Source organism: Muscardinus avellanarius (genome assembly GCF_963383645.1).
Source record: "Muscardinus avellanarius genome assembly, chromosome: X".
Lineage (NCBI taxonomy): Eukaryota > Metazoa > Chordata > Mammalia > Rodentia > Gliridae > Muscardinus > Muscardinus avellanarius.
In genome coordinates, this window is record NC_137792.1 from 97,102,065 (window position 1) to 97,174,153 (window position 72,089).

A 72,089-nucleotide genomic window follows, 5' to 3' on the forward strand; every position below is an offset into this window, starting at 1 on the left:
AAATCTTTGGAGATTCATTACCTATTTTAGTCTTTTACCTATTTCTAAATTGTATTGTTTGCTTTTATTGTTGCTAATTTTTAGGATTTCTATTTGGAATATTAATACACTTTCAGATATAGCATTTGGAAATATTTTATCCCATTCTATCAGTAACTTTTAATTCTGTTTGCATTGTCTTTGGATGTACAATTTTTTATTTTTTATGAAGTTTGTTTATTCTTTTGTTGCCTGTGTCTTTGGAATCATATCTAAGAAATCACTGCCAATTTCAATTTTGTGAAGTTTTATGACCCAGGTTTTCTTCTAAAATTTTATAGTCTTAAGATTTACATTTAGGTCTTTTATCTATTTTGAGTTAATATTTGTATATGGTCTTAGGTAAGGGTTCAATTTCATGTATTTTCATGTAATTGTTATTTTTCAACAATATTCAGAGAAAAGATTATTTCCTTCACCAAATGTTCTTGGAAACCTTTTCAAAAATAACTTGACCATATATGGAAGAATTTATTTCTAGGCTTTTTATTTTACTCCACTGGTTTATATATCTGCCTTTATAGCAGTACTACACTGTTTCGATTATTGTTGCCTTATAAGGTTTGAAATAAAAATTTGTACATCTTCTAGCCGTGTTATTTTTCGAGATAGCTTTTGGTGTTTAGAGTTCATATTTCATGGTAGGATAGATTTTTTCTGAAAATAAATAAATATGTAAATGTATAAAAAATAAAATAAAATAAACTCAAAAACAGAAAGTTGGAATTGAACACCAAAAAAAACATAATGCAGCCGGGCGTGGTGGCGCACGCTTGTAATCCCCGCGCTTGGGAGGCGGAGACAGGAGGATCGCGCAGGTTCGAAGCCAGCCGCGCTGGTGTAAGAGACCCTGTTTCAAAAATATCAAATAGGTCTGGGAGTGTAGCCCGGAGGAAGAAGGGCTTCCAGGAACCCCAGTACCACCAAAAAAAAAAAAAAAACATAATGCAATCACTTTAGAAAACAGTATGGAAGATCCTCAGAAGAAGGAAAACAAACTTACCATATGACCCAGCAATACCCCCTCTGGGTAGCTACCAAAAAGAATGAAAACCAAAATACCAAACTAACGCATGAGCAACCATGTTCATAGATGCACAATTCACCATTGCCAAACTCTGGAACCAGCCAAGATGTCCTTCAACAGATGAGTGGATTACAAAACTCTGGGATGTATAAAAAATGAAATTTGCCCAGCCATAAAGGAGAACAAATTATGATATTTGCAGTGAAATGTCACAAAAAATAAGAAATCAGATGCTTTCCCTAATGTGAAAAAACTAGGGAGAAATGGGTAACTGGAGGAACTCTAGATGAAGAAGAGATCATATAGAGGAGCAATTAAAGTGACTTATCTGAGGGGATGGGAGGGGGAAGAAGGAAATTCTTTAAAGCAAATGATATACTTAAACATATCAAAGTTAATCAGGAAACCAAGCATGGGAAGGAGAGAGAGGGAGGGTGGGGGTTAGGGATTGGTTAAGGGCTGATTGGGTGATGTGTACATGTATATCTCAAGTTTTTTTTTTTATCCTATTAAGAAGTATGACTACAAAGCACCAATAAAAATTTATTTTAAAATAAATAAATAAATAAAATACAAAAAAGATATAAAATAAATGACCCCTTCTGCCCAAATAAGCAAAAGAAAGAAATAATAAAACCAATCTCCATTACCACAAAATCAGCGCCTTTCATAGCCAGAAAACACCATCATCAGAGAAACAAAAAACCACCAGGCTCCAGAGAGAAAGCGGACTGAGAACAGAGCTCAGAGCCACAGAGGAGATACACGCGCCTGAGGACGTGGCAGCAGCGTCATACTGCCGGCGGCAGCGGCGAACTCACCGGACGGCTACAGCAAGCCAAGGTGAGCCGCTGCGGAACAGCCAGGAGGGATCTTTCGGCGCAGAGAGCATTTAAAGCTCCCCGTGGCTGAGCTCAGCACACGCTGCAGGGACTCAAAGTGGAACTCAAAACTAGAGAAGAAAAAATACGCCAGCCTCACGGCTGGGGGCGTGGCAGCAGCGCCATATTGCCACCGGCGGCAGCAGCAGTGAATTCACCTAGTCCAGTACAGCTACATCTGCGTACTCAAGAACACTGAGTCAAATTGCAGACCACAGAGGAGAAATCCCAGTACTGTACTCCCTGGGACTTGACCCAGTGGGGGAGTGGCGGTGGCAGAGATATCATACCATAGGAGAACGTGCAACCTGACACCCCCCATAGTTTAAAGCAGCCTCTATTGACTCCCTGGGTCGGAGACTCTGTGATACAACCCAGTAAAGGAGTAGTGGGGTCTGAGATACTACAGACTCGAGATCCAGAACACCTTAAGTGAAGTCATAGTGACCCAAGGGAAGAACCCAGAGAAGGCACAAACTTCCGAAATCATGGGAAAGAGGAATAACACTGGAGCAATGAATGCCCACAACCCCACAACATCAGAACCCGATAAAACAGAAAATCAGAGATTTCTGGAAGATCAAATCAGTAAAATAACTGTAGAAATAATAGAGGTGCTTCTAAAAGAACTCAGAGAGAGCCAAAAAGAGATAAAGGATGAAATTAATGAAGTAAAGGCCTCAATTCAAAGTACAAAGAACAGATTAGACCACATGGAGAACAGAATCTCACTCTTAGAAGATGATCATTCCAAAAAAGTTAAATTTATAAAATGGAAAGAAGTAAGGATTTTTTAAAAAGCCAGAAGTTAGTGTATTGAAAAGTTTAATAAAATTAATAAATACTGAAGATTTATCAAGAAATCAAAAGAATGAAAATATGAATTAGCAATATGAGAGATGGAGCGATATTCTATAGAATATACAGGTATTATAAGCATAAAGTTATGAACTTTATGTCAATAAATATATCAATGCAGAAAAAGTGAACAAATTATTTGAATGAATCAAATTATAAAAAGCAGTATGAAAAAGTGGATAATCTATATTTATTAATTAAATTGACTTCATAATTAAATGACTTTCCACATATAAACTTGCATCAGTCATCATAGCTACATTTCCATTGCTTAAAAGCCACATGGATATAATCATTATACTTTTGAGTAGCACAGATACAAAACATTTTCATCATTACAGAAAATTCAATAAGATGACATTGATTTAATGTAATTCTAAAATCCCATTAGGTAATTTTTCTAGAAATTTACAAGCTGATTTAAATTTTTATTTGGGAAGTCAAATGACCCGGTATAGCCAAAATAATATTGAAAAGGAAGAACAAAGTTGAAGGACTAACCACCAGACTTAATGACTTTCTATAGAGCAACAATAATCAAAACAATGCGGCACTGGCAACAGGACAAATAGATTGCTGGGGGAAAATTAGAGTCCATAAATCAGCTCACACTTAGGATTTTTCAAAAATAGTGCAAAGCAATTCAACAACTGGGTATCCATAAGGAAGAAAGTACTACACTATTACTTCATACAACACACAATACAGTGTTTAAGATGGATCATAGGAACCGGGCATTTTGGTACATGCTTGTAATTCCAGCATTTGGGAGGCTGAGACTAGAGGATCACGGTTTGTGGACAGCCTCAGCTACTTAGTGAGGTTCTTTGCAAACCATTGAGACCCTGTTTCAAATTAAAGAATAAAAAATAGGGCAGGGGGTGTAGCTCAGAGTTTGAATGTCCCTGGGTTTTATCCCCATACTCACAAAAAGAAAAAAAAAGATGGATCTTAGGCATAACCTCAACAGTTAAAACTATAAAGCTACTGGAAGAATGGATAGGATAATTTCTTTTCAGGCTTATCGTAGACAGAGATTTCTTAAAACATATAAATTATGAACAATAAAGGAAAAAATACTATTATTTATTTTATTAAAACTAAAATGTCTGGTCATCAAAGGACAACGCTGAGGGAATGAAAAGGCAATCTACAGATTGGATAAAAATATTTGCGATATAGAACAGACAAATGACTTGTATCTGTATTAGAGAGGATTCTTACCACTCAATAATAAGTGAGGAAATTCTCGTCAATAAAATCAGGCCCATATCTTGAAAAAAATACTTCCTCAAATAAGGCCTGTGAATAGCCAATAAGAACATGAAAGTTCATTCAGTATCATTTGTCTTCAGGACAATGAAAATTAAAACCATAATGAGACAATGCTACATAACATATCCAGTAGAATTGCTTACAAGAAAGATATGACAACATCAAATTTTAGAGAATGTATGAAATAACCAGAACTCTCATATTACTGGTGGGACACCAAAATGCCACAATTTGGAAAACTATCCATCAATTTCTTATAAAGATAAATATATATATACCTATTTCAAAGTAATTTCATCTCTTGGCAGCCATCCAAAAGAAATGAAAACATATGTTCAAAAAAAAAACCTGTTTAAGATTGTTTTAGCAAGCTGGATTTGGTGGCACACACTTGTAATCCCAGGATTCAGGAGGCTAAGACAGGAGGGCCGCAGGTTCGAGGCCAGCCTCAGCAACTTAGTGAGACCCTGCTTCAAAATAAAAAACATAAAAGGGCTAGAGCTATATCTCAGAGTACAATGTTTCTGGGTACAATCCACAGTATTTCAGAAAAAAGGTCATAGTAATTTTACTGATGATAATAGCCAAAATGTAAAAACATTCTTCATGCCTTTCATTAGGACTATAATAATCTGTGGTATATTCATACAATGGGATACTACTCAGGAATAAAAATAATTAATCACTCATACCATGACCAACTCTAAAAATTATTCTAAGTGAAATAATCTAGACATAAAAAGTACGTACTGAATGATTGAAGTAATATGATATTCTCCAACAGAAAAAAAAAACAACCTTTGATGATAGAAATCAGATTTGAGCTTCCTCTATGGTGGTAGAGTTGACAAGGAGGAGGTTTTCTGGGGGCAAAGGGAATATTCTGTGTTTTGATAGGGATGTGAGAACTTGGCACATTTAATTAAGATCTTAGCATTTTACTAAGTGTGAAATCATAATTTGTATTATTTTTAGCAAATACTGTAACAAATTACCATAAACAGTACCTACTTATTATCGCACAGTTTCTGTAGGTCAGACATGCAGCACAGTATGACTGGGTTTTCTGCTCAGGGTCAGACAAGGCTGAATTCAGAGTGCCAGATGGGTTGAGTTCAAACCTGGGAGATGCTGGATAAAATATATTTTCCAAATTTATTCTTAGTGCTGACAGAATTCAATTCTTTGAGTTGGACTAAAATCCCTTGCTTTTCTCTATTAAACACCTAAAGGTATTGAATTGATAAAAAAAAATGATCTCTTTTGGTCTTTTTCATCATTTTACTGGTGCAATGTAATTGCACATCATAATGACATTGAAAGTGATTCAAATCTGCATGCACACAGCACTTAGTGTATGTCCTTCTGCATCCCACCCTGATCCTCCGCAACTAGAAACTGATTTCGGTTCCTTTTCCAAGGCTTCTTATATGTCAGGAAAAGAAGACCTTCCCCATGTTGAATTCTTCTCGCACTTCAAATGTCTGACTTCCCTTTTTTCTATCAGCTGGAGAAAAATCTCTGCTTTAAAAGGGTTGCTGTTCTTAAGTCAAGCCCACCCAGCTATCTTAAAACCAACTGACTTAGTACTTTAATGACATCTGCAAATTACTTCCACAGTGGTACCTAGATTGTCAATTGAACAAGACAGGGCCAAGAATCTTGGGGGAGGGGCATTTTAGAATGTCGCCTACCAAGTAACTGAATGAAAAATGAAGACAGATAAAAACATTTTCAGATCTAAATGGCTGAGAGAATTTGTTACTAACAGACTTCACTTCAAGAAATACAAAGGGACAATTTTCAGGGTGAGAGGAAATGACCCCAAGGGAAAGCCTGAATCTGCCTGAAGGAATGAATAACACTAGAAGTGGCGAATGTTTGTTGACTTAAAAGATTATTTTTAAATGCCCCTAGAAGATTACTGGAAATTTAAATCAAAAGTCATAAATAAAATAAATTCTGAAATATATAAAAGAAAGGGAAATATAATAAGAATGTCTGGTGAGCTTTATGTTGAAGTAAAGCATGTAATAACATTAGCATTAAGGACTAATGCATTAGCATTAGCTTTAAGGATTGAAAATGGAATTACATTGTGAGTTTCTTACATTGTTGAACAGTGGTAGAATAGTAATTAGGGGTAGACTGGGATAAGTTATGGGACTATATTATATATCTTTAGAGCAACCACTAAAATAATTAATTCAAAGATACATAGCTTAAAAGCCAATAAAGATATAAATTGAATTGATAAAAAATTATCTTTTTTGTTTTTAATCATTTTATTGGTGCAATGTAATTATACATCATAGTGAGATGCAAAGTGATTCAAACCTACATTCACACAGCACTTAGTGTATGTCCTTCTGTATCCCACCCTGATCCTCTCCTACTTCCCTATACATGTTACTGAGATTGGTAGTGAAACCTTTTGTGGATGTAACTTTATTTGAACTGTTCCCTTCCTCAGTCCTCACTTTTCCCCACCTCACCTCCTTCTAATCTTGATTAATAAAAAGGAGACATGAAAGGAGGAAGAGAGTCATAAGTACACATGGGCAATTATTAAAACAAATAGCAAGCCAGGCGTGGTAGCACATGCTTATAATCCCAGCACTTGGGAGGCTGAGACTGGAAGATTGTGCAGGTTCAAAGCCAGCCTCAGATACTTAGTGAGACTCTCAGCAAATTAGTGAGAACCTGTTTTCAAATAAAATATAAAAATAGGTCTGGGAGCGTGGCCTAGGGATAGAAAGCCCTGGGTTCCATCCTCAGTACCCCCCACACAGCAAATGGCAGACTTAAAAGTCTTATATTAAACTGAGCGTGGGGGTGCACCCTTGTTATCCCAGTATTCGGGAGGCTGAGACAGGAGGATCGCGGTTCGTGGTCAGCCTCAGATACTTAGTGAGGCCCTCCGCAACTTAGTGAGACCCTGTTTCAAAATAAAGAATAAAAAATAGGGCAGGGGGTGTAGCTTGGAGGTCAAATGCCCCTGGGTTCCATCTCCAGACCCGCAAAAAAAGTCTATCATATTAATAATATCAAACATAAGTAGATTAAATAGTTCAATAAAAAGAAAATACCAGATTGTTTTAAAAGACCCAATTTTATGCTATTTGAAAGGGACATTCTTTAAAACATAAGGATTTAAATATTAAAAATATAGTTTAAAACATATACAATTGAAACACTATTATTAGAATACAAATATCAGATAAGGTAGACTTCAAAAAAAAGAGAAAAAAGAGGGTATTGTCATAATGACAAAAGATGACAAAAGATTTAATTCACCAGAAAGACATAATCCTTTAAGTTTATGCACCCGATAAAACAAAGAAAAAAATTGACATAAATAAAAGAGAGAATTTGATGAATCTACAATAATTGGAGGGTTTTTTTGGTTCTTTTTACTTTTTATGCTAGGGATCAAACCCAGGGCTTTGTATGTGCTAAAGACAATGCTCTACCAATGGGGTTGACCCTCAGCCTCTCATAGTTGTAGATTGCAATACATTTCTCATAGTAATTGACAAAACAAGAAGACAAGAAGTAAAGTTATATGAAATTTGAATAACTTGATCTAATTGATATTATGACATTTACCAACTGTAATATACATTTCTCTGCAGTGAACATGAACCATACATCAAATTAAACTATATGTTTCCAGAAGGAAAAAAGCAAAGGAATGTGGGAAGGAAATTATTTAGCTTCAAGTATTTCAGGAGATTAATCAGATTGAAAGGCCACAACAAATTTTTAGCATATTAAGTGAAAAGAACACGCATGAATGCACACACATACACACACAAACATGCACAAATACAGCACATCTTATTTCAAGATTTTATATTTACAGAAATAAAAATGTTTCTAAAATTTGCCAAATTAAGAAGAAACCAAATTATTTAGGATAAATGAGAATCAAGATGGCTCCAGTTTTCTCTACAGTTCTGAATACTTAGATGATAATGCAATGCTTTAACATTATTTTCATCTAAAATCCTCTCTCCTGTTAAACAATTAATCAAAGGAGACTTAGCACCCCCATGTATCTTTTCATAGGATGTTAGTTAAGAATGAGCCTTAGAAAAAGAAAGGAATATACAAAGAAACAATAAGTCATGGCATTCGGAAAATGTTGTATCCAACCTAGAAAAGCAGTCAAGTATGACAGCCACAGATACAGCAATTGCACAGTTTGAAGAAGATTAAGCAGGATTTCTCCTGAAAACAATGGGACCAAGATAGAAGGCCTTTATGGTGGACCTTTTGGGAGAGAAACAGAAAGACACTGAAAAGTAAAAGAGAAAATTAATAGTAACTATAGGAAAATAGCTGTTTACTATCTACCCCACTGCCCAACTTGGCTATGAAGTAAGCAAAATTTGAGTGTCCATAATAATTTAGATACTGTCTATTAATTTAACTAAAAGTAATGTTGTAAATACAGTAGGAGGGTTTAGGGGGTCTGAAATGGCTGAAGAGTATGAGAACAAAATCCTGATAGGTCCTATCTGGAGATAAACAGTAATGTTTAAAATGGAAATATTAAAAACAATAGAATAATTTTTAAAGTTATGAAGTAGCCAGTAAAAGTTCAAAATTCATTGAATCTGAGGAATGGGGAATTGGGATATTTGGGCAGAAAGTGGCTACTTTTCATTATCTGTCTACAGTATTTGAGTTTTTAAAATGATGACTGTTATTTTGAAAATAATGTGCATTAGGCATTACTGAACAAGCACCATCCCTTTCTTTGACTACAAAGAAGAAGAAATGCCCACAAATAAAGATAATATCTCCATTTACATTTTGAAGAATATATATAATAACTATTTTAAAAAGAAAAAATGCCAGCAATCTTTTTCTTTAATTTCTGTAATGTGTAATAACAAAACAAATAACTGCTGTCACTCCTTAGTCCTTTATAAAAATAGATTTTATTTTAGCAAATCAAAACCTTCAGGCTTCCTGTTCAAGTAGGAAGATTGACTATACGTATTCATTTTCACTTCCTCCAATAATAAAATTAATAATAATCATAATAAATAGTAGTAAATACTTATGAAGTGCTTACCATGATGTAGGCACTATTCTAAGTACTTTGCTATCCTGATTATATTAATTCTTTCAGAAATTTTAACAGGTAGATATTATTATTATCTGTTTTATAGATGAGAACATTGAGTTACAAAGCAGTAAATTTTCTTGCTTAAAGCTTCATGGCTGGTAATGGCAAAGCCAGTAATCTGGTTGCAAAATCTACATTATTAACAGTTACACTATACATTAAAATTTTATCAAAATGATCAAGAAGGAATAAAGGAAGTATAAACAAAAAAGCCACATTGTGTAATTCACTTGAGAAAAATTTTCCAATGGTTTTCCTTAACAATTACAAGAAAATTCTTTACAGCATAGTGTCAATGTTTTTCTAGGCATGGAGGTACATGGCTATCTATAATCCCAGCGACTAATGAAGCTGAGACCGGAGGTTCATAGATCCAAGGCCAGCCTCAGAAATTTAGTGAGACTCTCAGCAACTTAGAGACACTGTTTCAAAATTAAAAAAAAAAATAAGGCTTGGGTCCTAGCTCAGATGTAGAATGCCCCTGGGTTCAATACTCAGTACCACAATTTTTTTTTAATTTAATGAAAATTAAAAAGATTGATTTTAAAGACAAACCCTCCAAAATATAAAAGCGTTGGTGTTGAGCCAGACAACACACAAATCACAGTAAAACAAATACAGAAACAGTATTTCATAGCTATTAAACAAGTCTACAAACTAACTTTGTTCTAATCACTGTATTATATAAATGCTGTCACTAAAGGAATGAAGATAGGGACAGTCTATACAACCACTTAATCGGTTAAAGTTTTATACTTCTAATACCTGAAGGTTAATTTTAAAGAAAATAAAAGTAAATAGAAGTTTTAGAGCCAATGTAAGGTTAATTTTAAAGAAAATAAATAAAAGTAAATAGGAGTTTTAGAGCCCATGTTGTACTTTATCCCATACACTAAAACCCCTAAATCTGGTAGAACACATGTTACAATAGAATGATACCAGAAAAAGGTTGCTGGTCTATTCTCTCTATAAATATTTTTCTTTTAAGAACAAAATTATGTCATTTGCAGGAAAATAGATGGACCTTGAGGACATTATGTTAAGTGAGATTAGCCAGTCACAGAAAGTGAAGGCTCATATCTTTTCCCTCATAGGTGAAAGCTAAGGAGTAATCTGGATACAAGAAGGACATTAGATAATGGAGACGAAACTTTAGTGGCACCAGGGAGGTGGTCTAGGGGAGGGGAAAGAGAGGACCAATGAAGGAATCACTTCTATTGACCTTATGCACAAATGTGAGAATACCAATGTCAGTCTCAATACCCTGTAGGGGAGAAGGAGTAAGGGGAATGGGAAGGGAGTGATATGGCAAAAAAGGGGGGGGGGTGGGGGGTGGGAGGAGCTCATCACTCACCAAGTGCTGTGTGCATCTATGTCTCTATCACCATGAACTACCTTATGACTTGAGACTATAATGCACCAATAAAATTATATAGTTTTTCTTATTCTTCTCTCCCTTTCGTCTTGCATTATTATCATTACCTTGTTCTCCTTTTTTTCTTTTTCCCTTTCTCCTACCCAAGCACCATGCCTACCACTGGCACCCAGTGGCATCCTAAGGCATTGCCAATTACACTTAACTAGTTTCAGTGGTTGTTAGGGAAAAATCTTTTGATATTTAGGTCATCTAAACTCTTCCTTAGTTTTTAGAATTAATTTTTTCTCTATTATAACACCATTTTGTTTCTAAATGCCCTTGCTCTAAATGTTTCTTTTTAATAACACTTTCTTCACTATACAGCTACTACTTTCCTTCATTCAAAATTTCTTTAAGATGATTAAAAACATCAGATCACTTAACATTTTCCCTTGAGTCAGGGTCACAAACATGTTTCTCTGGCTGCTCTTCACAATACTTACTATCTCACTAACTTATTTTTTTAAGCATGAGATGTGACAATGCAGTCACTTAAAAAATAAACTTGAAAGTCTAGCCATGACTTGGCATACAATGTCCAAATGAGACGCTTGTTAGAAAAGCCCAGTCCTTCAAAAGCCAGTTGCTAATGAGGCAAGAAATGAGTTTTGAGGTGATGGAGCCTTGCAGATATAAATCAATGCTAGTTTCTAGGTTCTGTTTAAAGAGATAGATTGAGGACACACCTTGAGAGTTCCCATTCTTATTATGCCTTTGAAAAGCTACATGCCATTATTCAGCCATTCTTCAAAAAGAAAACTTATAGATACCCCAAACACACCAGTTTTCTATACGTAAATTTTATGGAGCCTGCTCATCTTACATCTTGCCGGAGAACTTTCAGATGTCTTTCTAATTATACATTGCCATTTATTTTAGCTTCCAAAACTAAGTCATAGAGGATAACTTAAAAGTCAAACTGACCCTCTACTACTATATTAATACATTCTCCCTATACTGAATATTTTGCTCAGAAATTATTTCTTGGCTGATAAGTATAGAGAGGTAACACATTAGCCTCTTATGATAGTCACTTCTGTCAGAAAAGAGCACTGTGCAATGTAGTCGATTCTTAATTAACTACAATCATGGATTAAGTGTAATTCTACAGGTGAGCCCTACAATTCACTTTTATCCATTAATTTCTACCTCTTTCCTAATCACAAGTTTTATCAGAGCTCTTGATAATTAAGTAAATGTAGAGATTTGTGTTTCACTTCCTTTCTTATCCTTGTCTAATGAGCATGGAAACAGAGAACAGGACAGCAAGGAGTGGTGGTATTATCTACTAATATGATAATTAGCCACTGGGTCTGAAAGAATAGCCTGTTAGCTGAATATATAACCTCAGTTTCTTTGTGAAGTTTCTGGGTTGTGTTATTAAGGCAAATCAGGAATCAAAAGAAAGCAGGGGTAATAGTTTAGAAACAGAATTGTATCATCTGTGTGGAAATATAGTCATTGGATATAATTTTGGAGTCTGGAGCTACTAATGCAGGCAGTTTTAGTTTTGTACAGCTTTTGTGTTTTTCAGCAATCTTTCTGCTTCCAAACTTCAATTTCCCATCTGTGAAACAGGGATTCTTCCAAATTACCTTAGGGTTACTTTGAAAAAAAGATGAATAGTCACCAAGGAACATATTTGTTAAAAAGAACTGCATAATCAATGTGATAGTCATTGAGCTGTGTTCTGCAGAGACTCACTCTGGCAGGCTACTCTGGGATAGTATGGATCCAGTCTCTGAATCCCATCCATGTGAATATAAACATAGGATACGGTCAGCCTGCAGTCATCAGTGGGTGATCCCAGGTCTCGGCACTGGTCTTTCTGTCCTAACAAAAATGGTCAAAGCAATTGTACATATAGGTTGTGTGTTAGTAAATAAAAAGATAAATAAACCTGTACTTAAATCTGAATTTGCCTCTCTCTTGGCCTCATTCATTTTTCATCTGTAGAATGAGGAAGATGGACTAGATGATCTCTAAGGTACTGTCTAACTCTGTGAGTCTCAGATGCTGCTAGTAAAATGTGCAACTTTACCCATTTTTCTTTTTTCCTTTGGGCTTTGCCCTCAACAGAAAATCAAAAGGTCTTCAGTCGGTTCAACCTGTACTGATGAATAGAACAAAAGAGAAAAAAAAATAGCCTTTTCTCTTTTCTTTAGGTACTTTGGTTATACTCTAAAGGCAAAAAGTCCTGAAATTAATATGGGTGCAAATTATAATTTCTACACTCTAGTCAGATTTCTGTGCTTAGTGGTCTAACAAATTTTACCAAGGTGAGTCGATATGTTAAACAAAACTGAAAAGGATACAATAATACTTTATAGTGATGATGCAAGATGATCTTGAAAACAATATTTGTTAACATTTTAAACGATATTTGTTAAAAATAACATTTTTCCTTTGCAACTCAGTGAGACCCTGTTTCAAAATAAAGAACAAAAAATGGGGCTGGGGGTATAGCTTGGAGGAAGAATGCCCCTGGGTTCCATCCCCAGTACTGCAAAAAAAAATCAAGACCAATAAATATAAGTGTAATTCTTATTTAAGGAAAGGTTATGTAAATAAAAATGAATAAATCACTATTATCAAGTATCCCAGAATAGCATAGGCATAGGGCATAGGAAACCAATCATTATTGATTTCCTTAAAATAGTTTACTAGGCACAAGAAGACATGTAAATAAATAAGTACAAAAATGTATTTTGTATGGCACAGAGGGGTCATGAAGATGTAGGTAGACAGTCTGAACTACAGCCAAGAGAAGTAGCAAGAACATAGGGTATGAGTGGGGACTAAATAATGCTCAAAAGCCAGATCATAAATGATATTACTAATTCCTATAAAGAGTTTTGGCTTGATTCTGTAGTCCAATGTGTTTCAAAATGTGCTGCTTATATGAGGGATAGATTTGGCTGGTAGATGAGTGAATATTAATTTGTATATATTGGTATTTATTTTAACATATATTAGGAAAAATAGATTCGACGTTTAAACCAGTATTTTCACAGATGTTATTGCTTAGGGCAAAGCTAGTTTCTTTCTTTCTTTCTTTCTTTCTTTCTTTCTTTCTTTCTTTCTTTCTTTTGGTACAGGGGAATAAACCTAACAGCACATTACTCCTGAGATAAATGCTGAGCTCTTTTTAATTTTATAAATATTTTATGTAGATTCTTTCTAAATTTCTGAAGGTGGCCACAAATACTGTTGACCCCCTTACTTCCCCCATCCCCCTAAGTAGCTCAGATTACAGACATGTACTACCATTTACAGTCAAAGTTAATTTGTAAATGAGTAAATTTAAAGAAAAATATAACCTTAGTAATAATACAGATGATACACAGGTATGAGAAAAATGAAGATGAAATGCAAATGACTGATATTTGAGGACCACTTCTACATGTGCGTTATAGAAGGGTTTTAGACAGTGGAATAATATTACTAGATTTATGGTTTAGATAGATCAAACTGCCTGTGTCTTCGAGTATAGATAAAAAGAGATTCCAGGCAAGTGCACAGTAACTTAGCAATATCTTATTTTAAAATAGAAAATAAAATAATATTTTAAAATAGAAAATAAAATAAGTGTGGTTCAATCTTCAGTGCCACAAAAAAAAAATCAATCACTGGTTACATTGATGATAGAAGAACTGAGATGATGATCAAAGATTATCAATGGTGGGAAGCTCTACTGCTCCAAAGATAAAAGGATATCAGAAAGAAATGTGTCACTAGAAACCAAGAGAAGACATCACCCCAGAGAAGTTGGAATCACAGCAAGCCTGCCCATCTTCAAATAAGAAATGGAAGAGGCACACCTGATATCCAAAGACACTAAATTCTCCTTTCCTCGCTTCTTCAACTTCCTACCTGAGTCTCCTATCAGCTAAATTCAATCAGAATCTCCTGACATAAAAGTCTAGGAAACATTGTTTGCAGGTGTTTCAGGTAGCATTCTCACTGTTGTAATCTAAAACAACTGACCACATAGTAGTAGCTTAGAAGAATGAAGGTGCTCACTGTTTTTGGAGAGTTCAGAGGTTCCGGCCAGATCTGCAGAGCTCAGGCATGGCAGCAGAGGTCACAAACAAAAGAAGGAACAAAGGGAGGAGGAACCTTATATAATCCCCAAGGTCACATGACCAGAAACTTGCCCTTGGCAACCAAGCCCCACCTCCAACATGGCTTCCTTGTTCCAGTGAGGGCTTGGGAGACATTCTAAATCCAAACCATTATAGCAGAAATCACACTGTAAATATAAATAACAGAATGAAAAAAGGTGAGGAATGTATCCAAAGGCAAACAATACTATGAATGGCACATTGTAGATGAGAAATTAAGAAGAAAAAGACAATGAAACAAAGCCTAGAGTTATGTCTTGAATGACTCATTGGTGGATATTTTCATTTTCTAAAATAAAACTATTAGATTAGAATTAAGTTTAGGGGTAAGATGAGTTCATTCCTTAATCATTTACCTTTGAACTGCCTGTAATATGTCCCACTGGAAAAGACCAGTAGAGCATTGAATCATGATAAGGACAGCTGATTGGTGATGGAGGTTTCATCATTTTTTAGGTGGTAGTTAAAACATGAACACAAATTGTTCAGGGATATTTTGTATGTTGAAAACATAAGCGGACCAAAGATGATGCTTTAGGAAAAACTATAATTAAAATGACATAGAAAGAGAAGCCAGAAAAACACATTGAAAAGAAATTCTCAGCCGGGCATGGTGGTGCTTGCTTGTAATCCTTGCAGTTGGGAGGCTGAGACAGGAGGATTGCGCGGGTTTGAAGCCAGCCTCAGCAACTTAGTGAGACCCTGTTTCCAAATAAAATATAAAATAGGTCTGGGAGTATAGCCCGGAGGTAGAAAAGCCCCTGCGTTTCATCCCCAGTACCACAAAAAAAAAAAAGAAAGGAAAGTAATTCTCAAAGAGGTATGCTTAACTGTAGTGCCTGAAGAAACAAAGTAGGATAGAGTTCGAAAAGGAAATCTTCAACAGAGCCAAATTTACCACAAGTGAGAGAGTAAGATAAGGATCAAAAGAGGGCCCATTGGCTCTTTCAATTAGGCAGTCACTTAGTGTCCATTGCATGAACAGTTTCAATAAAAATTTAGGGTTTATAACAGTCTTAAGGAATAATTAGAAATGAGAAAGGAATTGGACACAGTGGTGTGGATCACTTTTAAGAGGCTTGTGAAAGAAGAACAGGGAAAAAGAAGGTAGTAGCTGGAGGGGGTAATATAAAGTCCAGTGTGAGTTAATGAATTTTCATCATGAGAGCAACTCAAACTTGTTTATATGTCAGTGAAAAGACATAGATACACTGAGCATACAAAGGAGACAAAGAATAGTTGATAGAATGAGGTTCCCAAAGAAATACTAAGAGATAAGCACCAGAGACAGGTACAGATATTAGATTTGGAGAGGAAAAGGAAAACTTCTTCTGAGACCAGAGGAAAGGAAATGAGAGTGGTTACAGATAAAGGTGATTTTTGGGTATGGAAAATTGAGAGTCTATCTGTAATAGCCTCAATTTTCTCTGTGAAATAAAAGTTAAAGTAAGCTTCTCAAGAGGGTGGGGAGATTGTGAGGCAAAAAGCTTTGGGATTGCCACTCAGACTTAGATAAGGGCAGTAACCAGGTGCATAGAACTGAGAGTCATCTAAGATGGGCAAACGCAAATTTGCTGCAACATTGATTTCCAAAGCTGTGTGATTTCCTCTAGTAGATTCAGTGCTATTGTTGTAAAATTTGAGCAGTGGGTAACTGGAATGATCTTAGATTAGTCTTTAACAAATTAGATATGTCAGAAATGCAAGAAGTAAAGGACATGAAAATTCTTCACCAAGATGGTAATTTCAAGCCAGGCGTCGTGGTGCATGCTTGTAATCCCAGTACTTGGGAGGTGGAGACAGGAAGATCATGATTTGTGGACAACCTCAGGCCTTCTGCAACTTAGTGAGACCTTGTTTCAAAATAAAGAATAAAAAATAAGCCTGATAGTGTAGCTTGGAGGTAGAATGTCCCTGGGTTCCACCCCCAGTACCTCACAAAAAAAAAAAAAAAAGATGGTAATTTCAGTGAAGTATCATGGGGTAAGGGAAATAATTTAAGTGATTTTTTAAAGCCTAAGATGCCATTTTTAGCCAAATCCTTCCAGTGATTTATAAATGTGGCAGTGGTGTAATATTACCTTCTAGGTTTATTCATTTCATCTTTGTGGCCTAGGAAAAAGAAAGTAAAGAAATTAATTTGAGTAGTGTCTATGAGTTTTATTCCAGCTAAAGAAAACACATGATTTTAGTTAACCTTCACAACTACTCTGTATAGTAAATATTCACTTTACTGAGGACACACTGAAGCTCAGAGAGGTCGAGGAAACTTGCTGAAATCAACCATAGCAGGTTATTAGCACAGAAAGGGTCCGAATTCAGATTTGTCTGACTTCAAATTCAGAGTTCTTTTCACTATTCCCTGCTGTCTCTCTAAGAAAAGAAGAAGAAATTTTGTATTTGAATTTCCTAAGTGATCTCATGTGCATGAGGCACTCTTGGAAAGTGATGCTTCTCAGAGTGAAATCTCCAAATAGAACCTCTGGTGGTCTCCAAAGTTCATACTGAGCAGGTCCATAGACTGATATCTTGTTTGTGTTAACATCTGTAATATGGCAAGGCCTATACTTTGGTTTCTGGCAAGAATAAATAATTTACTTATGACATTTAAACCAGACATCATCTCATTGGTGTCTCATTTAAAGTAGTGCCAGGCTTCCCATTAGTTTAAAGGAGTTTGGGTTTTGTTTTTGGCCTGTGGCAAGTGAGAGTTGGAGTCGCAGGTGATCCACAGAGCTTTTGCCACTGGAAGAGATCCACAGATTGAAAAATACCAAAAGCCACTACATCAATGTCCTGGAAGCTTTGTCCTGCCTTCAGGGCTTAGTTGAAGAAGTGCCTGTGTATTTCAATGAGGTAATGCTTGACACTAAGAAACTTGACTAGAGTCAGTAGAGGCTTAGAGAAAGTAAAGGCTTATAATCAGCAGCAGATTAAAGTAGCAAAACAACCAATTTGGTCAGCCAGAATCTAGCATCCTCTCTCCACAAATCTTCCTGGTCCCAGCCTTGAGCTGAGACAAACATAGGACAGATGATTCCTCTAGACGTCAATGTCCCATACTCTAGGCAAGAAATGATATTAGTTTATATTTGGACTTAGGGTAGTTCCTCAATCAAAACTTTAATAATTATAATATGGTAAATTAAGGCACTTCGGAGTGGGCTAACGATCCTCTCTCTCATTGAATACTGAAAGAAAGGAAGCCAACATTTATTATCTATATAATATATGCTAGGTGCTCATTCCATCTTTATCACATCACTTTGAGGCAAGAATCATTACCACTATATTACAGTTGAAAAATGAAGCACAGAGAGCCAAGTTAAATTTCTCAAAGTTTCGTAGTCTGTAAATAGCAAAGTTGGTGTTTGTACTGATAGCTACAGGATTCCAAAATTCCTTACACCTAATGCATCTATGTAACAAGAAAGCAGACATTTATGATAGTGATCTAAGAAAGATTATCCTTGGCCAACTGGGAACTGTTTATGAACAGTGAAGCTGCTTGGAATCTTTTGTAAGAGTTCCTAACCTTTTTTTGCAGTACTGGGGATAGAATCCAGGGTCATTCTACCTCCGAGCTACATGCTCACACCTATTTTTGTTATTCTTTATTTTGAAATAAGTTGTGGAGGCCTACTAAGTAGCTGAGGCTGACCACAAACCTCTGATCCTCCTGTCTCAGCCTCCCAAATACTAGGATTACAAGTCTGTGCCACCACACTTGCCTTCCTAACCATTTTTTGTGTGTGCCATGGACCTCTCCAGTGTTTGAAGAAGCCTAAAAGCCCTTTGAAAATACCTAAAATAAGTAAGTAAAATTTCAAATATATATATATATATATATATATATATATATATATATATATATATTTGAAATTTAGCAGCCAGGCGTGGTGGCCCACACTTATAATCCCAGCATTCCAGAGGCCGAGACCAGAGGATCACGGTTTGTGGACAGCCTCAGCTACTTAGTGAGGCCCTCTGCAACTTACTGAGACCCTGTTTCAAAATAAAGAATTAAAAAAATTGGGCAGGGGGTGTAGCTCAGAGGTCGAATGTCCCTGGGTTCCATCCCCAGACCCGCAAAAATAAAAAATGAAATTTAGCTATTAACATTTTTAGAATTCATATGACTATGTCTACGTTGTTTGTTAATAAGAATTAACAGTGGTCGGGGGTGGTGGTGCACGCTTGTAATCCCCGCGCTTGGGAGGCGGACACATGAGGATTGCACAGGTTTGAAGCCAGGAGCGCTGGCTTAAGAGACCCTGTTTCCAAATTTAAAAGTATAAAATAGGTCTGGGAGTGTAGCCCGGAGGTAGAAGGGCTTCCAGGAACCCCAGTACCACCAAAAAAAAAAAAAAATTAACAGTGGATTGGATCCACTCATAACTTTGAAATACATGCTCAATCAAAGGAAATCCTAAATTTCACTTAGAGGTTAATAAAAATGAATATGTAATTTTTCATATAGAATTTAATCCTAAATGAGTATAATAATTGAAGTATAATCACTTCATTCATTACTTCTCAGTAATAAAAAGGAATAAGTTGGAACACAACATGAATTGATCTTATATATGCTAAGTGAAAGAAGGTGGTCAATAAAGCACATATATAGGATTATTTCACTTATAGAAAATCCTAGAATGTCCAAATTAATCTGTCATGGCATAAAGCAGCTCGGTGTTTAGTGAAAAATTACAAAGGGCACAAGGAACTTTGGGGAATGGTGGATATGTTTATTTTCTTTTTATTGTGGTGATGGTTTTATGGGGATATATGAACTTGTTGAGACATCACATCTTATACTTTAAACATGTACAGTATATTACATGTGAAATATACTCCCAAATAATCCATTTTTAAGAGTGTGACTGATCTTAGCAAAATTTTAAACAGACACTGCAGCAAAGAAGGCAGATGGATGACAAAGAAGTTCATTAAGCAGAGCTATAATGATTCTTGATTAACGTATTTGAGACTCCTTCATTTTATCAAGTCACTGAGGACTAATTATTTGAGGATATTTAGGGTTTCTGATATCCTAATAAAAGCCTAAATATTCCCTCCAAAGCAAATCATATATTCCCTCCACTCATGTTCTCCATTTAAAGAATAAAAGTTTTCCTTCAAAAGTGGAGAAAGTGATACTGATATTAAGCAGTGCATCTCAGGTCACACAGTAGGTCAATGATGCAAACAGGACTCCATCTTCTCAGCAGAATGAAAGGCCTCTGTTGAAAGAAAGAGTCTTCTGTGTGGTTTTGCAGAGTGATCAAAATTCATAGCAGGTTACTGAAAGGTAAGCTTGCCTGTTGGAGAAATTCGTGTTCTGCTCTATTTTGACAGGGCTTGGAAGGAGATTTCAGTTTAATCAAACAAACTTGGCATTTCTAAATGTTTAAGCATGTCTTAAGTTTGGTAGCATTTTTGCTTCTTAATCAAAAGTTCTCTTATCAATACGTTATTGCTCGATACCACTAATCTGCCCACTCAGTCCACAGAAAACTCACCTTCATCCACAGATCCAGGAACAATATCTGAGCCAACACTTCATTACCTTGTATATTTTTCCCAAACCAAAGATTGGTTCTGTCCCTCTCTCCCTGCAAAACCTCTTTTCCCTTTAGATGTTGCTGGGGGGATTTTGGCACAGCCTAGAAAGAGGAGGAGGGAAATGGGTGGGAAAGGGGGGAGCTAAAGGGTGAGTTACCAGGGGGCCACTGATCTCAAAACAGACAAAAAGGAAGAGGAGTAGGAAAGTCCAAGCTTCTACATACTTGCCTTGGAGGAAGGGCCTCCTGGGTGGGAATCCTGAAAGAAAAATTAAGATAGCTCTGAGAAGGAAAGCAACATGAATTGAAGATGTTCTCATATTCCTGTTAAAGGAGCCTTTACAGAGATAAATGGCCTATAAGACACACACCCCTGTTCTTCTGCAGGAGACACACAAGGTCACCCACTCATGCATACACAATGTTAGAGGGTCCTCAGCAGCTATAGATATGCATGCATACAAAGAAACAAAGGAACAAAGGGGATGCATCCAGAAAAGCACACATTTCAAACTTTCAAACAATTACTTGGGCAGAGAGGCGAGATGTAGAGGACAAGGAAAAGCCACAGGTTGGGGGAGAAGTGGAGGTGGGACTAGAGTAGAGAGTGGGAACTAGAGGTGAAAGACTGGGTTAGAAGTTAAGTGTAAAAGAGATATGCAAGCCAGGCGTGGTGGTGCATGCTTGTAATCCCAGCATTTGGGAGGCTGAGACCAGAGGATAGGTGGTTCGCAGACAGCCTCAGCTACTTAGTGAGGCCCTTAACAACTCAGTGAGACCCCGTTTCAAAATAAAGAATAAAAAATTGGGCAGGGGTTGTAGCTCGAAGGCCAAATGCCTCTGGGTTCCATCCCAGACCTGCAAAAAAAAAAAAAGAGAAAGAGAGAGAGATACAAATAAATTAGCTGAGTTCCATAGAAACTTCACCAGGGGGTGGATTAGAACCAAATAAAACATCATCTCCCTAAACCAATATTTCAAAGCTAGAATTTTCTATAAGGCCTTTTCATTCTGCACACTAGAAGAAATTTTAATCATTTTCTCCATGTTGTCCAGCAGATTCACTTCCCAGCATAATTGTGGAGGTGCAAAATGATCGTATTACTATATATGGTAGACTTATTTTTTTTTCAATAGTTCAAACCTGTAGGAATTGCCTTTCTAAGGAAATGAGCATCCATCTCAGGCGATAGGCAAAAAGCCAACTGTAAAAACAACTAGCACTATATGAAAAGCAAAAAAAAAATCCATAGAAACTGAGATAATCTTCTAACCACTGAAAAGAAGAAATTAAAGGTGATGAAAAAGTACTTTTTTTCTTTTTGAATTGTTCTGAGTGTTGGCACACATTTGCCGGCACACATGGACTGCTAAAACAATGCCCAATATAGTATCCCTATTGTGAGTCACTGGAGGCAGGGCTAGGTTGAAGTAGTGGAAAATCTGAAATGCACAGTATTTTTAAAGACATGCATTTTTATTACTTTCAAGTGCAGACAGTTACTCCAACTATGTTAAGAAAATTTTGTGTACTAAAGGACCTGTCTTCCAATTACCCTGATACCAGCTATGAGAGTTTCTCAGTGGAGCAGATTCCTCCTTGGCGCTCCATCCTCCTGAGAAATAACAATAGCTAATATGTATCCAGTACTTCTTACATAGAAAACAGACACCATTGAGCAGGGCCTGGTGGCCCACGCTTGTAATCCCCGCGCTTGGGAGGCGGAGACAGGAGGATCGTGTAGGTTCGAAGCCAGCTTCACTGGCTTAAGAGACCCTGTTTCCAAAAATAAAAAAAATAGGTCTGGGAGTGTAGCCTGGATATAGAAGGGCTTCCAGGAACCCCAGTACCACAAGAAAGAAAGAAAGAAAGAAAGAAAGAAAGAAAGAAAGAAAGAAAGAAAGAAAGAAAGAAAGAAAGAAAGAAAAGCAGACACCATTGAAAAACAGTTTGTGTGAAATGCCACATTTGTTTCTTGCAATTACTTTATAAAATAGGTTCAGTAATTCTCTCCATTTTCTAATGAGGAAACTGAGACTTGGAGATGAAAGGTACCTTGCTCTGAATAAGACTGCTAGTAAATTGTAGAGCCTAGATTTGAACTCAAATGGACTGACACCAAAGCCTCTCCTATTAGCTGGTGTACTGTGCTGACTCAGATAAACAAGCTTTTGCCTCAGGCTAAAAAAATCTGATATCAAGGATTTATTTTCAAAACGAAAGAAACTTTCAGGGTATGACTTGGCATTGGCACACACTGAGCCCCCTCTTCTACAACTTCATCTTTGCCACTACATTTGTGGTTTCAAACAAAGATTACTGACTTTCAGAATCCTGAGCCTCAAGGACTGCGAAATCCTCTGGCATAGAAGAAAGAGCCAGTTATCTTCAGTGGACTCTATTGCTGAAGCAGGAAAGTAAAGAAGCACCTTTCAGAAGAATTTGCTACACAGATTAAAAATATAAAGGTTGTGTAAACCGGGTGTGGTGGTACCCGCTTGTAATCCCAGCATCCGGGAGGCTGAGACAGGAGGATCTCTGTTTGTGGCCAGCCTCAGCTACTTAGTGAGGCCCTCTGAAACTTAATGAGACCCTATTTCAAAATAAAGAATAAAAAATAGGTCAGGGGGTGTATCTTGGCGGTTGAACGCCTCTGGGTTCCACCCCCAGACCCGCAAAATAATAAATAAAATAAATAAAAAGACTAAAAAAAGTAGGCTAGGTGTGTAACTCAGAGGTATAATGCCCCTGGGTTCCATCCCCAGTACCATAAAAAAAGAAAAAAGGTTTTGTGCTTAACTTTCTATTAACCAGGAAAGTAAATCAATTACAACCTCCCATCCTTGAAAAGTCTGAGTATTCAAGGCTTTGCAGCAACAAATCTAACAATTTTTTATATGTATACGAACACAATTCTAATCATATCTGTGTGGCAGAGCTTTTTTCCTTTATTTGTGTTTTTAGACAGATTGAGCTTTCACATGCCTCTGCCTTATCACAATGCTCAAAGATTGTTAATTGCAAGAGTCTGGATTAATGACGATTTATGTATTTATCTTTGATAGATAATACTAGTGACAATCTAATATGATCATTCAACATTTTCATTGTGTAGTAAATAATAATGCTACATGAATCAGGAATGATTACAACTATAGACCAAAAAAAGCAGAGGAAGAAAATTGAAGGAAAACTAAAGAAACCATCTTTTGATGGGTTGAAAAGTTAAAAAGCTGCTGGACAAGTTGCCATGGATACCATGTCCTGAATATAATACCAGGCCTTTCCTCATAGTTAAACACTAAAAGGCATGACTCTCCAGCTGCACACCTCCTTTCTGCGCATGCAGCAGTAACTACTTGAAATGGAAATTCTGTACTTTGATGAATGAGAAAGCAATGGGAAATTTTCTGTGCAAGAATTCTAACTTGCTGAAAAGATATTTGAATGAGCTTCATTTCCAACATATTTAAACCATTTATTTTTTTATACGTGATGTCTAAATTAAAACTTACACACCAGAATATGTATAAGTTTATAGTAAAAAATCAGAAGTCAGATTGGTTAGAACAATAGGTTATTCTATATGGCTCCTTTCATCACTCACACTTAACACTCAATGGCACACATTCTTACTGCCCTATAATAGGAGCTTTATGAAGTCTAGGAAGAACAAATAATATGACAGGTAGGGAATAATATGACAGGTAGGGAATGCCTTTCATAAAGAAATACATGTCAGGCCAGCTGTGGTGGGGCATGCCTGTAATCCTAGAATTCAGGAGGCTGAGACAGGAGGAATGCACTTTTGAGAACAGCCTCAGCAAGTAATAATACTCTCATCAACCTAGCGAGACCTTGTTTCTAAATAAAGATAAAATAGGGCTGGAGATGTAGCTTGCAGTTCAATGCCCCTGAGTTCAATTCTCAGTAACACACACACACACACACACACACACACACACACACACACACAGAGATATGCCAGAAATACTTATTGAAATAAGTTGCTATGTTGAGAGTTCTATGCTCACTTCATATATTTTTAAGTTGAATGAATTCAGATATCTCTGCTAAATTACAAAAGAAAATTGAGCACCTAAAATAGTACAGAGAAAAAGATAAAGAACATACAGAAGCAATGCTGTGAATAGCATAGAGACAATAGGGTCAAACAATCTCACAGGTGAAGTCTAACAGGCTCAAATCCCAGCTCTGTCACTTCACTAGCTGGGTGACCTTGGGCAAATTATTCAGTTTTATTAAGACTCATATTATTTATATCCATCTGATATTATTGCATAAATATAATAATAGCACATATACTATAGAATTGTACAAATAAAATGAGTCATATATGTGCATATATATAAAATAACTAAAATTGGTTATCCATTTATAGAAATATGGAACTAAATCCTTACCTCTCACCTTGTATAGTAGTCAAATTGAAATTGATAAAAGACCTGTGTCCCCCCTAGTTGTGGTTCCAGAACTGGTTCATGTTACCTACTTAAAACTAAATGATTAATAAATGGACAAAAAATCCAGGAGGTGGGACCTGATCATGCAACCTGGCACTGGAAGAGAAACCAGAGGGATTTCAAGAGGAGGGAGGCACTTCGTAGGATTTCTTTATTTTCTGAGAAAATAAGATCCTGACTTTGAAGCTTCAAGTAATACAGTGGAAATAGAAAACAAGAGGGGATGTCATTAAGATAAGTGATCTTTTCCTGAGGGAAAAAATAGGCATTGGCTACAGGACTATTTAAAATGTCTCATTTACAATATAAAACTCAAAGGTAAATGTAAATTTTATACCCTTTAAGTATTTGTACAACATCTGTCTGTTCCTCATCATCATTTTAATTTATCAAAGATTGTTTCTATGTAGATTATTGGATGGACATTTATTGTAGCACTACATTAGTGATTTTAAAAATCTATAAATGAATTAACACTTTCCTACTGAAACAAGCCTGCTAGCCTATGTATAAAAGCAAAAAATATTTGCTATTTATAAAAAGGGATGAAATAGGATGGGAGATAGGTAATTTCAAGTTGTTAATTTAAAAATGAACTAGCAATTTTGTACCTGGTGACTTTGTGGTGCACTCACCTCTGATAGTGACTTACATTCGCTATGTAAAAAATGGCAACTTCTGCTGGGCGTGGTGGCACATGCTTGTAATCCCCACGCTTGGGAGGAAGAGACAGGGGGATCGCACAGGTTCAAAGCCAGCCTCCTGGCTTAAGAGACCCTGTTTCCAAAAAAAAATATGAAAAATAGGTCTGGGAGTGTAGCCCGGAGGTAAAAGGGTTCTATCCCCAGTGCCACAAAAAAAAGCTTCCTCTGTGTTGTTTTTTTATTTTTTTGAATATTTAAAGTTTATTTAAAAGATAGAAATAAAGAAGACAGTTAAAGCCCCATGACACGGGGGTGGGGGGCAAATAGGGCACATAGAATGGACTTTTTTATACACGACACCCTCCATCTTGTTCATGTAATTCTGACATAGTAAAAACCCTGTAAGGTTCCTCCCCTTACCCTGTAAGGTACCTCCCCCCGCCAAGGTGTCTTTCACAAAGGTCAATCCCCTATTTCCATCCTAGCTTGATTATTATGTAGAGCTATCTTTAGAAAGAGGAAGTCCTAGCTCCCCTCTCCTATGAACTTGCTAATTACTTTTAGCTAAGTCAATCTAAATTCAATAGCTGTTTGCTTCCTGACTGAAACCAAGACCAAGTCTTCCTTTCCCCGGGTCTGCCATTTTGACACAATTATTTCTGAAATATATCTATTAATAATCATAGCTTTCTCAAATCTTCCTTGGCCATTCCCAATACTGGTACATTCCCCCCTCTATCTAGTAACTTCCTGACATCTGTCAGGCCAAAAGTAAATACAGGAAATACACTTTGACTTTTACAATTTTACAATCATTTAACATGAGCTCAATTTCCATTAATTTTTCCCTCACTTCTATCACATGAATGTACCCGTTAGCAAAGGAGTAAAGATGCCGAGTAAGTAGGTCATAAACTGCTTCTAGCTGAAAAGGGACAAAGTCAGGGGCCCCAGCTTTAGGGTAACATTCATTCAGGGTGGTGGTGATGGAGTCAGAAGGGTGAGTATGTCTCTATGGACATCCAAGGGCTTTGATAGATGTTTCTCTTTGGGTCTGCTCATACCACCATCTGATGCCTGAAAGCTTCAAACCTATAAGACAACACTCACAATACAGGTTAACCATGAAGACCTAAACATAGCACTTAAATGAGAAGCTAAAACCTGTTTTGCTAACTTAGGCTGAAACACACAAAAGTGGGATGTATGTAGTTTATTTTGCACCATGTGAATCCAGGAATTAGTACTGTGGAGACCTGAAAGAGGCTTTGGGGTGATTTGAATAAAGATTTTAGATGATTTCTTATATGGTATAACGTTAGAGTACTGTTTTTGAATTTTAATGCACTTATAGATGCCAGTACCTAGTATAATGGCTTGAGGTAGAATAATAGAAAAATTGGTATTAAAAGGCTTTGACTTATCTGTTAAATTTTTAAATCTCAACTTTTGAGCTATATGAGAAAATATTGTAAATATTTTTTACCCATATTACCGGGCCTATGGGAAAACTATGATTTGCCCAGCACTGTAATATTAAGGAATTTTCTTTTTTGTGTGTGTGTGGTACTGGGGATGGAACCTAGAGGCTTTCTACCTCCAGGCTATATTCCCAGACCCGTTTTTTAATATTTTATTTGGAAACAGGATTTCACTAAGTTGCTGAGAGCCTCACTAAGTAGCTGAGGCTGGCTTCGAACCTGCGTGATCCTCCTGTCTCAGCCTCCCAAGCACGGGGATTACAAGCGTGCGCCACCACGCCCAGCATATTAAGGAATTTTCTATTGCCATTGTGTCATTGCTATACCTAAAGGCTATAAGATCTGTTAGCAATTGAACATGTAACAATTGGAATAAGACCAAAACTGAACTGCCACGTTGTTTAATTAATCCAGAAAAATGAGTATAAGTAGGAAATGTGAAAAGACACAAATCTGAGTGCCTGTATAATCCTGGAACTTAATGGTTTTAACTCCATTGAAGACAAACTTAACCACATAATTTGAAAACTATGAGGCAAACATAAGTTTAAATAAAATAGCCTCCAGAGGTCTAAATAGAGAGAGGTAGACTTACTAGAAACCTATTTCTCCTTAACTATTAAAACCATCTTCACATATGCAAAAATATATACCACAAACACTTTATAACTTGCTTTAATTTTTTTATAACTTGCTTTAACACTCTGATTTTTATCCTGGTCATTTCTTTCACATTTTGGACAATCTTAGGATAAACCTTACAATATGCTTTCTTAATCTCACAAAATTTCTTTTTGTTACAAAAAAATTTATACTGTCACATGCCTTATATCTGTCTATTGCTGTTACATACAAGCTAAACCAAAAACAAAACCGTACCATTTAATAATATTGTTTAGATACCAGAAATTTAAAAACCCATTAAAAAGACTTAAGTGTTACTTTAAACCTTATGAAGTTAAGCTGGGTGTGGTGGCACACGCTTGTAATCCCAGCATTTGGGAGGCTGAGACTGTTGGATCACGGTTCATGGACAGCCTCAGCTACCTAGTGAGGCCCTCTGAAACTTAGTGAGACCCTGTTTCAAAATAATAAAAAATAGGGCAGGTAATGTAGCTTAGAGGTCAAATGCCTCTGGGTCCCATCTCCAGACCCACAAAAAAAAAGAAAGAAAGAAAAAAAAAACCTTATGAAGTTAAGAGCATTTTATTGAATTATAGATTACCATGGAAAGTTACGACATTAGGTAAATATCACTAGCACCTTAAAACCTTAGTTTTGCAAAAGGAATAAAATTAAAAAGACAATGCATATCACATTTGGTCATATAACTTAATAAATGTATAATAGATTAACACAAAAATCCACGACATCATATAAGCATTCCCTCGTCTTAAAACATTAATTTTGTCAAAGAAAATAACTTTATATAATCACATCTTAGAAGTCTAATTGGACAGCTTTTCTGAAGTTACCCTTTTAGCTAAGACTGATTGAGATTAAAAAAAAAATCTTTGAGCAATAACTTTAGTGCAGCCAGAAAACAACTTTTGGTTTTCTGACATTTTATCTTCTTGTTAGCAGAGGAGCTGAAAACTCTGGTATGGCTAAGAATGGGAGAATGGAAGGTCACCCTGGACACAGCAGGCTGAATCTTGAGTAAAGAGATGGTTTAAGGCTAGCCTGATATGCCTCTGACCCTGGCTAAGCTTTTGGACCTTTGTGCCGGGAAAGAAGGGCAATGCCTTAGATCTGGGCTTCTGTGAGATCTCACTGTGATTGAGTCTTCAGTCTTAACTCAGGTGGTGGGAGTTGGGAGGAATCACTGGGAACCTAGGTCTGGGGAACCTCTGGAACTGGGTGTGATCAGCCTTTTAATGGTCCCCCTTGTCCTATGAGCCAGGCCTCAGATGAAGGGTCCGAGAATCGCCCACCAACTTAAATATCGAAGGACTCACAAGAGATGTAAAATGCAAGCGAGGTCTATCGTGCTGGAGCTCTGTCCCAGCTAGCCAGGGGTCGAATTTCGACCCAAGGCTCACCTCATAGTCTGGATTTATAGCCCCAGGAGGGAGTGATTACAACATCAGAGCCTGCCAAAAGTCTGAGCCCGCCTACCTTAGAATACAACCAATCAGATACAAGGACAAACAAGTACAACCAATAATTTTAAAACATGCATCCACACACGTCGGAGCCTGCTAAGGACTGCTTATCTCCCTTATGGTATGTGTTTGTTCCCTAGGGCTGCCTTTCCCACCCACCTTGGCTGGGCCAGGCTTATCTCTGCACTGAAGAATCTGCCTGGAGAGCAGATTAGCCTGGCCTTGTTTGCTGATCTAGCTCAGAGATATGGGGATGGGGTCCCATTTACAAAGACCTTGACCAGGCAAGCTGGAGATTAGAGGCTTTGACCTTGTGGGTCCCCTACCCTCGTCCTTGAATCCTGCAACCTGGGCAGCTGGGCTTATGGATCTTCATTCTATTTCCAATCCTACCTTACGTCTATATCTTAACTCTATATTTTAATATCTTATTTCTAATCCTAATATGGAAGAAGACTTCTCTAGTTAACTTCTCATACTGAGGGGAAAGCGCTTCTTCCAGCCTGCTTTCCAGCACCCCTACAGTTTGAGATGATATAGTTTTGGGGAAACTGTCTCTGAGGACCCCTGTTATGGTTCTGGACACAATTTCCCCAAAAAATAGAAAAACTGCAGGTTCTTGTCCTGAGCTAAGGATAAATACACATTAGCCTGGACTCTTGCTGAAGATTTAATGAAATTTATTAAAAACATAGAAATACAAAAGACAGTTAAAGCCCCATGCCATTCAGAAATGGCACGGAGGGAGGGCGATTCGAGCAAATTCACCCTGTTTTTTTTCTTAAAGCTCTCATTGTCTAAACAGGTTATTTGGATACAAGGCCTTACTTTAACAAATTAAAAAGGTGATATCTGAAGTATGTAATTTGGATATAGCGTTCTACCTTAAAGAGTTGATCTTAGAGTATGGCTGACCATCTATAAGTGCAATTTATTTAAACAATTTAATTCAGCTAAAAAAAATACCTGTCAGTTAGTCCAGAGTCTGTGAAGCTACTGGAGGAGGGCACAGGGCCAGCACTCCAATATAAAGGCACAGATAGAAACTTCTTCAACAAAGCCCCAAAGCTCAGAAAATTAAAACAAAATTAATAAGTGGGATGGAATTAAAGTGAAAAGTTTTATCACATTAAAGAAAATCATCAACGGTCTAAAGAGAAAGTCTATGGAAAGGGAGAAGATCTTTGCCAACTATCCTTTTGATAGATTACTAATGTCTAGAATATACAAAGAACTTTAAAGACTTTACACTGAAAAAAACAATCAAGAAATGGCCAACTGAATTTAATAGACACTTTATAAAATAAAAGATACAAATGGCAAATAGATATATGAAAAAATATTCAACCTGGCGTGGTGTCACACACTTGTAATCCCAGCATTCAAGAAGCAGAGACCAGAGGATCACGGTCCGTGGACAGCCTCAGCTACTTTGCAAAGCCCTTTGCAACTCAGTGAGCCCTGGTTCAAAAACAAAGACACTACAAATTAGGGCTGGCTGGGGGTGTCGCTCAGAGTTAAAATCCCCCTGAGTTCCATTCCCAGTACTGAATTAAAAAATTCAACATATTTAGCAATCAGGGAATTGCAAATCAAAACTACACTGAAATTCCACTTAAACCTCAGTCAAGGACGGGCGTGGTGGTGCAACCTTGTAATCCCTGTGCTTGGGACGCAGGGACAGGAAGATGATGCAGGTTCGAAGCCAGCCTCTCTGACTTAAGAGATCCTGTTTCCAAAAATAAAAATATAAAATATGTCTGGGAGTGTAGCCCAGAATAACACCAATATATATATATATATATATATATATATATATATATATATATATATATATATATATATATATATTATAAACCTCAATCAGAATGGCAGCCATCAAGAAGTCAAATAGCAAGAAATTTTGATGAGGATGTTTTGATGAGGATGTAGAGAAATAGTACTCTTCTACACTTTGGTGGTATTGCAAACAATTCAGCTGCCATGCAGGTCAATGTGGAGATTTCTCAGAAAGCTAAGAATGGATCTACCATATGATCTGGCTATACCAATCCTGGGTATCTTTCCAAAGAGATTACAACCAGAGAACTACAGTAATATATGCATACCCATGTTCATAGCAGCACAACTCACAATAGCCAAATTATGGAACCAACCTAGGTGTCCATCAACAGATAAGTGGATTACATGATTATGGAAAATACCCACATGGAATTCTACTCAGAAAAAAAAACAGTAAAGAACAAAATGCGGCCATTTGCAGGAAAATGGAAGGACCTAGAGAACTTTATGTTAAGGGAGATTATCCAGTCATAAAAAAGGGAAGGGTCATATGCTTTCCCAAATATGCACAAGCTAGAAAGTAATTGGAATACCAAGAGGGACTTTAGACAATAAAGGAGAAACCTCAGTGGAGCCAGGGAGATGGTCTAAAGGAAGGGGAGGAGGAAGACTGAGGCTTATTAATGGAAATATTACCATCAACTACATGTATATATGAGAACATACCAACATCATTCAATCTTAGTACTCTATCCAGAAGTAGGGGAATAAAGAGACAGGGGGAGGGGCACCAAGTGCTGCATGGGTGTATGTCACTGTCAACATGATTTACATTATGATGTGAGACTGTAATGCACCAATAAAAGCACATTGTAAAAAGTAATAAAAATGAAATAACTAAAACAATGTTAATACTTAGGCCCTTTGCAACTCAGTGACACCAGTTTCAAAATAAAAAATAAAAATAGTGCAGGGGGTGTAGCTCAGAGGTCGAATGCCCCTGGGTTCCATTCCCAAACCCCCCAAAAATTTAAATGTTAATTCTTTACTAAAAGGCAATATTTAAATTGTTCCGCAACACCTCCAACTCATGGATTTCACTCTTTGATTCCAGCTATGGCAAAAATGTGTACTCTAGGGGATTCCTGCTTTTCCTGGCAAAGTCCTTTATGTAGCTCATGTCTTGTCTTTCACTCTCTCCCTCTGCTCCATGGGAAACAGAACCTTGCTTTTGTGTGGTCCTATATCTTCATTGATCCTGAGTTATGTGATTCAGTGATTTTCCACTGCCTTCAGCACTTTACCGTGTTCTCAATTCACTTTCTCCCTTGAAATCTTTATCCCAAATGACTCCCTCTCTCTATCTCTGGGTGACATTCCTAACTCCGCTCTCACTTAGCCACCCTACTGTGCCTCTCTATGAGCCTCATGAGTTTCTTCTTTCAGAATCTTCATTTTGTGTTACCAAGAATCTTCTATAAGACAGGCATGGTGGCACACGCTTATAATCCCAGTATTCTGGAGGCTGAGACCACATGATCACAGGTCATTGGACAGCCTCAGCAACTTAGTGAGGCCCTCTATAACTTAGTGAGACCCTGTTTCAAAATAAAGAATAAAAAATAGGGCAGGGGGTGTAGCTTGGAGGTCAAATGCCCCTGGGTTCCATCCCCAGACCCGCAAAAAAAAAAAAAAAAAAAAAAAAAAAGAATCTTCTATACAACTGAAAACACAGATGCAAATTTTCTAAATATATCTAACTAGACTTTAACAATTATGATCAAGAAAAATAAGAGTAAGCACAAATTGAAGGGTCCAAGAATTGCCCACCAACCCAAATATCGAAGGACTCACAAGAGATGTAAAAATGCAAGCGAGGTTTATTGTCCCGGCTAGCCAGGGGTCGAGACCAAGACACTATGGCCGAGGTTCGACCCCTCCCCACTCCACGCTCTGAATTTTATAACCCTAGGAGGGAGTGGTTACACATGAGGGAGTGGTTACACACGTCAGAGCCCGCCAACCTTAGAATACAACCAATCAGATACAAGAGCAAACAAGTACAACCGATAATTTTAAAACATGCATCCACACACGTCAGAGCCTGCTCTGCCTTTCCCACCCACCTTGGCTGGGCCAGGCTTATCTCTGCACTGAAGAACAGATTATCTCTGCACTGGAGAGCAGATTAGCCTGGCCTTGTTTGCTGATCTAGCTCAGAGATATGGGGATGGGGTCCCATTTACAAAGACCTTGGCCGGCAAGCTGGAGATTAGAGGCTTTGACCTTGTGGGTCCCCTACCCTTGTCCTTGGATGGATCTTGATTTTATTTCCAATCCTACCCTACTTCTATCTTAAATATATTTTAATACCTTATTTCTAACCCTAATATGGGAGAAGACTTCTCTAGTTAACTTCTCATATAGGGGGGGGAAAGCACTTCTTCCAGCCTGCTTTCCAGCACCCCTACAAAATAAAACAAAAACCTAAAGACAAAAACAATAAATACAGATGAAATTATAAGATTATAATTTCATGCAGGGTTTGATGGCACATGCTTGTAATCCCAGCATTTGGGAGGCAGAGACTGGAAGATCGCCGCTCACAGACAGCCTCAGCTCCTTAGAGAGGCCCCTTGCAACTCAGTGAGACCCTGTTTCAAAAAATAAAGACTAAAACATAGGACTGGGGGTATAACTCAGAGGTAGAATGCCCCCGGGTACCATCCCTAGTATTGCTATATATATATATATATATATATATATATATATATATTCATATAAATTACTTAATTTCAGTAAGTTAAATTGAAATCTTAGAAGAAATGTGATATAAACGAGATTAAATGAATCGTCCCAAATCAAATACAAATGGGAGAAGACCAATAATTATAAAAGAAATTTAAACACACAAATATAAAACTCCTAAAAAATATTTGAGGTATAACTGGTATTGTGGGAAAATATTCAAAGCAGATAATTCCTATACAAAATATTACAGAACATTAAAAGAAGATGGGCATTGTCTATCTTATTTTTCTCATTTTATATGCTTGGGATAAAAGGTAGCAAAAATGAAGGAACTACAGTCTAATATTACTTTTGAATTTAGATGGGGAAATCATAAATAAAATATTGACAAACAGAATCCAGAAATAAAAGAAATAGGATTTCATGATAAAGGGTAGATCCTAGAAAACCCAACATTTTTTTTCTGGTACTGGGATTAAATCTAGGTGCAGAAAATTCTGCCTTGGGGCTACATTCCCAGACCTTTTTTATTTTTGTTTTGAAACCAAATCTCACTGTTTGGGAGGCTGGCCTTGAACCTAATGGGATGATTCTCTCCCATTTCAGCCTCCCAAATTCTGGGATTACCAGTGTAAACTACCATATCCAGTTTCAATAAGAAAATTTATACATTACAATCTGCAAAAGAAAAAAATGCCATATTGAAACACACTCTCCCAGAAATTGAAGACAACGTCTTCATACTGAGAATTAAAGCTACAATTTTTTTAACTTCTTAACTTCTTCATGCTGAGAGAAAAGGCTAAGGGGCTGCCCCTACCCTCTGTCCTTTCAAATGTCAAAGACAGGGAGACTGACAGATTTGCTGGTTATCTATATCTGCATATGTCTATTTCCTGCCTTTATCTACTTTTACACCTGGTTAAAAAAAGAAAAAGTCTGTCCTGTCCTCTGAGTGTCAGAAGATGATGATTTGAAACAAAATATTTCCTCTGTCTTCCTTTAAAGCTGGCTTTGAATAAAACTTATTTTCCTGCCAATTTGATTCCTAGTGTTTGTGGGACAGGAGGTGATCTAGAGCATGATCTTTTGCCTGGAGGCCTTGTCTCTAACCTGCCAGCTGACAATTACCACCCAATAACAATATGACCATCAATAGATTTTGAAAAAAATACTCAATATGCATGCATATTTGAAATTAGAAAATTAATTAGATGCTCCATAACAACATAATATCTACCAGAAACCTGAGGTAAAATAGGAAAAATAAAAATAATAGGTAAAAAGGAAGCAAACTGGGAAAGAAGGAAAAAATATGGTTTTTAAATCTAAAAACTTCATTATCTTCACCCTACTGGGTCTGGTCTTTCTTAGGCCAAAACCCTTAGTAGGCCATACTTTTGATCATAATGGCCTATTTTGCCTGTCCTTGCTTAGGCAAAGGTTCTCAATTGTCCCCTGCAGTTTAATCCTAATAGCTCCCCCACCTTGAAATTCCTGAGATGCTTCCTAAACAAAGGATCCCTGAAAATATCTGACCATTGGTTAAACTCAGACATCACCCAGCACCCACCAATGAAAGGGTAGGAACCTAAGGATTCAAAAAAAGACTAGACTCCAGTCCTTGCCCTGTGCTCCTACTCACCCCTCACAGGTGTCCTATGAGAGGACTATAACACCCAAAAGTTCCTTTCTCCCTTTTGAGATGGCTTCTTTGAATGTGCATCCTCCACTTTCCTAAATAAGCCTCTCTTTGCCTCTTGACTGGAGTATGCTGAAATTCTCTTCTGCCACAGAATCCAATGAGCCTCACCAAAACTGAGTTCCTGAAGTGAGGAATAGACCTCTCCTTAACAAAACCTACATCAAGCATTAACACTTAATTGTGAATCATTAAATTTTTTCTAACTAAAATCAGATGCAAAGCAAAGATAATGGACAGTAGTACTATTTTTAATATAATTCTAGAGTCTTAATGAAATGAAAATGAAAAGAAATAAAAGGTATAAAATTTGGCAAACAAAGAAGAGGGAAATTAGTGTTAAACCCTCTTAGAAAGAGGGAAATGTCATTGTTTTAAATTTATTTTCAGAAAAATCCTCAGATAAAAATTGATAAATTAATATTAAAAAACAGCACAGAATGGAGGCAGACATGATATTGATTTATAGAACTAAGTCTTTTATATGTACTATAAATAATCTACTTAAAAGTAACAGGCCAATGTATATGATAAAGAGGGGCACTTTAAAACTCAGGGATAATAACACTATTGAAACAACTAAATAATCATTTGAAAAAAAATTATAAATGATCCATACTTCACATCATACCGAAGACTAAACCCCAATGAGTAAGAGAGCTTCTATGTAAAAGCTGAAATTAAACAAGTTGTATTTTGAGAAAAATCTTACTGCCTGTGACTCATATCCAGATGCAATAAAATGTTGATGAATTCAAGACTATAATATTTTAAAAATTATAGACAACATAAGAAGACTCAAAAGATCCATGATAAACTGTGAAAAAATGTTTAAACATGTATCACAATATCTTTACAATATAAGCAACTATTATATTAGGAGGGGTAAAAGACTAAATCCTAATTTAAAAAAAATAGGAAAAAACATGAACAAATAATTTTTTTCAAAAAGATGTAAAATTTTTTGAAGACATGAAGATGTTCAACTCCATTCAATATAAAGAAAATGTAAATCAAAACTAATCCAAAATGTTATGGATTGGGAGAATATGGTTGTGGGGAAACTGTTCCGGGGACCTCTGTTAGGGTCACTGACACACTTTCCCTCAAACTACAACAAAACCCAAAATGACCAAAAACAGAAAAAAAAAACCGCAGGTTCTTGTCTTAAGCTAAGAATAAATATGCATAACTTGGACAGTTGCTGAAGATTTAAAGAAGTTTATTAAAAGATAGAAATACAGAGGATAGGTACAGCTCCATACCAGACTGGCATGGAGGGTTGACTCAAATGAATACACCAAAGGGATCACAGGTGGACCAGACTTTTTATACCCATGACCTCCATCTTGTTTACATAATTCTGAGGTAGTGAACGTCCCTGTAAGGTACCTTCCCTTACCCTGTAAGGTACTTCCCCCAAGCAAGGTGTGGTGAAGTGTCTCCTTTCATGAAGCTAGCTTAGCTTATCTAATCATGTAGATCTGTCTTTAGATAGAGAAAGGCCTAGTTCTCCTCTCCTATTGACTTGTTACTTACTTTTAGCTAGGTTAATTTACATTGGAATAGTTGCCTGCTTTTAGGCAGAAACCAAGACCTTGCACAGATTTTCCCCTTATCCAATTTTTGAAATATATTAATAATCATAGCTTTTTCAAATATTCCTAGGCCATTTCCAATACTGGTACACAAAATACCACTTCTGCCTGGTGTGGTAGTGCACCAGTACTTGGGAGGCTGAGACAAAAGGATAGCAGGTTCATGGCCAGCCTCAGGTTAGTGAGATCCTCAGCAACTTAGTGAGACCCTGTTTCAAAATAAAGATAAAACTAGTTCAAAATAAAGAATAAAAACTAGAGCTGGGGGATAGCTTGAAGGTCGAATCCCTAGTACTGAAAAAAAATACCACTTCTGATCTCTCATATTGTTCAAATTTCAAAAATTTAATTAAACACCATTGGAGAGGCTATAAATAAAACTCAGTCTCCTATGTTGCTGGATTGGATAAAAAGAAGTATAACTGCTATGACATAAGGGAAGGATTTTCATTACTTATCAAACCTTTGTTTCTGATGCAGAAATTTTACTTCTAGGAATTAACTCTGAACACTTTATTTATTTATTTATTTATTTGTGATACTGGGGGTGGAATCCAGAAGCTTTCTACCTCCGGGCTATACTCCCAGACCTTTTTCATATTTCATTTGGAAACAGGGTCTTACTAAGTTGCTGAGAGCCTCACTAAGTAGCTGAGGCTGGCTTCGAACCCGTGCGATCCTTCTTGTCTCAGCCTCCCAAGCGCGGGGATTACAAGCGTGAGCCACCACGCCCAGCTTGAACACATTATTTAAATAAATTTTATTGCAGCATTAGATATAAATGTAAAATATTGGAAACAAATGTCCATATAAGGAAATTTATTTACTAAAATGTCTTACATCTTTATCATGGAGTATAATGCAACTATAAAACTGCAAAAGATCTTTATAAACAGATATGTACTGAATTAGAGGGTAAATTATTTTTTAAAGAGAAAAGTGCAAAGCTGGGTATGGTGACACATGCTTGTAATCCAGGTATTTGGGAGACTGAGACTGGAGTATCTGGTTTCCCTGGCCAGTCTCAGATATTTTGTGAGGCCCTCCACTACTTAGTGAGACCCTGTTTCAAAATAAAGAATAAAAAATCAGGCTGGAGGTGTACCTCAGAGGTAAAATGTCCCTGGGTTCTATCCCTCGCACCCCCCCCAAAAAAAAGGAAAGTGCAGGTATACACACACACACACACACACACACACACACACACACACACTTTGTAAAAAGAGAAACAAAAGATAAAAGCTAATAAAATTTGTTTTACCTACAGTGGATAAGTTGAAGCTGGATAGAATAGTGAAGGTTCTATCAGTATATAATTTTGCCTTATTTTAATTCTTAAATTATATTCTCGAAACAAAATCAAGAATGACAAATCAATTAAAATGGAATACAGTACTCCCTTATCTATGGGGGATATATTTCAAGCCCCCAGTTGATTTCTGAAACTTTAGATATTACCAAGCTCTATATATACTGGGTTTTTTCCCTACACATACATACCTATGATAAAACTTATTGTAAATTTAGTTCATTTGCCCATTTTTAATTTATTTTAGTGTTAAGTTTTTAAAGTCCTTTTGTATATTCTAATATTCGTCCTTCTCAGAGGAAAAGCTGGCAAAGAAGGGAGAATTGGTGAAGAAAATACTTCAATTGACCCTATGTACATATCCAAATTTATCAATGCCAATTTCATTATCAGATATGGGGAAATGTAGGAGGTGGGGAAGGAGCAGGTGGAGAGGGAAGCTTACCAAGTACTGTGTGTATAGATGTCTGAACTTCATTTTAATGGGAGACCACAATGCACCAATAAAATATGTAAAAATGTAATGTATAAATGAGACACCATATTAAGTTAACAATAAATATTGAAACAATATACAACAGTTAGGATCTTCCCAGGCCCCAGAGAGGAGGGAGACTCATAATGGAGCTCAGAGCCAGAGGAGATAAGCCGGCCTCACGTCCGAGGACACAGCAGCAGCACCTTACTGCTGGTGGCAGTGGTGAGTTCACCGGATGGCTACAGACCAATGCACTCAACAGCCCACCAGGCTCCAGAGGGGAGCGGCGGACAGCAAGCCGAAGTGAGCCGCTGAGGAACAGCTGGGCGGAATTCGGCAGATTTTTTGGTGCAGGGAGCATCTAAATCTCCCGATGACTGGGCTCAGCACACCCTGCAGGGACTCAGAGCGGAGCTCAAAACCAGAGAAGAAATACACCAGCCTCATGGCCGAGGGCGTGGCAGCAGCGCCATATTGCTACCGGCAGCAGCAACAGCAACAGCAGCGAATTCACCGAGTCCACTACAGCTCCATCAGATCACTCAACAACACTGAGTCAAATTACGGCCCCTAGAGGAGAAATCCCAGTACTGCACTCCCAGGGACTTGACCCAGTGGGGGAGTGGCGGTGGCAGAGATATCACACCATAGGAGAATGTGCAACCTGACACCCCCCCATAGTTTAAAGCAGCCTCTATCGACTCCCTGGGTCGGAGACTCTGTGATACAACCCAGTAAAGGAGTAGTGGGGTCTGAGATACTACAGACTCGAGATCCAGAGCACCTTAAGTGAAGTCGTAGTGACCCAAGGGAAGATCCCAGAGAAAGCACAAACTTCCTAAATCATGGGAAAGAGGAATAACAATGGAGCAATGAATGCCCACAACCCCACAACATCAGAACCCAATAAAACAGAAATTCAGAGATTTCTAGAAGATCAAATCAGAAAAATAATTGTTGAAATAATAGAGGTGTTTCAGAAAGAATTCAAAGAGAGCCAAAAAGAGATAAAGGATGCAATTAATGAAGTAAAGGCCTCAATTCAAAGTACAAACAACCGATTAGACCACATGGAGAATAGAATCTCACTCTTAGAAGATAATCACTCCAAAAATGAATGCATAGTTTCTAATTTAGAAAAAAAATCCAACAGCAGAAATCTGACATTGAAGAAATATGGGTCCATTTTAAGAGAGCTAACCTAAGAATAATTGGAATAGAAGAGGGAAAAGATGGTGAAACCAAAGAGATCAACAATATCTTCAAGGAAGTAATATCAGAAAATTTTCCAAACATAGAGCAAGAGGATGATACACAGGTCCAGGAAACTTATAAAACACCCTTTAGACAGGATCAGAGAAGAGGATAACCACGCCACATAATTGTCAAAATGACCAATGTGGAAGCCAAGCAGAGAATCTTAAAGGCAACAAAAACAAAGGGCCAAGTGACATTCAGAGGCAAACCAATTAGAATCACTCCAGACTTCCCAAACCAAGTCATGAGAGCCAGAAGGGCTTGGAGTAACATATCCAAACTCTGAAAGAAAACAACTTCCAGCCAAAAATTTCCTACCCAGCAAAACTTTCTATCAAATTAGATAGAAAAATAAGAAGCTTCCATGACAAACAGAAACTGATGGAATTTATGTCTTCAAAACCAGCACTAGAGAAAATACTCAAAGAGATTAACTACAAAGAAGAAATAGGTAACACACACCAGAACCAGAGAAACAAGAGTTTCCATCCAACAGACAACTAAGATTGGTTATCTGTGGAGATTCATTATTTATGTTAGTCTTTTACATATCTCTAAATTGTATTGTTTGCTTTTATTGTTGCTAATTTTTAGGATTTCTAGTTGGGATATTAATATACCTTCAGATATAGCATTTGGAAATATTTTATCCCATTCTATCAGTAACTTTTTAAACTCTGTTTACATTGTCTTTGGATATACAATATTGTTTTATTTTTTAGGAAGTTTGTTTACCCTTCTGTTGCCTGTGCCATTGAAATCATATCCAAGAAATCACTGCCAATTCAATGGTGTGAGGTTCAATGACCCAGGTTTTCTTCTAAAAGTTTATAGTCTTAAGATTTATATTTAGGTCTTTTATCTATTTTGAGTTAATATTTGTATATGGTGTTAGGGTAAGGGTCCAATTTTATTCTTTTTCATGTAATTATTATTTTTCAACAATATTTAGTTAAAAGATTATTATTTCCTCCACCAAATGTTCTTGGAAACCTTGTCAAAAATAACTTGACAATATATGGAAGAATTTATCTCTAGGCTTTTATTTAACTCCAATGGTTTATATATCTGCCTTTATAACAGTATTACACTGTTTCAATTGTTGTAGCTTTATATGGTTTGAAATAAAATAATATACATCTAGCTTTGTTCTTTTTTGAGATCGTTTTGGGTATCTAGAGTCCATATTCCATATTAGGATAGATTTTTTTCTGAAAAATAAATAAATAAATGTATGATAGTTTCACCTAAAAAAAGAAAAAAATATTCTTTGGTAAGAAAGAAAGGAAAGAAAGCAAAAAGAAATATTGAAATGTTATCTTTAAGTCATCAAAAGCTTGGTATCAGACAAATGAAACTGTTATGTGAGATTGTCATTGTTAATTTTGGATAAATTGCTCTAATACTAGATGTCAACCACTAAGCCAAGCATGGGAAGGAGGGATGGGGAGGGAACGATGTGGGGATCTGGTAGGGGCTAATTGGGCAATGTGTGCATGTATGTCTACAAAAATTTTTTAATCCCATTGTGATGTATGAATATAGTGTACCAATAAAAATAATAAATAAATAAATAATAAATAAATAAACAAATAAATAAAAATATATACAACAGTTGGGCCTGATGGTGCACAGCTTGTAATTTCAGTAGTGGGAGGCTGAGACAGGAGGATCGCGAAGGTTGGAAACCAGCCTCAGCTACTTAGTGAGGTCCCCCACAACTTAGTGAGACCCTGTTTCAAAATAAAGAATAAAAATTAGGTCTGAGAGTGTAGCTCAAAGGTCCAATGCCCCTGAGTTGTTCCATCCTCAGTATTCTCAGTATTGCAAAAAAAAAAAAAATATATATATATATATATATATATATATATATATATATATATATATAATTATGTGACTATGGTCTTTCTCTCTTGTGAACTATCTTATTGAATTTGCCCCTTTTCTTCTCTTGATTGTAAGATGGCATGGTGCTAACATGATGAGCTGAAGTGGGGCTGATGACATAGGCAGGGTGATGTAGCCTTACACTCTTACATAAGGACTGCTGAAAACAAGCACTGTGATACGAAGCAGTCTATCTGATGACTGAGAAAGCTCCTATATGACTTATGGATGGGTAGAAGATACAGCATGTATATGTCTTTCAAAGGGCTGAGTCACATCCTGGGTGGAACAAAGTAAACAGAATAAGACAGTATGAGATTTCATCACAGTACTCAGAACAGTGCACAATTAAGAAGTTTCAATTGTATATTTCTGAAAATTTTCATTTCATAATGTGCTTATATCACATTAAATCGCAAGTGACTAAAACTACATATAAGAATACTCATGTAAATATACATGTTTGCAAATATACATGCAAATATATATATATACATATATATTTGTGTGTATATAACCTATATGTGTACATATGCAGAAAAATACATATGTATTTCTACATATGTATATATTTAGAAAAGCAGTTACTATTATTATTTTAATTATTAAGAATAAGGAAATAAAAGTTTTAATTATACCTTCACTTATTCCCTTCTCAATGATCTTTACTTTACTGAATGAAGTTACTGAACTTTATCAATTTCCTTCTCTCTAAAGAATTTCTTTTAAGCCAAGCATGGTGGCACACACTTGTAATTCCAGCACTTGGGAGGCTAAGACAGGAGGATCCCAAGTTTGGGGCAAGCCTCAGCTACTTAGTGAGGTCTTCTGGAACTTAGTGAGATCCTAATATCTCACTTTATTCAAAAATAAAGAATAAAAAATAGAAAAAAAAATAGGGCTGGACGTATAGCTTGGAAGTAGAATATTCCTGGATTCAATCCCCCAGTAACAACAACAAAAAATTTTCTTTTAATGTTTCTTTCACTGCAAGTCTACTGGTAACAAATTCCCTCTCTTTTCATTTATTTGAGAAAGGCTTTATTTCTCCTTCATTTTTAAAGCATAATTTAAAAGAGTACAGAATTCCAAGTTACTGGGGGTTTTATTTTAACAATTTATTTTTTGGCATAGGTTATTTCTTTTTTAAATTTTTTATTGGTGCATTATATTCATACATCATATTGGGGTAAAAAAAACTTGTGTGTACATACATGTACACATCACTGATTTAACCCCTACCCAATTTCCACCCCATTCCCTCCCCATCCCTCCTTCCCTTGCTTGGCTTAGTGGTTGACTTCGATATGTTTAAGTACATTGTGTGCTTTAGAGATTTTCCTCTTCCCCCACCTTTCTCCTCCTTTAGGTTGTCTTGTTTGCTCCTCTATAGGATTTTCATTTTCATCTAGAGTTCCCCCTATGACCCATTTCTCCCTAACTCTCACATATTAGGGAAAGCATCTGCTTTCTTATTTTTTGTGACTGACTAATCTCACTTAGCATAATGTAATCCTCTTTTAACAATTTTACTATTCCACTTTACTATTTTTTGTGGCATATTTTCTTTGGAGAAGTCAGATTTAATCCTTATCTTCGTCCTACCTTAGGTAGGTAAGCAGGTTCCTCCTGCTCTTTGGCTATTTTTAAGTACTTTTTACTTACATTTGTTTTTCTGTAACTTCTTCCTCTCTCTCTCTCTCTCAATCTCTCTCTCTCTCTCTCTCTCTCTCTCTCTCTCTCTCTCTCTCTCTCTATTTCTTTCTTCCTTCTTTCTTTCTTTTTGTGGTACTGGGTATTGAACCCAGGATAGTTCTACCTCAGAATTATATACCCAGCTCTTTTTATGTATATATTTTTAACTTTTGAAACAGGATCCAGCTAAGTTTCTGAGCATCTCACTAAGTTAATGAGGCTGGCCTCCAACAGGTTTGCCCTGTAATTTTCCCTCTCTGATAGACCTAAGAAGCAGTGTGGATTTTTAATTAATTCAGTGTTCTACTTATTGTTAAGAAAAAATGGTGTCGTTCAGCTACATAAATGCTGGATTGGAGTACAGAAATCCCCAGGGTTTCCAGAGAATCACTTGTTTTATTCAACGAACACATAATGAATGCCTAGTATGTGCTTCAAGATAGAGTAGGAATAGCATAAATACATGTATTGCTCTGGGATTATTAGTGGATTTTTGTTTTGTTTTTCCTGTATCACTTAAATTTTTAACAAGGAGAATGTATATGTGTGCTTTTTTTTTGTAATAAAAACAAATTTAATTAAAGAAAAAGACTCTTGGCCAAACAAAAAATTAAAGCTGTTGTAAGGCAAAGTTTTGGGGAAATTCTGTATGCTAGGTGCTATGTCTTTGAGGGTAGCATCAGGAATATGGACTTAACTGCCAGACAACTGACTTTGAGATGCTAACAAAGTCTGCAAACACAGTGTCATAGTAAATTAGAAAAGTGGAAGAAAGTGCTAGGATATATGTTCAAAGTGTCTCATGCCATATTCTGAAGAGTAATGGGAATTATTTAGTCTTGAGAGAGGAGGGATAATATAATGCATGTTAAGCAGAAGGAAGCACAGGAGGAAAGATAAGGAGCTATGAGGATGCAATCTGGTATGGCAGCATACATAAGAGGAATTGGTAAAAAAAAAACCACAAATAACAATAATAAGACTGAACAAGGGTGTATTTGTCAATGTTCTTAGTTGCAAGCAACAAAACCCACTCCTGCTACTTAAAGCAAGAAAGGCATTGGTAAATGCATATTAGGTAGCTCACATTATCATTGGCAGGGATGAAGAAACAGGTTTAAGGCTAAGCTGCCAAGAATTATATCCAAAACCACACCACTGAACTGGCCTGATGAGGAAGAAATTGCAGTCTCTGTTACTGCCAAACACTAGGTGCCAGGAATTCAACTTGCTTGCAACTGCCAGGACCAATGGCACATCTGTGCTGCTGTGGCTGCTGCTGAAATTTGGATACGTCTGACACCACTTGTGGAAGAAAAATGAGATCTGCTCACAGTGCCAGTTTCTTCATATTGCCCACTTGCAAATCAGTATCTCACATGAACGTGCCCGTTTGGCAGATCCTGGGTTACATTCTGATTCCCCTATGCAAAGAAGGCTAGATATTTGAATTCTGACTTCTGTAGGTAAAGGATGTGCCTACTTACATGAGAATTTTTGTAAATATAGAAAACCTATTCAGGAGATGATGGAAATATCAATGATGAACATTGAAAATATGTTGAGATCAATCTGCAATAAGCCTTGAATGTCTCTTTAAAAAAGTTAGACAATGTCTAGGTAAATAATTGAAAGAAGCAAACTTTTTTGAAGTAGGGAAATGATTGCTATTTGGGCTGCTTTTAAGGCAGCTGTAAACTAAAACAGAAGGGAGCATTCACTAGGCAATTTGCAATAAATAGTACTTGAGCTGGACGTTGTGGCACACACTTGTAATCCCAGCATTTGGGAGGCTGAGACAGGATGATCACAGTTCTTGGATAGCCTCAGCTACTTAGTGAGGCCCTTTGCAACTCAGTGAAATCCTGTTTCAAAAATAAAGAATAAGCCGGTCATGGTGGCACACACTTGTAATCCTAGTACTTGGGAGGCTGAGACAGGAGGATCACACAGGTTCAAAGCCAGCCTCAGTTACTTAGTGAGGCTCTCAGCAATTTAGTGAGACCCTGTTTCCAAATTAAGGAATACAAAATAGGGCTGGGGGTGTTGCTCAGAGGTAGAATGCCCCTGGGTTTCATCTCCAGTACCGCAAAAATAAACAAATAATAAAATAAAACAAAGAAAGAATAAAAAATAGGGCTGGGGGTGTAGCTCGGAGGTAAAATGCCCCTGGGTTCTATCCCCAGTATCACTGTGTGTGTGTGTGTGTGTGTGTGTGTGTGTGTGTGTGTGTGAGAGAGAGAGAGAGAGAGAGAGAGAGAGAGAGAGAGAGAGAGAGAGATTCAAGGTACTTTAGTGATATACAAGGCACAGAAGAGTGAAGAAGGTGTTCATGAGATCTGGTTCTTATCTTGGATAACTACTCAAGATTATCTTATTTTTTTATTGGATTTTGTTTTGTTCTAGTTTGCTACAAGAGTTTTCTTTCACAAATAAGATTACTCATTAAGATCATTTTTCTTTTCATTTGCAGAATATTTGCACTTGGTACATAAAGGAGTTTCTCAACTGAGGATATAAGAAAGCTTTCCAATTTTCAGTAGCCCTTTCTGTATCCATATGATTACTTGGGAAGAAAAATAACCATTAACTTCTCCATTCATCCATTCATTCACTTTTTCAGTACTTTAGTACATTTTATGGACAATATATGAGACAATTATCTGAAGACAGAGAATCATAATTATTGGAATATTATAAATGGCATAGTATCAAAGTGTAAAATGTTATAACAAAGGTTAAATTAGGTAAGTATTAGAAGAAATATTCAAATAAATTATTTAGAATTTCAAAGAATTGAGAAATTTTCTCTTTTGGCTTTGGGGATTTAAGGAAAGGCTTTGTATACTGACATTTGAATTTTCAGGATAAATAGGATCTGTACATGTAAAGATGTGATTTAGTTAGCACACTGTAGAAACATCAACTTACCCATGTTGGTCGCTGCACTATTTATAATAGCCAAGTTATTCAGTCAGCCCAGATGCCCATCACTGCATGAATGGATAAAGAAAATGTGCTATATATACAAATCGATTCAATCATAAAGAAAGGAGATATTGTTTTCAGGAAAGTGTATGAAACTGGAGAGAATTATATGTTAAGCAAAATAAGCTAGACTCAGAAAGAAACATATCACATGTTTTGTCTCATATGTAGACTCTAGTAGAAATAAGACAACATAAAAGTAGAAGGGGATTATGATGGAAGGGGAATATTTAAAGACAAACATGAGGTCACTTTTGACTGTGGATCAGAATATACAAGATAAATTTGAAGAAGTACATTAGGACTATATTGTGGAGGATCTTGAATCCTTGGTTGAGGAGTCTAAATCACATCCAATAGGTAATGGGGAGGCATTGTAGAATTGGGGGCCTGAAGTGGTACAGATTTGTGTTTTATGATAGCAAATGTGGCAACTGTAAGGAGAGTGGTCTCAGGATTCAGAGGCAGAGAGATCAAGTAGCCAAGTATTAAAGTGATATAGGTAGGAGAGAATAATAAGTAGTGGAGGAAAAGAAGAAAAATGGATCTCAAGAATACTGTGGAGTTGAACTGATTAGATACGGTCTGCAGAGGAAGAGACCAAAGGTAACAGTGAGGTTTTCAGCCTGGATGAATAAAAATGGTGTTTATCTACTCTTTAGGCTAGATAATTTCAAAGAGAAAAAATTGATGATTATTAATTAGATAATGACAAAGACTTGAAACAATTATTTATATAATGATTGGAAAACTTGCCACATAAGAAAAAAATGAAAATTATCACACCTAAGTTAAAGAGTTCTATCATATAAATCATTCAGCACTAACTTTTATCATAATTATGCAAACAAATGTGTGTAAACTAACAACAAATGAGAAACCATACAATTTGTATATGTTGTTAAGTCAACTGAAGTTTCATGATTTTTCATCCATTAGTAAAATACTAAATGTTATTAAAATTAGGTATTATGAAGAGAGGAAGTTTGTTTTGTTCACTATGATAACTCATATATGTAGAACTGTGCTTACTGCATAGTAGTCAATAAATAAATATATGTTGACTAAATAATTATGTATAAGAAAACAGGAAAATTTTCACTTTGTTTTCATTTCTAATGCCAATTTATAACTACAATGCTCTAATGGGTAGGTTCTATGAATCCAATAAAGAAACTAGATAACAATAAACTTATGGGATTATAAGATAATGATAAGAAAAAGTAGTTGTTTCTTTTTTTTATTGGTGCACTGTATTCATACATCATAGTGGGATACAAACTTTTGTAGACATACATGCACACATCACCCAGTCAGCCCCCACCCGATCCCCACCCCATTCTCTCCCCATCCCTCCCTCCCATGCTTGGCTTAGTGGTTGACATCTAGTACTATAGCAATTTATCCAAAATTAAAAATGATAATCTCACATAACAGTTTCATTTGTCTGATACCAAGCTTTTGATGACTTAAAGATAACATTTTAATATTTCTTTTTACTTTCTTTCTTACCAGAGAATATTTTTTCTATTTTTTAGGTGAAATTATCATATATTTATATATTTATTTTTCAGAAAAAAATCTATCCTAATATGGAATATGGACTCTAGGTACCCAAAATGATCTTGAAAAAGAACAAAGCTAGAAGATATATATTTTCTGATTTCAAACCATATAAAGCTACAATAATTGAAACAGTGTAGTACTATTCTAAAGGCAGATATATAAACCATTGGAGTTAAATAAAAGCCTAGAGCTAAATTCTTCCCTATATTGTCAAGTTATTTTTGACAAGGTTTCCACGAACATTTGGCGGTAGAAATAATATTTTAACTAAATAGTGTTAAAACATAATAATTACATGGAAAAGAATAAAATTGGACCCTTACCTAATCCCATATACAAATATTAACTCAAAATAGATAAAAGACCTAAATATAAATCTTAAGACTATAAACTTTTAGGAGAAAATCTAGGTCATAAAACCTCAGACCACTGAAATTGGCAGTGATTTCTTGGATATGATTTCAATGGCACAAGCAACAGAAGAGTATACAAACTCCCTAAAAAAAATAAAAAAAAATATATTGTATATCCAAAGACAATGTAAGCAGAGTTAACAGTTACTAATAGAATGGGATAAAATATTTCCAAATGCTATATCTGAAGGTATATTAATATTCCAACTAGAAATCCTAAAAATTAACAACAATAAAGGCAAACAATACCATTTAGAGATAGGTAAAAGACTAACATAAGTAATGAATCTCCACAGATAACCAATCTTAGTTGACTGTTAGATGGAAACTCTTGTTTCTCTGGTTCTGGTGTGTTACCTATTTCTTCTTTGTAGTTAATCTCTTTGAGTATTTTCTCTAGTGCTGGTTTTGAAGACAAAAATTCCTTCAGTTTCTGTTTGTCATGGAAGCTTCTTATTTCTCTATCTAATTTGATAGAAAGTTTTGCTGGGTAGGAAATTTTTGGCTGGAAGTTGTTTTCTTTCAGAGTTTGGAATATGTTACTCCAAGCCCTTCTGGCTCTCATGACTTGGTTTGGGAAGTCTGGAGTGATTCTAATTGGCTTGCCTCTGAATGTCACTTAGCCCTTTGTTTTTGTTGCCTTTAAGATTCTCTGCTTGGCTTCCACATTGGTCATTTTGACAATTATGTAGCGTGGGGATCCTCTTCTCTGATCCTGTCTAAGGGGAGTTCTATAAGTTTCCTGGATCTGTGTATCAACCTCTTGCTCTATGTTTGGAAAATTTTCTGCTATTACTTCTTTGAAGAGATTGTTGATCCCTTTGGTTTCACTTTCTTTTCCCTCCTCTATTCCAGTTATTCTTAGGTTAGCTCTCTTAAAATGGGCCCATATTTCTTCAATATCAGATTCCTGCTGTCGGATATTTTTTTCTAGATTAGAAACTATGCATTCATTTTTGGAATGATCATCTTCTAAGTGTGAGATTCTGTTCTCCATGTGGTCTAATCGGTTGTTTGTACTTTGAATTGAGGCCTTTACTTCAATAATTGTATCCTTTATCTCTTTTTGGCTCTCTCTGAGTTCTTTTCGAAGCACCTCTATTATTTCTACAGTTATTTTCCTGATTTGATCTTCTAGAAATCTCTGATTTCTGTTTTATCGGGTTCTGATGTTGTGGGGTTGTGGGCATTCATTGCTCCAGTGTTATTCCTCTTTCCCATGATTTCGGAAGTTTGTGCCTTCTCTGGGTTCTTCCCTTGGGTCACTATGACTTCACTTAAGGTGTTCTGGATCTCGAGTCAATAGTATCTCAGACCCCACTACTCCTTTACTGGGTTGTATCACAGAGTCTCCGACCCAAAGAGTCGATAGAGGCTGCTTTAGACTGTGGGGGGTGTCAGGTTGCACATTCTCCTATGGTGTGATATCTCTGCCACCGCCCCTCCCCCACTGGGTCGAGTCCCAGGGAGTACAGTACTGGGATTTCTCCTCTGTGGCCCGCAATTTGACTCACTGTTTTTGAGTACGCAGATGTAGCTGTACTGGATTCGGTGAATTCTCTGCTGCTGCCGCCGGTGGCAATATGGCGCTGCTGCCACGCCCTCGGCCATGAGGCTGGCTTATTTCTTCTTGGTTTTGATTTCCACTCTGAATCCCTGCGGCGTGTGTTGAGCTCAGCCACTGGGAGCTTTAGATTTTACCTGCAGTGAGAAATCCCGCCTGGCTGTTCCGCAGCGGCTCACCTCGGCTTGCTGTAGCCATCCGGTGAATTTGCCGCTGCCGCCGGCAGTATCGCGCTGCTGCCACGTCCTCGGGTGTGAGGCCTGTGTATCTCCTCTGTGGCTCTGAGCTCTGTTCTCAGTTCGCTTTCTCTCTGGAGCCTGGTGATTTGTTTGTTTCTCTGGTGATGTTGTTTCCTGGCTATGAAAGGCGCTGATTTTGTGGTAATGGAGATTGGTTGTTAGCGGGGCTCTTAAGCCCCGCTTTTCTTGGTCGCCATCTTCCCGGAAGTCCCCTGAATAAAAACGCGCTGACCACCCTGGCTGGACCCCTCACCCCACTGGTGAAGCATTTCCAGTTAAAGCGCAAGTCCAAGAGTGCCACGCTGCGAGCAGAGCTGCTGCAGAAGTCCACCGAGACGGCTCAGCAGCTGAAAAGGAGCGCAGGGGTGCCTTTCCACGCCAAGGGCCGGGGGCTGCTCCGCAAGATGGACACCACCACCCCACTCAAGGGCATCCCGAAGCAGGCCAAGTAGTTGTTTCTGATTGCTAATTTTGAGCACTGACATGTTCACCAGTCCATTTATGTTGAATGAAAATGAATCCCTTTCTCTACCCTTTCACCACCATCCCCAAACCAGAAACACCATTAGACCTGAAAAGGGCCAGCTACATCATTTTCAAAGGTCAGTGAAAAGCAAAAATGTGAGGCTTCTTATTTTAAAGAAGTTTCATTGCAAGCACTAAAACATAAAGCTTTATTACTTTTCTTTTTCAGCCTGTCACTCCCTTCCCTCTTGACTTTTACTAGTTCTATTTGCTATTTAATGTCATTCTGAATGGTAAAAATTGAATATTAACACAAATTTTGTTTTTAATTGTTATATCATGCAATGTCAATTTCAAATGTAAATATAAAAGCCTTGAACTCCTATGGGGAATCATCAGAATTACATAATATGCATTTCATAACCAATACGTGCATATGAATTTTGTTCTTGAAACAGCAGAAACACTACACAAAACTAACTTGTTTTTCTTTTGCGTGTTGTTAAATTCATATTCTTTCAACACTATCTTTAAGCTTACTACTCAGTATGAAAGGACAATAAGGAAAAAGAGGCATGGTTTCCATTTGGTTCATAGTTTCCCCTTTTCTTACATGCACTGTTTTCAGAATAAGTGGTTGGATGATATAAGGAAGTCACATGAGGATGATAGTTTAGGTATTTTAGAATACTACTGATTTCTTTCTGTGTCAGAAGCAAAGTCATGTGCACAGGGAATTAAGGACTTTTTGACCAACAGTATCTTTCTTACTCATGTTGAGTCTTGCTGAACTCATACACTGAGAAGAGCCACAGGAATTCTGTATTTCCGGGTATCATGAGCATTATATACAAATAGTGTAGAATGAGCCGGGCATGGTGGCCCACGCTTGTAATCCCAGTACTTGGGAGGCTGAGAAAGGAGGATCACAAGTTCAAAGCCAGCCTAGCAGCTTATTGAGGGCCCTCAGAAAATTAGTGAAACCCTGTTTCCAAATAAGATATAAAATAGGTCTGGAGGTATAGCATGAATGTAGAAGGCCCCTGGATTCCATCCCCAGTGCCACACACAAAAAAATAGTGTAGAATGATGGCAGACATGTGACTTGCATATATTCATCTGCTCACATGAATGCTTAATTGTCCCATTATACTACAATTATAAAACACAACTGCAAAGAGATTATTAAGAATATCAAGAAGGCAACAGCAAAGCATTAAATTGAGCATGAGGTTTTTCTGAGTGTAAAACCCAGAATGACTGCATAGATCAATCACATACACATGAAGCAGGCTAGCGAATTTATCCTCTCCATCCCAAATCCTGCATTAGTGACAAAGAATGTGGGTGGTGACATCAGATTGAAGGGGTGTCAAACTCTTCTAATCAGACCATCTACAATTAAAACTATCAAAGAGAGCCTTCAAGTCACTTTGGCCAGAAAAAGAGAAGTACTAAAAAATGAATTATCTTCTTTTGCCTTTGGAAACATCTACAAACGTTCTTATTAACATATTCAAGCACCATCATGAGATGTTGAACTCATACATACAGATCCTCTACACTCAGAAAACCACAGTTGATCACAATTTCCAGCAACTCCCACAAGCACTTTTAGATAAACACACATAGATGGTTAAAGTCCCCTATCAAAATGTCGAGCATCATAGGAAAGAAAAGTATAAAGAATGGGATGAAAGGAAGAAAGGAAAAGAGAATGAGAAGGAAAAGAGACAGTAATAGAAGAAAGGAGAAAGATGGAAGATAAACAGAAAAATCAGGGGGAAGGGATGAAAATTGAATAGTGGATAACAGAAAATACAGACAAATAGGGGGAGTGGTGAGTTGGTCTGGGCCACCCTCCCCCCTCATGCCATTTTGGCATGGGGCTGTAACTATTTTCTGTATTTCTATTTTCTGTATTTCTATCATTTTAATGAACTTCTTTAAATCTTAAAAAATAAAATACAGACAAATAGAAAAGTGGACTTGCTGCCTTTCTTTATCAACAGAAAGCACACTAAAAAGATTCGAAACATCAACTTGACTGCAGATAGAGCAATTTTCTCTGAAGATAGGAAATATCTTATATCCCACAGATAGTTGAGTGAGTATGAAAGTTTCGAAAGGAATAACAGAATCAGATTGGTATAATATTCATTTTCACAATAAGGTATGAAGTAGAACTTATCTAGCTCCTGTCTCTGATACAGTTTGTTGGATTTCTTAAAAAAGAATTTGAGTTTCTTACCTCATTATTCATGTTTAGGTAATAATAGTTTACTGTTTCTAATTCTAAGATTCCCAGAATGCCTGTTAGTTTTAGCTACAACTAGGCATCTGTTCATCCAGGGTCACAGCCAATAAGACTTTGAGAGTCTCCCCTCTTAGAGGAGTATGAGGTCTCCAAGGAGACAACACAGGACAATTGTACCAGCTGCTGTTTGGGTTCTTGAAAAGCTATTGGAAGTGAATTCTTTTAAAATTGAGACCTTATTGAACTTTATAGTACATTTTCCCCCAAGGACATCAGCAGGCGCAGCATTTTATAAGCAAGATCATTATTATCTGAGAGTAGGTAGAAAGCACTGCACATTTATTTGGTTCAATTTTAGCGTTTTCTCTCTACTTACATACCCTTTTTTCTCTTTTCAGGGGTGGTTGTGTTCTTTTATTTATACAGCAGGGCAAGTTTACTAAATTTTTTAAAAATAACACTTTGGGGCTGGGAATGCAGCTCAGTGGTTGACTACTTGCCCTATGTTCCACCTTTAATACTACAAAACAAATATTTTATATTGCTGTAGACTTTTTCATGAATTTCCCTTGGAAGACTGACTAATGTTGTAATATTCAAAAGATATCATACAGGTTCTTATTCTTTTGCACACTTAACATACCTAATGTAAGCAATAAGGAATGTGGAAATAAATATGTGAAAAAATAAAAAAAATATTTTGAAAAAATCCTAAACTACATATTTGTTTGAAATAGGAAGACTATGGCATGAGAGATCTTTTTTAAAAAATATATTTTATTCTTTTTCCAGTTTTCTTGAAATATAATTGATAATAAAAATGTGTATTTAGTTAAGGCATTGAATATGATTTTATAGATATGCTATATATGTAAAATGATTAACATGTTCAAGCCAACACAGCCATCATCTCAAATAGTAACCTACTTTTTCTTGTGATGAAACATTTAAGATCTACTCTTCTAGTAAATTATATTATTAACTATAATAGAGTGCCTCTTCAGGTATTTCAATAATAATGATATAGTAATAATAATAATAATAATGAATAATATTTGTTAGTTAATTTCTTTTCATAATTTCTTGCCTTTACAATTCACTAATTAATTGAACCTCACAGATTCCCACAAGATAGAGTATTAACTCATCTTCAGATAATAATGTAGATGAAGAGAAATCAAATATCTCTACTGACTAACCAGGAACATCCTTGCAACTGAACTGGTGACCATTTAAACTCAGTGGAAGTGAAAAGGAAGTGTCACATGCTCGGCGCTTCACCATAGGATGTGAACCATGAACAATCAGAGCTAAAAAGAAACCCTAGTAATCACTAGACCAACCAACCCAAAGATTCACATGTTGGAAGTTTGGTCTCAAATTTGTCCATGTATTTAATAGGTGGCAGGACCTTTAAGAAGCCAGCATAGCTCGGTGTGGTGGCACACAACCAGAATTCAAGTGCTTGTGAGGTTTAAAACAGGAGGGTTTTAGGGCTGGGATGTAGCTTGGTGGCAAAACACTTCCCTGGCAAGTGGAGTGCCCTGGGTTCGTCGATCCCCAGTCCAAAAAATAAATAAATAAATAAATAAATAAATAAATAAATAGATAGAACAGGAGGATTTTGGATTAAATCGGGCGTGCTGGCACACGCTTATAATCACAATACTTGGGAGGCTGAGACATGAGGATCCTGGTTCGCAGCCAGCCTCAGCTACTTAGTGAGGCCCTCCACAACTTAGTGAGACCCTGTTTCAAGATAAAGAATCAAAAATAGGGCTGGGAGTGTAGCTTGGTGGTAGAATGCCCCTGGGTTCCATTCCCAGTACTGAAAGAAAAAAAAAAAAAACAGGAGGATTGCAGCTTTAAAGAAAGCCTCAGTAACTTAGTGACAACGTCTGAAACTTAGTAAGACCCTGTTTCAAAATAAAAATAAACCAGGGCTGGGGGTGTAGCTCAGAGGTAGAATGCCCCTGGGGTTCAATCCCTAGCGCCACAATATTTTTAATGGAGGTTTAACATACATGTGAAGACCTGAAGAAAATCTGAGCCTTCTGCTCAAGGACTTCTCTCTTTTTTAATTGGCGCATTTTAATCATACATCATGATGAAATTGAGAACAATAGAGACATACATTTATACAGAACTCAGTCAGCTTTCCCTGGCTCCCACCTCACTTTCTCTCCTTCCCTGCACTTGATATAGGGATTGGCCTTGATAATTTTGTGTATATGCATCATGTTCATTGAAGTGTTTCCTTCATTAAATTTCCTTCCTCCCTCCCGTCAGCCCCCTCCATCATTCCACTAGTATTTCTCCTCTTTTGTCCAGAGTCTATTCTGTATCCCAATTTCTCTCTAGCTTGGGGGGAAAACATTTGACCTTTCATTTTTGTGACTTAACTAATCTCACTTAGCATAATATTCTCTAGTTTCATCCATTTTCCTGCAAATGACATACTTTTGTTCTTTTTTACGTCTGGGTAGAATTCCATTATGTGTATATCCCATAATTTTGTAGTCCATTAGTCTGTTGGTAGACACCTAGGCTACTTCCATAATTTAGGCTATTGTGAATTGAGCTGTTATAAATATAGATTTGCATACATTACTATGGTGGTCTGGTTTCTATTGTTTTGGATAGATACCCAGAAGTGGTATATCTGGGTCATATTGTAGGTTCATTCCCATTCTTCAGAGGACCTTCCACGTTGTTTTCCAAAGTGGTTGTGCTAATTTAAAAACCTACTAAGTGTATAAGTCCCTATTTCCTCACATCCTCACCAGAATTTATTATTATTTGTATTTTTGGTTATTGGCATTCTACTAAGGGTTAGATGAAATTTCAGTGTAGTTTTGATTTGCATTTCTCTGATTGCTAATGCTATTGAACATTTTTTTCATGTACATCTTGACCATTAGTATTTTTTCTTTTGTGAAGTGCCTATTTACTTTACTTGCCCATTTTTTATTGCATCTTTTTTTTTTAGTGGTAAATTTCTTAAATTCTTCCTATATTCTAGTCCTCTATTGGAGGAGTAGCTGAAAAAGTTCTCTTATTCTGTGGGCTATCTCTTAAGGTTCTTGATTTTTACTTTTCAGCTCAAGGAATTTTTGCAAATTGGACCTTCCTATATATAACTAACAGCATTCAAATTGAAAAAAACTCCCCATGAAATTAAAGACAACTTCCTCATACTAAAAATTAAAACTCCAAGTTGTTTTAACTTCTAAACTTCTTTTCCTGCATTTCATAAAACCGAGAGTAAAGGCTAAAGAGTTTCCAGCCCTACTCTGTCCTGATAACAAGGAAGCTGAGAATGGCAAGGTTTTTGTTTGTTTGTAAGTCTTTTATTTTTGCTAACCAAATCTGCATGTGTATAGTCCTTGCCTTTCACCTACTATTACACCTGTTTCAGAAATGGTCCTGCCCCCAGTTTCCAAAGATGAAGATCTGAAACAAGACACCAGGGCGGGGTATGGTGGCATACATCTACAGTCCTGGTACTTAAGAGGTTGAGACGGGAGAATCACAGGTTCAAGGCCAGCCTTGGCAACTTAGCCAGACTCTCAGCAACTTAGTGAGACCCTGTTTCAAAATAAGACGTTTTAAAGGGTTGGGGTGTAGCTCAGAAGTAGAATGCCCCTAGGATCAATTCCTGGCACCAAAATGAAGAAAGAAATGGAATGAAAGAAAAAGAAAAGAAAGAAAAGAAAAGAAGAACATTTCTTTTATCGTCTTCCAAAGCTGGCATTTAATAAAACCTATTTTCCTGCCAATTTGACTCTGAGTATTTGTGGAACTGGACAGCCTAGCCTGTTGCCCCTTGTGGTAACAGTCTCCACCCCTAACAAAATGGGAATAACAGATCAAAATTAGAATCCAGAAGACGCTCTCAAGTCTCCATCCAATTGCTCCCTCATAAAGAATAACTATTACTCGGACTCACTTAATCATATATTAGTGTTGTCTATGCTCAGCTTTCACAGAATGGAATACGGTATTATGTACTATTTTTTTAATACTATAATGTATCTATCAGCAGTGCTGACGGAAATTTGAATCTAGGATTTAAATATTATGACTAGTGCAGCAAGGCGTCTTCTTGTACATACATTTTATTGATCATATGTAAGCATTTATGCTGGGTGAGTAGCTAGGAGTGAAATTTAGACTATGCCTACATTCAACTTTTAGAGGATACTGTGATAGAGTTTTCCAAAATAATATTCCCATCAGTTCCAGTTATTCTTGGTATTTTCTAGCTCTCATTTTAGCAGTACTGGGTTAACATGCAGTACCTCATTGTGGTTTTAATTTGAATTCCTATGATAAGTAATGAAAACAAGCACCATTTATATATTCATTAACTTTTCAGTTATCTTCTTTTGAGATATGTCTATTTTAATTGCTTATTTGTTGTATTGGGCATGCCATATTTTTAAAATTGATTCATTAGTGTTCCATATATGTTCTGGATATGTCATCTGTTAGGTATATAGATTTCAATAACTTATTCTGTGACTTGTCTTTATAATGATAGTTATGTGTTAAACATGAATAATGCCTTTTTAAAAACATACTCTAAATATCTCATTTAATCTCAGCCATAGAGTACAGAGAAAAAATGCTTCCCATTTCACAGATAGAGATGCCAATGAGCCAAGATAAGATATTAAACCCTTCAGACTGGGGATGTAGCTCAGTGTTGGTGTATTTGACTAGCATTCTCAATGCTCTGGCTCCAATCTCCAAAGCTACAAAAAAGAAAGACATTAAAGCCTATATGAGGATATTATTACCTTTATTTTGTCATTGTCTATTAATAACAGATTATGTTTTGGATTTATTTCCTCAGCACCTTCCCTATCCCCTGCAACCACCACATGTCTACATATAATTTGACTGCAAATTTGAGACTGGGTTTTCTTTTTGAAGAAGTTCAATCTTGATGTCAACTCTATCCAAATTCTGTTTGTGGTTCTTTATTTCATTCCATGTTTCTAGAGAGATTACACAATTATTAAACTGGTCATCAGTTATACATATTTACAATAAGGTAAAACTGGAGTGCTGGTGAGAAGGCACTTCACACATTAAAAATACAAAACTCTTATTCAATAATAAAATTAACAAAAATATTTTAAGGTTAGCTGAGGCTAAATACAAAAGTACTCAGAAGACCTACTTAAGGGAAAATATGATTTAAAATACTTACTGAATATTCATCAAATGTTAGAGGAAAAAATTTTGCTTTGTCTCTGGACAGACCCTGGAAGCCTCTAAGAATTTAGCTGGACACATTCATCCACTTAATAATAAAGAATAAGACTTGGTCAGAATTTTTGCTCAGTCTGGGAAAAAGTATATATCATCACAGAAAGGTGAACTCAATATCCTGATGTCTATGCCCTTCATTTAGTGAAAGCTAGCAAAAGTTGCAGTTGGGTTAGTAGGCAACAGTTACAGTGGAGTGAATTCACAGATCGAAGGAAGTCTCGCTTCCCTTAACCAGATATTTACCCATCAACTGGTTGAAAATTTACCCCAAAACTTTATGTTCCACTTAAGTTTTTGATCTCTATTAAAATTAAATTTGAGGATATGGGGCTATGGAATAAAGACATACTTTAAAATTCTTTCAGATATTTTCTAAGATAGATATGGATGAGGGAAAATATGTGTGTGTAAGAAAAAGATATTTATTGGAGTCTATTAAGTATCAGAGCTTTAATTGGAGAAAGTTATTAGTATATCATTTATATTGAATGTAACTTGTTCCAAGTCTATAGCCCTCTTGAATGAGACATTGTCTAAATTCAGTTCTATATTCTTCATATTTTGAGTTTCTTCTCCAATAAGTTTTATCTCAAGCATATATTGTAATTTACTATAAGTTAACAAAATCTCTGTCCTTCAATAATTCCTTAATAATATCTGCTTTAATAGTAATAGATGAGAATAATTGTTGGACTGGGGATGTAGCTCAGTGGTATAGTTCTTATTTAGCATGTACAAAGCCCTGGGTTCCATCCTCATCACTGAAAAGAAAAAAAGAAAGAAAGAATTAGCATAGCAATTATTCTATATAAAATTGTTTAAAATCACTCTAGGGTCCTTGAATACAGTTACTATTATTTTGTAAAACTGAAGAGGATAATTTCTAACTAAACTAATTTTTAGTCTGGTCCATCTGGACTATCTCAATTTCTGAAATGATATAATCAGAATTTATGGAGATTTTCATGTCTAAATCAGATGAGTATCTCATGTTTGATTAGTTCATAATGCATTCTGTACCATATCCAGTACAATGAGCACTTAAAAATGATTTACAGCATGAAATGCTTATTAATATATTTTTCTATTATTGATTTCAAATTTTACAATATAAGGTGTTTGTGTATTAAATACTGACTAAGGAGCTATGTCAGACACTGTCCTGGGTGCTGAGGATGCAAAACATGTCATCCTTGCATATGGAAGCTGACAATCTACTGTTGGGGACATTCATATAAATAAATCATTGGAATGCAAATGCTATAATTTAGCAAACCATAACATCACAAAAAAATCTTCACTATTTTGTGTACCTCATCAGAAAACACTTCTCAGAGATAGCAACTTTTGAGGGGGTTATTGAAGGAAGAACAGAAGTTGATCAGACTGTGGTGAAAAGTAGGGAATCATCACCAGTTTAGACACCAGCACCTTTAAAGTTAATGGCAGATCCAGAGAGTTTTTATATAGAAGGAATTTGATATAATAATATGGGTGGTAAGAAGTTCTAAAAAGCTTCTATTTAAGTGAAAAAAACACCTTTTTCATAGTAAACAGATTACCACTCCATAAATTGGGTATTTACTTAGAATACCATTGGAGGGCTGATGAAAGGTATAGCAACTCAAAAGTTCTCCCAGGCTTCACCTACAGGAGACAACATATTTAGGAATGACAAAAATTGATTCTGTTTAGCAGAAACATTATGGGAGGGTGACCCTTCCTTAACTACTAGAAATTACAGATGAAGTAGAAATGACAGGTAAAGTTTCCAGTATAGCAAACCATTACTCAACCTCTCATTGAAGATCATTTAATAGTTAAAAATAAGCCACCACTTTCCTTGTTGCAGCCAAGATACTCTACTATGATTGAAGTCACTAATTCCTTTGATTAAGCAATTATATGTTTAAAATTTACATCACTTGTAGAAGTCCATGTGTCTTATATTTCACAGTAGGGATAAGAGGTTACATAAATAATTTTATATATTACTTATTATAATCAAGACAACAGTTAACTCTAACAAATTGATATTTTTCAGACAACAGGTAAAACCTCAACTCCAAATCATAAATTTACTATTTCTTCTTTCCTATGAAAAGTAATAACTGCTGCCCTTGCCTGTCATCATGCTATCCTCAAACCAAACACAGATTAGGCCCACAATAAATACAAATTTTACAAGTAATCTTTTCCTAACTTTCCTGCACAGAATATAATCCACTGACAAAAATAAATCAACAAAGTAAGAGTAGAAATTAGGACCTTTGTTATTAGATGTAAATATCTTCCATGAAATTGTCAATATTAGCTCCAGGTATGGTGGTGCACACTTGTAACCCCAGTACTTGGGAGGGTGAGACAGGAGGATGGCACAGGTTTGAAACCAGCCTCAGCTACTTAGGCTTTCAGCAACTTAGCGAGACTCTGTTTCCAAATAAAATATAAAATAGGTCTGGAGGTGTAGCTCAGAGGTAGAAGACCCCTCTGTTCCATCCCCAGAATCACTAAATAAATAAATAGTCAATATTAAAACAAAATATGTTAAGCATTAAATATGTTTTATCTTGAAAGGGGAAGTTGCGTAGTGGGAGAAAATATACAAGAAGATGAGCAATGTGGCAGAATTGGAATACAATGTGATCTGAATGGTTATTGAGATTCATGATGGGGCAAATAGTTGGTATACCTGCTCAATGGGGACCAATGGGCCAATAGTGATCAGGCAAGTACCAAAGAGATAATACAGGGATAAAGACCTAAGTTGGGGCTTGGTCAGCAGGCAAAAGCAGAAATATAAGCAGAGAAACACTACCAGAGCAGATGAGATGGAGCAATTTCATGGCTCATAGGGAGACTAGAACAGGTAGTTGAATAGCAGTTAGGTACAGACTGTTGCAGATCCTTGAGACAAATTTGGTTAGACAAGAATGGAAGTTATAAGAACTTGGGAACTACAAAATGTATTAAGAGTGACTATTGGTGATAAGACTTGGGAGGGAGTCCGATAAGACAAGAAGAAAATCAATGATCTGAGTGATGTAAGTGAAGTCAGGCAACTGAATGTCACAACAAAATCAGAGAGCTTGCAAGAAGATTGAGGTTTGAAATACAGTTAGGTTGAATGAAGGTCTATTGTAACAATTGTAATGGGAAGTCAAACATTAACAAAATTTAAAATAACAATGACTCCTCTATCTCTTGTTTCTGAAAGGTCACCAACAATAAGCATTTATTGATAGATTGCTCAATGTAAGCGTTGCTGAAAATATGTGAAAGGAAGAAGTGGAGAGAGAGAAAAGTCATGAAATAGCTACTAACCCACAAAAGAATAGGAAATAGAAGGATGGCAAAGAAAGAAGTGGGTCTGTGATATTATATGTTTTGATTAGTGTGTAATTAAACAATCACATATATGAAGTATAAAAGAAAATCACTTGGGCCTCCTTTGTTGTGGGAGAGGGAGTGTATGAGTATATTTTTCATCGCTATAATAAAATACATGAGCTGGATAACTTACAAAGAAGTTTATTTACCTTAGTGTTTTGGAGACTGACAGTTCAAAAGGCACTGCACTGGCTCTAGTGAGGGTCCCACTGGCTACATCACCTCCTGGCAGATGCTACCAGGATGGGAGTGCACATGAGTGGGAGAAATCATATTGCCAGGGAGGTTGGAGACAACAATTTGGAGGCTAAACTTCCAACATGTGAAGCTTTGGGGTGGTTGGACTAGTGACCTGTACTATCAGGCAGGGAGGTTGAGGAGTAACCAGGCTTGTTCTTTTATTTATATTAATATTTATTTTTTATTTTTATGCGGTATTGGGGATGAAACCCAGGGGTATTCTAACTCCGACTTACATCCCCATCCCTACGTTTTATTCTTTATTTTGAAACAGGGTCTCACTGAGTTGCAGAGGGCCTAAGTAGTTGAGGCTGTCTGCGAACTACGATCCTCCTGTCTCAGCCTCCCAAATGCTAGGATTACAAGGGTGCACCACCACACCCAGCTTCAGGCTTGTTCTTTTATAACAATTCTCTTGTAGGAACTAACTTAAGGGTCCCATCATAACTACAATAATCCTTTTGAAGGGTGGGCCTCCTAATGACTTAATGACTCCCACTAGGCCTGGCTTCTTTTTCTTTTCTTTTCTTTTCTTTTCTTTTCTTTTCTTTTCTTTTCAGTAGTGGGGATTGAACCCAGGGGCATCCTACCTCCAAGCTATACCCCCACCAATTTTAATGTTTTTTTTTATACTTGATCTCACTAAGTTGCTGAGGGTATCACTAAATTCCTGAAGCTGTCCCCCAATCTTCCTAGTAAAGAGATTGCAGGTATGTGTCACCATGCCCACAGCTTCCTCAAGATCCAGACACCTATTAACATGGAAAATTTGGAGACCAAACTTCCAACATGTGAACCTTTGGGGTGGTTGGACTACTGATCACTAGGGTCCCTTTTCAGCTCTGATCATTCATGGTCCACATTCTATGGTGAAGTGCTGAGAATGCCACAGGCATGCCTCCTCTTCACTACCATTGAGTTTAAATGGTCACCAATTCAGTTAAAAGTATGTCTCTGGTTAGTCCATAGAAAAATACGTATTTACAGTCAAGAGCCAGAGTTCCATTTCAATAATATGAAGTAGAAAGATAAGGTAAAATAGGTCCTAAGATTTGGTAGGGATTTGAGGTTGTCGTACATGATGGATTGGAATATCAAGATAAGGAACTCAGAATAGTTTTTAGGGATGTAGTGAAAGAATGCCATGAGAGTGTTAGATTGAAAGAGAGAACTACAGTCATAAGAGGTTTGAAATAGGACCAATAATATATAGAAGAGGGATTAGGGAGGGATTTTACAGAATAATACAATAAAGATCAAGAGTCAGTCAGGCAGAGAGGAAGACTGAATTCAAGACCACAGGAGGGAATGTTAGTTTGAAATGAAACAAGTATTGAATGTTTTCTCTTATATGTGTAAGCTAGAGGCAAAAAAGGAAAATAAAAAGCTTCATGAAAGCAGAAGAAATACTATTAGGATAGAGAAAGGATCAGGGGGAAGGAGAAAGAGAGGGCAAGAGAGGTATTGGGACATGAAAATGATCAAATTATGTTATGTGCATGTATGACTATACTACAGTGTCTATTATATATAGAGAGTGTGTGTGTGATATATATATAGTGATATATATATAGTGATATATATATATATATATATATATATAGTGTGTGTGTGTGTGTGTGTGTGTGTGTGTGTGTGTGTGTGTGTGTACTGGGGGTGGATCCCAGAGGCTTTCTACCTCCGAACTATACTCCCAGGCCTATTTTATTTTATTTTATTTTATTTTATGGTAGTACTGGGGTTCCTGGAAACCCTTCTGCCTCTGAGCTTCACTCCCAGACCTCTTTTATATTTTTATTTGGAAACATGGTCTCTTAAGCTAACAAGGCTGGCATCGAACCAGTGCAATCCTCCTATCTCGGCCTTCCAAGCGTGGGGATTACAAGTGTGCGCCACTACGCCCGGCCTATATTTTATACTTTATTTGGAAACAGGGTCTCGTTAAGTTTCTGAGAACGTCACTAAGTAGCTGAGGCTGGCTTTGAACTTGTGTGATCCTCCTGTCTCAGCCTCCCAATCTCTGGGATTATAAGTGTGCACCACCACACCCGGCTTTTTCTATTTTATAATTTACTATGCACCAAAAATGATCTTTCATTTGCTTTTCTGGTCCTTCAACCTGTAAGCACAAACACCTGAACTCTATTCTTCATTTCTATACGGTAAAAAGGACATAATGCAAACACAGGAGTTTTAAAGACAAAAGAACTTGGTAGAAATCTAGCTATGGACTAGCTGGATGACACTGAATAATTTGTTCCAATGCTTTGTACCTCTTTCTTTTCAGATTCAAAATGATTGATAGTATTACCTACATCATAGGTTGCTATGAGGATTAAATGAACGAATACAAGTAAAGGACTTCTTACCCCCCCAACCTACAACCAATTAATACCCACCATTGCCACCTCAAGTATCCTGTTACTCTCATGTCAAAAGTAGGGACCTAAAGAATAAATGGATGTACCGGGCGTGGTGGCACACGCTTGTAATCCCCGCACTTGGGAGGTGGAGACAGGAGGATTGCGTAGGTTCAAAGCCAGCCTTGGTGCCTTAAGAGACCCTGTCTCCAAATAAAAATATAAAATAGGTCTGGGAGTGTAGCCCAGAGGTAGAAGGGCTTCCAGGAGCCCCAGCACCAAAAAAAAAAAAAAAAAAATGTATGGCAGGCCACAAAATCCTGTGGCTAGACTCATCTAGTAGAATGTACATCTGTGTTTCTGAATAATATAGAACTAGATTTCAATGCAAATTCTGTCATACGCTGTTTTACCTTATATTGTTTACTTAACTTTTCGGAGTCTCTATTTCTTCACCTTCACTATGTGGGGAAATGTGATAAATACAGTATAAAGTGACAGGTACATAGTAGGCAGCAATAAACTTTTATTTTTTCCATTTTTCATCAGCAAATTTCTGTAGTAAGTTGTTAATAGCATGTATTTTAAATCTTTGAAATGCTGGGCTTGCTGGCGCAAGATTGTAATCCCTGCGCTTAAGAGGCAGAGACAGGAGGATCGCGCAGGTTTGAAGCCAGCCGTGCTGGCTTAAGAGACCTTGTTTCTAAATTTAAAAAAAAAAGTATGAAATAGGTCTGGGAGTGTAACCCAGAGGTATAAGGGTTTCCAGGAACCCCAGTACCACAAAAAAAATGAAATAAAATCTTTGAATGTCTTACCCTCAACTTGGCGTGTCAGGATCACTGAAAAAACAGTGCCACATCAAAGGACAGTTTTTCTCTATTATAGCTCCTTCTCTGCTGCTGTTTATGCCACAAATCATTATGTAATCCTAAACACACTCCTCAATCTGGGCCTCAGGAATATTATTCTTCATCTGGTTTGCAACTCATGTCTTTGGCTTCTATAGTATCTGCTTCTATCTCCCACATCAAAGCATTCCCTACTGGCCTTAATTCTCATTCAGGCTTTTCATTACTATACCAATGAGGCCCTGTCTGTTCATGGAGGAACCGTTAACTTACATATCCTCACTATAAGAAGAGAAAGGGTAGTTGTTCTAAAAGCTGTCAATAAGAGGAATGGAGGCACCTCTTCCTTGACTGAATTAATAACTCAGCCAAGCTAAAAGTGCTATCAAGAGAGATTAGCAGCTACCTGCTGATTGCCAAGAGCACTGGCTTAGGCAGAAATTCTCAAACCACCAACTCGCACAGTTCTAAATGTGGTGGGTTTACTGTACCAGGGTCAATACCATCTGTCTCCTGGATTCAATTATCATCTTCGTGGATGACACACAAATCTACTTGTCGGAGCTGCACTTAATCCCTGAGTTCAGTCCTGTATAACTAAGGCAACCGTATTTTCTGCACCAAAAGTCAGGAGACACACGCATAGCCTGACAAAGGATTGTTTTGTTTTGTTTTATTCCAATCTGTGAATTATTCATATGAAGACTTGCAAAGATAGAAATTTCCATCACAGTTAGTCATACTTTTATTGAATTTACTTTACTGAAAATATCTGTAGCAGATGTCTATCAGAGTCACCATTAGCCTGGGCATACATTTATCCTCTGGGGCGTCCTCCGAGCTAAACTTCCCTATCATACATGGGTAATACGATCATTTTCTTACATCCTGAATGAGGTAGCTTAGGTTAATGTCCAACTCATCTAACTCCTTGCTCCACACATGTAATCAGTTTTTAAATGATCACTTTTTAAGGGAAACTTATTTCTCTCACTCTTTATTCTCCTTAACTCTATTGCCACTGTCAGCACATGGGCTAATGATTGACCAACTTGGTACGCGCGCTCACGCGCACGTGTGTGTGTGTGTGTGTGTGTGTGAAACAACAGGGAAGTTTATTAAAATGACACATTCCTGGCTCCCACTTTCAGAAAGATTGATTTTTGGGGGGGTGAAATGCCTATTGGGGATTGAGCCCAGGGACATCCTACCTCCGAGTTACATTCTCAGCCCTTTTATTTTTTTAATTTATTTTTATTAGTGCATTGTAATCATACATCACATTGGAATATAAGACTTGAGAGGATATACAAGCACACATCATCCAATTAGCCCTCATCCAATCTCCATCCCATTCCCTCCCCCTCCCTCGATCCCATGCTTGTTTGGTGATTAACTTTGATACATATGTTTATGTGCCTCCTGCTTTTTAAAAAGGCTCCATCCTCCCCTATTTCATACCCCCTGATTGGTCACCTTAATTGCTTCACTATAGGGCCCTTTCTATAGCTCGACCTCTTCCTGTTGCCCCTTTCCTCCTAGTTATTGCTGATTAGGGGAAGCATCTGGTTTTAATTTTCTGCGATATTTCTCTGTGCATGCCGTGTTGCAAATACTGATCCCACTCTTGACAGCCCCAGTTGTGGCCTAGCTACCCAGTGGACTGATCCAGACCTCGCTGGCTCAAGCAGCGGCCTTGCCTCATGGGAGGCCTCGGTTCTGGCCTCGCTGGCCCGGACACTGGCCTAACCCCTCAGCTGGCTCCAATCCAGACCTCAGAGGCCCCAGCACTGGCCTTCCTCACGGCAGGCTCCAATGTTAGCCGATGGCCCCGGCACCCGCCTAACCCCTCGGCAGGCTCTGATCCAGGCCTCGGAGGCCTCAATAGTGGCCTTGCCTCACAGAAGACTCCAATGTCAGCCAGTGGCCCCGATACCGGCCTAACCCCTCAGCAGGCTCCGATCCCGGCCTCGGAGGCCCCAGCACCGGCCTTGCCTCATGGCAGGCTCCGATCCCGGCCTCGCTGGCTCCAGAACCGGCCTAACCCCTCGGCAGGCTCCGATCCCGGCCTCAGAGGCCTCAATAGTGGCCTTGCCTCACAGAAGGCTCCGATACCGACCTTTGGCCCCAGCACCAGCCTAACCCCTCAGCAGGCTCCGATCCCAGCCTCGGAGGCCCCAGCACCAGCTTTGCCTCGCGGCAGGCTCCGATCCCAGCCTCGCTGGCCCCAGCACCGGCCTTGCCTCACGGCATGCTCCAATCCCAGCCTCGGAGTCCTCAATAATGGCCTTCTCTCACGGAAGGCTCTGATGCCGGCTGTTGGCCCCAGCACCAGCCTAACCCCTCGGCAGGCTCCGATCCCGGCCTCGCTGGCCCCAGCACCGGCCTAACCCCTCGGCAGTCTCCGATCCCGGCCTCGGAGGCCCCAGCACCGGCATTGCCTCACGGCTGGCTCCAATCCCAGCTTTGCTGTGTCCATTTCCGGCCTCACCCCTCGGCAGGCTCTAATCTGAGCACCCTCTTCGCCCAACTATTTGTCCCACGTTCTCGAGGGTGCATGGTGGTGGTAGCATTCTGCCTCTGGGGTCATTACTTCAAAGGTTCCAGGTGTAATGCATCAGATCTCTGCCTCCCCTGAGTACTGGCCACTGCCTTCACCATTTCAAATCTTTCCCAAGCTCTTTTTCCACTCTGAATGTTGTCCAGTCTTCCTAAGCATGCGCGACGGTAGCATTCAACCTTTGGTGTAATTTCTCCAAAAAAATAAAAAATAAATAAGGTTGGTAGGCTCCGATTTCTGCTTCTCCTGAATACAAGTCTCCACCGCCAACGTGGAGACCGCTTTCAGCACCGCCTTTCTCCTTGGTCTCCGCTAAAGTCTCTCACCTGTATTCTCCTTGGTCTCCGCTAAAGTCTCTCTCCTTACAGGTGATGTCCAAGATTCTTTACAATGCAGAGAAGAAGCAGTCCTCCTTAGTGGGGAATTTTTCCAATAATTCCAGTTCATTTGGATAAGTTTTGTCTGCATCTCCAGTATCCTGGCATCCGCCACCTCCTTGACCCCTCTCCGATATTTTCCTTTTTTCTTTTTCTTTTCCTTTTTTACAGGGTCCTTCAGGGTGGAGAGGCGTTCGCCTAGGGGTGCCCTGCCAGCGCCTGCCCACCTGCCCAGTGTCGGGGCCAGGGGCCCGGACCACGGGGTCCTTCCGGGTGGAGAGGGGGGTTGCCTAGGGGTTCCCTGCCAGCACTTGCCCACCCGCCCAGAGTTGGGACCAGGGCACCCGGACCACGGGTTCCTTCCGGGTGGAGAGGGGGTCGCCTAGGGGCACCCCACCAGCGCCTGCCCACCCGCCCAGGGTCGGGGCCAGGGGGCCCGGACCACGGGGTCTCTCAGCCCTTTTTTTATTTTTATTTACTTTTTAGTTTTGGTATTGGGAATTGAACCAAGGGGTATTCTACCACCAAGCTAAGCCTATCTTTTTATTTTTTGTTTTGAAACAAAAAATAGCATTAGTTTCTACCGAGAAAAGCATTGTCTTGCTAGGGTGCTGAGAATCTTGATACATTGTTGAGGCTGGTTTTAAACCTCCAAATCCTCTTGGCTCAGCATCTGAAGTACTGGGATTTCTTTTTATCTTTTATTTTGAAAGAGGGTCTCACTAAGTTTCAAAGGGTCTCATTAAATTGTGTAGGCTGGCCTTGAAAATGCTATCCTCCTGTCTCAGCCTCCCAAGTACAAAGATTACAGGCGTGCTTCACCACACCTGGCTAACAATTACTTCTTAAAAATAGAGATTGGCGCTGGGCGTGGTGGTGCACAATTGTAATCCCCGTGCTTGGGAGGCAGAGACAGGAGGATCACACAGGTTTGAAGCCAGCTACGCTTGCTTAAGAGACCCTGTTTCCAAATAAAAATATAAAATAGGTCTGGGAGTGTAGCCTGGAGGTAGAAGGGCTTCCAGGAACCCCAGTACCACAAGAAAAATAGAGATTGATTTGATAGACCTGGAATAGGAATCAGAGATAAGCACTTTTAACATGCTTCCGGTTGTTTCTGGTGCAGGTGATCCAAGTACCACACATTGTGTAACACTATTCTGTGCGAACAATCTATTTTGGTATTTAATGTTTAAATTCAACTGTTTAGCAAAGTCTTCCATTTTGGGCCATAAATAGATATTGAAAAACTTATGTCCATGATTTAACTCGAAGATAAAATATATGCTTAGTAGATTTAATAATGATACTACATGAATGAAGACAACTACTGTCCTCATTCTGATAGCACGGGAATCTCATTGTAGGCCAACTATCTAAGGAAGAAAAAATAACCCTTTGAAGGCTGAATCTGCATGCTGATAATCACTGCATAATAATGGTAGTGGCAGAAAGAAAACTTAAAAAGTAGACGGATAAAACTCCTTACAGCTTGCTTTCATTTTTATTTCATTTTTATTTGGAGTATTTTCATATTACTAATGAATTGCTTTTCTATTTTTTTCTATTTTTTGTGGTACTGGGGATGGAAACCAGGGGCATTCTACCTCTGAGGGTCACCCCCAGCCCTATTTTTTTATTATTTATTTTTCGAAACAGGGTCTCACTGAGTTGCAAAGGACCTCACTAATTAGCTGAGGCTGTCCTCGAACCGTGATCCTCCTGTCTCAGACTCCCAAATGCTGGAATTACAAACATGCACCACCATGCTCAGCTGAATTGCTTATATTTTACATAATAAACATAAGAGTAACTGTAAGTACCTGGGAATGTTCATGTTAGCATGGAAAATTTACAAAGAGGTCATAATCTGATTTTATTGTTATTTTTGTTTGGGTACTGAGGATTGAGCTCAGGGGCATTTTTCCTCTGAGCTATAGTCCCATACCTTTTTATTTTTCTAAGTTACAAAATAATTTATATTTGGGGAACTTATTCAGTAACAAAAACTTAGCCAGAGGGAAGGTCCATTGAGTAATACTCAGAAATCAAATCAATTGAAACAAAATAAACAAAAAAGCAGAACTTGATACTGAATAGGATAGAAAGTCACTCAGAACTCACTCAGAAAGGAGCTAACCAGGCATGGTGGCACACACTTGTAATCCCAGCCTTTGGGGGGCTGAGACAAGAGGATTGCGGTTCGCGGCCAGTCTCAGCTACTTAGTGAGGCCCCTTGCAACGCAGTGAGACCCTGTCTCAAAATAGAGAATAAAAAATGGGGCTGGAGTATAGTTTGGAGGTAGAATACCCCTGGGTTCCATCCCCAGTACTGAATAAAAAAGGAGCTTATATGACAAAGGGCATGTTAGAAAAGATGAAGATGTGGAAAGTCTTGAGATAATTCCTGAATTACTGCAAACTCACATTATTTTCCTTGAAAGATAGCACCAATGTGCCATCTCTTCTTTTTAGGAATTCTTTTCTAATATATTCCTTGAAGTAGAGTTTAACTCAATTTCTGAGTGACTGAGTTGCTGAGATTGGCCTCAAACTTGCAATAATCCTGTCTCAGCCTCCCAAGCACTGGAATTACAGGTGTTTGTCACCACACGTAGGTCATAATCTGATTTTTATATTGCACTCAATCTAACTGCATTACCACTTTCTGGTCTGTGATGGTGAGGCCATCCTAAGCCAGGGGAGAATTATAATGTTAAAATAGGCCTGGATGTTTTCGAGTACCAGTTAGAGGTGGAATACGAAGTGGCCTAATGTTCCACCTCTGGGGGATATGCTGCTGACACACCAATTACACATCCAGAGGACCTCACTTTTCAAAACACTGGTCCAGATTCTCCTGTACTATCTCCTGTAGAATAGGACCTATGCTGTCGGAATCTTTTTCCTATCAAGCGTCACTCGTTCCTACAGCATCTCTTTACCTATACCACTGCCTAGCTGTCTCTATTGTTTGCATTTTAACTTGTTTAAAGTAATTCTTTGCTATTATTATACTTAAATGTTCCAGTGTAAAAATCGTTTTGATGTTTCTTGGGTAAGGTAGGCTATGTTTCCTAATTCACAGACATACTGATGCCCTCTGTCATCTCTTTATCTGATTTTGTACAAGATTAATGATATGTCCAGTGAGGCTACCAATCTGATCTTATTTGCTAGTTTGGAAGACTACAGATACATTCTTTTTTTAAACTTTTCTTTATGTAAATGGTAATATACTATGCACAATGTCCTCTACGTTTTCACTTATACCATTTCATAATCATTATTGGACATCTTTCTCTGTCAGTAACAAAGAGCCACCTCTTTCTTTTGAACTTCTGACAAGTACTCCATTATATGAGTGGGATGCACAAAAGCTGATCTAACCAATTTCCTAATGAAGAATCTATTTTTTCAATCTTTTGTTATTACAAAGAGTACTATAATAATCATTCCACGGCATACATTATATTCACATATTATCTTAGAATAATAACTTATAGTATTTTAGTATGTATATTTTTTGCAAGTCTAGGGATAAAACCTAGGGGCATTCGACCTCCGAGCTATATATACCCCCTGCCCTATTTTTTATTATTTATTTTGAAACTGGGTCTCACTGAGTTGCAAAGAGCTTCACTAAGTAGCTGAGGCTGTCCGCAAACCACAATCCTCCGGAAAGTTACAAAATGTATTCCTAAGGCACTTTTATAAAATGAACACCTGTCATTTTTATATGACCTTTTACATTTGATAGAAATATCATTTGTATTTGTTACAATTTCCCTTGTTTTGCGGGTCTGGGGATGGAACCCAGGGACTTTCAACCTCCGAGCTACACCCCCTGCCCTATTTTTATTCTTTATTTTGAAACAGGGTCTCACTAAGTTGCAGAGGGCCTCACTAAGTAGCTGAGGCTATCTGTGAACTGCGATCCTATGGTCTCAGCCTCCCGAATGCTGGGATTACAACTGTGCGCCACCACGCCCGGCTTAGTGAGTACATTTTTATGTGAATATCTTTGGCCATCTTATTTT